The sequence below is a fragment of the Leucoraja erinacea genome, chromosome 15, assembly GCF_028641065.1.
Source record: "Leucoraja erinacea ecotype New England chromosome 15, Leri_hhj_1, whole genome shotgun sequence".
NCBI classification, from domain to species: Eukaryota; Metazoa; Chordata; class Chondrichthyes; order Rajiformes; family Rajidae; genus Leucoraja; species Leucoraja erinaceus.
The window spans coordinates 42,193,946-42,251,949 of NC_073391.1; the positions used below are offsets into that span (position 1 = coordinate 42,193,946).

Below are 58,004 nucleotides of genomic sequence, written 5' to 3' on the forward strand. Positions count from 1 at the left end.
TTTGTTCATAGATTTGCATTGGAATAGCAGGATACCAATTGTGTAAAGTTTTGGTCTCCTAATTTGAGGAAGGACATCCTTGCCACAGAGACGGTTCACCAGACTGATTCCTGGGATGTCAGGACTGTTTATGAAGAAAGATTCCAATGTAATTTATTTACCCTCTAGAATTTAGGAGATTGAGACATCTTATAGAAAACTTAAAGCTGTGCTGGAAGGCTAGAGCAGGAAGATTGCTCCCGATGTTAGGGAAGTCCAGGACAAGGGGTCACAGCTTAAGGATTAGGGGGAAATCCTTTAAAACCAAGATGAGAAGAACTTTTTTCACACAGAGAGTGGTGAATCTCTGGAACTCTCTGCCACAGAGTGTAGTTGAGGCCAGTTCATTGGCTATATTTAAGAGGGAGTTAGATGTGGCCCTTGTGGCTAAGGGGATCAGGGGGTATGGAGAGAAGGCAGGTACGGGATACTGAGTTGGATGATCAGCTATGATCATATTGAATTGCGGTGCAGGCTCGAAGGGCCGAATGGCCCACTCCTGCACCTAATTTCTATGTTTCTATGTTTCTATCTAGCAAATACACCTTACGTGTTAAAGCCAAGGCGTTAGTTTTGTTTTTTTAAAATATTTTTTGTCCAGCCTACCTTAGCTCAGTTTGGTTTAATTGAGTTTAGTTTAGTTTAGATTAGCTTCACTTTAGTCTAGTTTAGTTCAATTCAGTTTAGTTTAGCTTATTCTTCTTATTGAGTCCACGCATAATATTAGAAGTTGTCCAGCCAGAACTGAACACACTTCTCGGCATCTGCATACAATGGGGGTGCCCGGCTTGTCGCTTCTTGCGTGTGGTGGTGAAAAAATTGGTGGAAACAGGGCCGCGACGTGAATGCTCTATCCTTGACCCCCCATTAACTTAACCCTCTTCCCCTCCCCTTCCCAGCTCTCCCATAGCCCACTGTCGCCTATTCCTTTGTTCCATAGATGCTGCCTCGCCCGCTGAGTTTCTCCAGCAATTTTGTCTACCTTCAACTCTGACCATTAATAACCCATTATCTGTTATTTGCACTTTATCAGTCTATTTATTCATGTGTGTATATATTTATACAATGGTATATGGACACACTGATCTGTTTTGTAGTCAATGCCTACTGTGTTCTGTTGTGCTGAAGCAAAGCAAGAATTTCATTGTCCTATCAGGGACACATGTCAATAAACTCACTTGAACTTGAACTTGAACTAATTCAGTTTAGTTTCACTTAATTTAGCGCAGCATTAGTTTAGATTAGATTAGCAGTTTAAACCTGGTTCAGCTTATTTCAGTTTAGTTTAGTTTAGTTTAGATTAGTTTAGTTTACTTAAGTTTAGTTTAGCTCAGCCTAATTTAGCGCAGCATAGTTTAGCTTAGTTTAGTTTAGTTTAACAGTTTAAGCTTAGCTTAAGAAGGAACTGCAGATGCTGGAAAATCAAAGGTACACAAAAATGCTGGAGAAACTCAGCGGGTGCAGCAGCATCTATGGAGCGAAGGAAATAGGCAACGTTTCGTCCCGAAACGTTGCCTATTTCCTTCGCTCCATAGATGCTGCTGCACCCGCTGAGTTTCTCCAGCATTTTTGTGTACCATAAGCTTTGCTTAGTTCAGTTTAGTTCAGAGATACAGTCAGAAAAAAACGGGCTCTTCGGCACACCGAGTCCACGCAGCCCATCGATCACCCATTCCAGAGAGCCCAGTCACGTGCAAACCCCACACAGACAGCACGGTCCGAGGTCAGGATCGAACCCGGTTCTCTGGCGCTGTGAGGTGGCAGCTTTCGGTGCACACTGGCTGAAGGCCTGTAAACATAGAAACATAGAAAATAGGGGCAGGAGTAGGCCATTCGACCCTTCGAGCCAGCACCGCCATTCAATATGATCACGGCTGATCATCCAGAATCAGTACCCCGTTCCTGCTTTCTCCTCATATCCCTTGATTCCGTTAGCCCTAAGAGCTCTATCTAACTCTCTCTTGAACACACCTAGTGAATTGGCCTCCACTGCCTTCTGTGGCCAAGAATTCCACAGATTCACCACAGATCCATGGGAAACAAGAGATAGTGCTGGAAAACAGTGCTATGTAGAAGATCGGCCACAATCCTAATGAATGGACAAGTAGTTCAAAGCATCAAATGGCCTCCTTATGCTCCTGTGGATATTGTTCTAAGTTCTTAACAGACACTTATTTTCTGGATAAAGTCCTATTGTTGGATTTAGCAATACATTAAATTTGCAATAAAGTTCAGCTCGCATTTTGTCCGATCTAATTTCATTCCAAGAATGTTTCAGGTTTTGAGGGCAAAGCTTTGATGGATATTCGATTCCTCTTTATTTCAGATACAATGGATTATTTGTTAAATTGGTTAAGAAGAGTTATCCTGACCTTAATCAGAGTTTCAATTGGTCAGAGGGTACAATCTCACAGCTTCAAGTGTATATGAGGCCATTGGACTGATATGCATCCTGTTCAATGCTCTCTTCCCCTTCAACCTATTCAGAAAGCTCCAAGTCCTGGGCCTCTGTTCCTCCCTTTGCAGCTAGTTAGCAATTACTGTGGCTCAGCTGGTTGAGCTGCTGCCTCACAGCGCCAGAGACCCGGGTTCGAATACGGCCTAGGGTGCTGTCCTCACCTCCTATCCGAAGGCACATCCCTTTATTAGAAACATAGAAAATAGGTGCAGGACTAGGCCATTCGGCCCTTCGAGCCTGTATCGCCATTCAATATGATCATGGCTGATCATCCAACTCAGTATCCTGTACCTGCCTTCTCTCCATATCCCCTGATCCCTTTTGCCACAAGGGCCACATCTAACTCCCTCTTAAATATAGCCAATGAACTGGCCTCAACTACCTTCTGTGGCAGAGAATTCCACAGATTCATCACTCTCTGTGTGGAAAATGTTTTCCTCATCTCGGTCCTAAAAGATTTCCCCTTTATCCTTAAACTGTGATCCCCTTGTTCTGGACTTCCCCAACATCGGGAACAATCTTCCTGCATCTAGCCTGTCCAACCCCTTAAGAATTGTGTAAGTTTCTATAAGATTCCCCCCTCAATCTTCTAAATTCTAGCGAGTACAAGCCGAGTGTAGCCATTATTCTGAGTAGACAGTTAACCTACCCAAAGTCTTTGGGATGTGGGAGGAAACCAGAGCATCCAGCGAACACCCATGCGATCAAGTTCAAGTTTCTACAAGTTACATTTATTGTCACATGCACCAATTGGTACAGTGAGATTTGAGTTGCCGTACTGCCATACGGTAAAAAAGAACACAATACAAGATAGAGTGTAACATGAAAACATCCCCCACGGCGGAATCAACGTTTCCCACCGTCAGGGAAGTCAATAAAGTCCAGTCATCTTCCTCTTTGTTCACCTGGGTTCAGGATAGAACCTGCAAACTCCTCATAGGCAGCACCCAAGGTCGGGATAGAACCAGGGCCTCTGGAGCTGTGAGGTAGCAGTGTTCCCTCTCGAAGTACTCTATACAAAGGAAGCAAAAAGGACAGCAAATGTTGCAGCTTTGAGAGCTGCTGCCTCACAGCACCAGAGAGCCGGGATCGACCCTGTCCTCGGGTGCTGCCTGTGTGGAGTTTGCACGCTCTCCATGTGACCGCGTGGGTTTCCTCCGGGCGCTCAGGTTTACTCAAAGACGTGCGGTTCTGTAGGCAAATTGGTCTGCAGTACCGAGTGGATGAAAAAGTGGGATAACATAGGACTGGTGTGAACAAGTGACCGGTGGACGGCTTCAACAAGTGGGAGAGTCTCGGGCTAGAGGGCAAAGTCTCAGAATAAAAAGACGAACCTTTAGAAAGGAGATGAGGAGGAATCTCTTTAGCCAGAGGGTGGTGAATCTGTGGAACCCCCTGCCACAGACGTGACAATAAAGAATCATTGAGACAGGTGTCAGGGGCTATGGGGAGAGGGCAGGGGAAAGGGGTTGAGAGGGAGAGATAGATCAGCCATGATTGATTGAATGGTTCTAAGCCCCCTGCTCCATTCTCTTTACACACACGGCCACCAGTACCATCTATAAAGTCGCCAGTGACACCACTATATATATATGGAAGATTGACACAAAAAGTTGGAGTAATTCAGCAGGGAAAGGCAGTATCTCTAGAGAGAAAAGTATGGTTGACCTTTCTTCAGAATCAGAATAGTCAGGGGAAAGGGAAACGAGAGATATGGACAATGATGTAGAGAAAAAGTAAGTCTGAAGAAATGTCTCGACCCGAAATGTCACCATTCTTTCTCTCCAGAGATGCTGCCTGACCCGCTGAGCTACTCCAGTTTTTTGTGTCTATCTTTGGTTTAAACCAGCATCTGCAGTTCCTTCCTATATATTATTAGTTACAGAGAAAGGTTGAACAAGTTAGGGCTTTATTCTTTGGAGCGCAGAAGGTTAAGGGGGGACTTGATAGAGGTTTTTAAAATGATGAGAGGGATAGACAGAGTTGACGTGGAAAAGCTTTTCCCACTGAGAGTAGAGAAGATTCAAACAAGGGGACATGACATGAGAATTAAGGAACTGAAGTTTAGGGGTAACATGAGGGGGAACTTCTTTACTCAGAGAGTGGTGGCTGTGTGGAATGAGCTTCCAGTGTGAAGGTGGTGGAGGCAGGTTCGTTTTTATCATTTAAAAATAAATTGGATAGTTATATGGATGGGAAGGGAATGGAGGGTTATGGTCTGAGCGCAGGTATATGGGACTAGGGGAGAATATGTGTTCGGCACGGACTAGAAGGGTCGAGATGGCCTGTTTCCGTGCTGTAATTGTTATATGGTTATATGGTTATATATATATATATATATATATATATATATATATATATATATATGGGTATAAAAATAGATATATAAGGATATATACATGAGGCTATATAAAGATATATATATATATATATGAGCAGTGAAGTTTTATTCGTTGATTATATTGTTCAAGGTACAGTGTTTTTACATATTCTGTTGTGCTGCTGCAAGTAAGAATTTCGTTGTTCTGCCCGGGACATAAAGTATGGCAATAAAGCTCTCTAGAGATGCCAGCGTGAGATGCAAGGCAGGAGAGGGATCTCTCTGCGAGTTCCCTTTATCTGCGTGCATTCGTTCACTCGGTGGGTCTCAGCCCCGCTCAATGCCCCACTTTCTGCAAAAACTTTACTTTTTTTTCCTCTCTCCTTTCCCAAACGACCGGTTTCCTGTGCTGCTAGCAGCCGGCAATGACGTGCTGGGTATTGATATGCAGATCTCTGCTCTGGGGCTGCCGAGAGAGGAAATGCTACGTGTCCGGGTGATTTAAAAAAGCCAGAGACTTTAGCGATGATGCCCCATTCCCCGCCTCTGCCTGGCCAATTCCACCAGGAGTGATACAGAGAGAGGGAGACACACACACACACATACACATACACACACACACACACACACACGCGCGCGCACAGGTCACTTTGCTGGCACCACGACGGCCTTTCAGCATGTCAGGGGATGATAAGAAGACGATTACGGTAAGCCACCGAGGAAAGGGGTGGGTGGACGAGAGGAACGAATTTGTAGACGCAGGACTCTTGCATGCTACGCAGAGGGAACGGCGGCTGAACGCCCCCCAAATGAAGAAACGAATGATAATGTGAAGATAGATACCCAAAAAAAAGCTGGAGTAACTCAGCGGGACAGGCAGCATCTCCGGGGAGAACGAGTGGGTGACATTTCGGGTCGAGACCCTTCTTCAGACCGGTTACGGATAAGGGGAAAGAGAGAGATATAGACGATGATGTTGTGGAGAGTTAAAGAACAATGAATGAAAATCAAGATACGCGAGCAGAGTGTTTGCTGCTGTTGTATTGGCCAGCAAGCGAGCTAGACCTCTGTTCAACAGGCGTTTGTCTACCAGGCATAATGTGTAGGAAGGAACGGCAGATGCTGGTTTACACCGAGGATCGGTGGGTAGGCACCGATCGCTGGATTTACTCAGCGGGTCGGGCAGCACCTCTGGACAAAACAATTTTACAAAAAGTTACAGAACAAATCAGAGCCGGCGCCGACCACCCAGGTAAGGTGGAGCCCACAACGGTCCATTGTTGGCTGTGGAAGAGGTGATAGCGAACGGGGTACGAGCAGTGAGACTGGCAGGATGGCTGTGAAACTAACGGGGTGACGAGGGTGGGAGAGGGACGGAGAGAGAGCGGAGGCTAGGGTTCAAACCGAGAGCAGCCACAGAGTTTGGACACAGCAGGAAGTTTAATAGGCGACCGCAGTGCGAATTATATTTGTAAAAGAGGAAAACACACAGTGGTAGAATAGTATCATTGTGATGTGCAGTAAGGAACCGCAGATGCTGGTTTATATCAAAGGTAGATACAAAATGCTGGCGTAACTCAGCGGGACAGGTAGCATCTCTGGAGAGAAGGAATAGGCGACGCTTTGGGCCGAGACCCTTCTTCAGACTGAGAGTCAGGGGAGAGGGAAACTATAGATATGAGAAGCGACCGAAAATAAATGAAGTATTGAAGTAGATGTTCCCCATGTTGGGGGAGTCCAGAACCAGGGATCACAGTTTAAGAATAAGGGCTGTGCCATTTTGGACTGAGATGAGGAAAAACTTTTTCAGCCAGAAAGTTGTGAATCTGTGGAATTCTCTGCCACTGAAGGCAGTGGAGGCCAATTCACTGGATGTATTTAAGGGCTTAGGGCTAACGGAATCAAGGGATATGGGGAGAAGGCAGGAACGGGGTACTGGTTTTGGATGATCACCCATGATCATATTGAATGGCGAGGCTGGCTCGAGGGGCCGAATGGCCTACTCCTGCACCTATTTTCTATGTTTCTATTATTGTGACAATGCATATCTCAGTAATGTGCACGTAAATATTAATTTAAGAGTAGCCCAGTTGTGTTAAAGTGCGTATACACACACTTTAACGTATATGCACAAGGTATTGAAGAAGGGTCCCGTCCCGAAACGTCACCCATCCCTTTTCACCAAGGATGCTACCTGGCCCGCTGAGTCTGAAGAAGGGTGTAGACCCGAAACGTTGCCTAATTTCCTTCGCTCCATAGATGCTGCCTCACCCGCTGAGTTTCTCCAGCATTTTTGTCTACCTTCGATTTCCCAGCATCTGCAGTTCCTTCTTAAACGCTGAGTTACCCCAATACTTTGTGTCTGTCGATCTCCGGTGTAAACTAGCATCTGCAGTTCCCTCCGATGAGCAAAGCCGTGCAGGTTTGTTGGTCTGAAGAAAGGTTTCAGCCCGAAACGTTGCCTATTTCCTTCGCCCCATAGATGCTGCTGCACCCACTGAGTTCCTCCAGCATTTTTGTGTACTTTCAGGTTTGTTGGTTAATTGGCTTGCTATAAATGTAAATTGTCCCAAGTGTGTGTGTGTGGGATAGTATTGGTGTGCGGGGGTCGCTGGTCGGTGCGGACTCGGTGGGCCGAAGGGCCTTGTTGCCGCACTGTATCTCTAAACAAATCTAAGTACATAGTATTAGTTCTGCCTGCAAGCCCGTTTAAAAGTGTATAGCATGGTTTTTAAAACGCTACAACCGGCACGGCGGCGCAGCGGTAGAGTTGCTGCCTTACATCGCTTGCAACGCCAGAGACCCGGGTTCGATCCCGGCGATGGGTGCTTGTCTGTACGGAGTTTGTACGTTCTCCCCGTGAGCGCGGAATCTTCGGTTTCCTCCCACCTTGGTACAAGTGTAAACTAGTGTGTGTAAGGTGGTGTAAATGTGCGGATCGGTGTGGATTCGGTGGGCATGTTTGCCGCGCTGTATTTCTAAACTATCTCTAAACTAAACTAAACTTGTATCTTGAGCTAAACCCGAAAGGTTGACTGGATCTCTCGGGGAGAGATTGTGTCGGCGCCGTTATCCAAGTCTAACGGGAGTGACACAAAGCCGTGTTTTTCCACCGATTCTAGTACAGTATGCTCTTGTCTGGGCTGTGTAGGGTTTCACTTCTATTGCCCATGGAGGGCAACAGATATGGATTGTACGTCAAGAACAGAAGCTCTTTCATGCGAGCAAACCTTGCGCAGTTGAGTATGAAATCAGACCTTTTCCCAAGTGATGTTGGGGGGGGTTCTGGCATTTCCTTCCCTGAATACCTGACTCAGGGCTCGGATGATGCCTCCTGACAGTCTGCTAGAGATGTGCCGTTTCACTGGGAAGAGCCACACTACCACTTATTGTTCCTAGGCGGGAGGCTCCTGTGTTCAGTACAGTGAGTTCAGTGTGGTCGGTGTAATGAGGCAGACCAGTCTCCTGGCTACCAAGAGAAGTTTCATTGTAAGTTTTCCCATTTACAGTGCTCCATTCAGACCCCTCATCCTAACACGCTCTGGTTAGTTTCTCCGGCGCTTTTTCACAGTCAATGTTTGCCGTTCCTGTCTGCCTTCCAATTTACGTCGGTTACAGTGGTGACTTTTTTCCCTCCCCAAATGCAGCCACAGCGAGACTTTTTTTTGTGACACTTCTGAAGGGAATTTCCACCGCCGCGATTGCAATGTTTAGCTGAGATTAATTTTCGAGGTGCAGCGTGGAAGCAGGCCCTTCGGCCCACGCAGTCCATGCTGACCGCTGATCGTTAACCCATTTCCTCACCCACTGCCACTACACACCAGCGCCAATCGTACACGGGCCATTGAAACATATAAGATTGTTAAGGGCTTGGACACGCTAGAGGCAGGAAACATGTTCCCGATGTTGGGGGAGTCCAGAACCACAGTTTAAGAATAAGTAGTAAGCCATTTAGAACGGAGACGAGGAATCACTTTTTCTCACAGAGAGTCGTGAGTCTGTGGAATTCTCTGCCACAGAGGGCAGTGGAGGTCGGTTCTCTGGATGCTTTCAAGAGAGAGCTGGATAGGGCTCTTAAAAATAGCAGAGTCAGGTGATATGGGGAGAAGGCAGGAACCGGGTACTGATTGGGATGATCAGCCATGATCACATTGAATGGCGTGCTGGCTCGAAGGCCGAATTGCCTACTCCTGCACCATATGTCTATTGTTATTGTCTGGACACGCTAGCTACAGGCGCCTTTGGGATGTTGGGGAGGAGAACCCGGAGCACCCGGAGTAAACTCATTTAGTCACAGGGAGAACATGGAACTCCACACAGACAGCAGAGAGGTCAGGAGTCGAACCCGGAATTCTCTGCCAAGTGAGACGGCAGCTCTACCGGCTGCCCTACTGTACCTAAAGCTTTAATCTTTATTTTTAAGTTGATTTAAATGTTATGTATCACTATTATTGTTTAATCACATGTGGTTCCAATGGGCAGGAGTTCAAGGTGCGGGGAAAGTGTTTTAAAGGGTATCTGAAGAGAAAGTTTTTATTAGTTTAGTTTAGAGATACAGCGCGGAAGCAGGCCCTTCGGCCCACCGAGTCCGGGCCAACCAGCGATCCCCGCACACTAACAATATCCCACACGCAGTCGAGACAATTTCACCAAGCTAATTAGCCTACAAACCTGCACGTCTTCGGAATGTGGGAGGAAACCTGAGCACCCGGAGAAAACCCACGCAGGTCTCGGAGAGAATGCACAAACTCCATACAGACAGCGCCCGTGGTCAGGATCGAACTCGTGTCTCTGGCGCTGTAAGGCAGCAACTACCTCTGCGCCACTTTGCCACAAAGGTTTGTGGAAGAGGCTGCCAGAGTAGGTGGTGGAATCAAATGTCATTAGGCAAACATAGAATGATAGGCACAAAAATCTCAGCGGGACGGACAGCATCTCTTGAGAGAAGGAATGGGTGACGTTTCGGGTCGGGACCCTTCTACAGTCAGTTACTAATCTTCGGTTTAAACCAGAATCTGCAGTTTCTTCCTAAACATACGCAGTGGGCAACTTTCGTAAACTCGCACGCACTTAAACGATTCTGCACTCTGTGTCCCTGGTGCGATCAAGGCAGTTTGCAACACACAACACCGTACGATCGCTCAAGTTTACATCAGGAACAAGCCAGCAATGGCGGCGTTGCTTACCCAAAAAGCCGCACGGTGCAGAAAGTGCCCTGGACACGGATGGAATCCACTGAGACAGTCTTTTTTTTTTAACCAAAATTAATTGTAATCAATAATTTACAAGAATAATATTTACAATACAAAACAATACCTACAACCCCACCAACATAGCACAAAGTAAAACAAATATTCTTAAAATATCAAATATACTGAAAATTAAACAACCATGTTATAATCCTTGTCAATCCTAGTCCCTCTCTAGTCCCACCTGGGCGCGGGCAAACCCCCGGAAAAGGGGCAGGCAGTTGGCTCGGGCAGAGCCCTCCTCCGCCTGGCACCGTGACTCGTGGATGTCCAGCTTGGCGCCCCAACCCAACCAGTTTCAGCCCCGGGCGGTGTCCCGATGAGGTGGTGGGTGTGTAAGTGCACTTGCTGGAGTAATGCCCTTGCTTAGGAAACCTGAACGGAAAGAGACTTTGCGCCCCACCCAAGTTCCCGGAGGTTGCAGGTGGTTGCCGGAGGTTGCAGGTAGTGGAAGCTGGTGACTGAAAAAACCTCCGGGAACCGCACGGAAACCTTGGGTGGGGCACAAAATCTCCAGAGGTTTCTGTTCAGGTTTCCTAAGTGGGACAGGGGCATAACTCAGCGGGTCAGGCAGCATCTCTGGAGGAAAAGGAGTAGGTGATGTTTCTGGTCGAGACCCTTCTTCAGACTGAGAGTCAGGGGAGAGGAAAATGAGAGATACGAAAAGGTACATAGAACAAATGAATGAAAGATATGCAAATTTGTCCTTTGGCATATCTTTCATTCATAGAAACATAGAAACATAGAAATTAGGTGCAGGAGTAGGCCATTTGGCCCTTCGAGCCTGCACCGCCATTCAATATGATCATGGCTGATCATCCAACTCAGTATCCCGTACCTGCCTTCTCTCCATACCCCCTGATCCCCTTAGCCACAAGGGCCACATCTAACTCCCTCTCAAATATAGCCAATGAACTGGCCTCAACTACCCTCTGTGGCAGAGAGTTCCAGAGATTCACCACTCTCTGTGTGAAAAAAGTTCTTCTCATCTCGGTTTTAAAGGATTTCCCCCTTATCCTTAAGCTGTGACCCCTTGTCCTGGACTTCCCCAACATCGGGAACAATCTTCCTGCATCTAGCCTGTCCAACCCCTTAAGAATTTTGTAAGTTTCTATAAGATCCCCTCTCAATCTTCTAAATTCTAGAGAGTATAAACCAAGTCTATCCAGTCTTTCTTCAAAGAACATTCATTTGTTCTTTGCACCTTTTCATATTTCCTGCCTCCCTCTCCCCTGACTCTCAGTCTGCAGAAGGGTCTCCACCCAAAACGCCGCCCATTCCTTCTCCCCAGAGATGCTGCCTGACCCACTGAGTTACTCCAGCATTTTGTGTCTATCTTTGGTGTAAACCGGCATCCGCACATTCCTCCCTGCACATCTGTACTGTTCTGTGTTCTGTGTTAAACCCTGGGAGGATTACTATGTCGGCAAGGAGTGCAGGAGCTGAAGGAAACCTATGATGAGTTGCCAGAGCCACTGATGAAATACAAGCCCTGCTCCCCTGCCATTTCCAGTCAGACATCCGATTCAGATTCAATTTTAATTGTCATTGTCAGTGTACAGTACAGAGACAACAAAATGCATTGGAGGTGATTATGTACGTAATGAAGGAAATTTAATCTTACACACTTGCCAATGTCTCTTTTCAAACATAGAATTAATTTTCACCAAGGACCAACCCTAGTTAATTTGAGCAGTGCAGGATTTAGGTCAAATCCAGATCCTGTAAACTGAACCTGTTTTTATAGCAAGGAGATACAACAAGTGATTGTTGAAACTAGGACTTTCCGCAGGTACAAAATAAATTAATTTGTTAAGAATCGAAACAGTATAAACCCAGCACGGTGCATAGCAGGAACAGAGCCCTTGGGCCCACAATGTCCATGCCAAAAACATCTTCTCTGCCTGAATGTGATCCATATCCATGCATATCCGTGTCAAGGGGAAGAGGCTCCATCTAGCCATCTCAATGGTGACAGGGCACTCCCACTGGTTTGACTGTCCTTCTGATTAAATGTTAGATTTTCATCCGTCCCCCACCCAGCCTGGTTGTCCAACTAGTTTCACCGTCCTGATTAATTTGACAATTTGTGTTCCTACTTGTCAGTGCCACCCTGGCTTACAATGATCTGTTCTACATTTTCCTTGAGCTTCGTCCCCTTTACTCTCTTCTTTTCACGCCCTATCCTTCCACATCTCTTGTTTCCCTCTCCCCCTGACTCTCAGTCTGTAGAAGGGACTCGAGCCGAAACGTCGCCCGTTCCTTCCCTCCGGAGATGCTGCCTATCCCACTGAGTTACTCCAGCATTTTGTGCCTGTAACTTCAAGGAAAGCATATGGATACTGAAATGATGCTGTGGTGTTTGCAGTCATTCTCAGGCTGAAATGCAGAGTAGTTGATTCATCAAAGTAGTCGATTCATCAAACCTGAGGTTCCCACAGTCAATAGAAGCCTAATTGACAGGCAATTGATAGTGGAGGTGCACAAAAATGCTGGAGAAACTCAGCGGGTGCAGCAGCATCTATGGAGCGAAGGAAATAGGCGACGTTTCGGGCCAAAACCCTTTTTCAGACTTTAGAATCAAGATATATGATATGCAAAGGATATGGGGAGAAATCATGATAGTGGAGCATGGATGAGTACACTGAATGTAGATAACCTGTTGGGTGTGGGGATTCAGAGTTTGTTTCACAATCCCTTCAGGCTGCCTGAGTACCATTAGATTGGCATCAATCCAAGATGAAGAATTGACTGAAAGTGCTGGAGTAACTCAGCGGGTCAGGCAGCATCTCTGGAGAAAAAGGTGATGCTTCGGGTCAGGACCCTTCTTCAGACTGATCTACAGATGCGCCGTGGAAAGCATTTTTATCGGGATGCATCACAGCACGGTTTGGGAACAGCTCCATCCAAGACCACAAGACACTGCAGAGATATGGGGAGAAATCATGATCATATTGAATGGCGGTGGTGCTGGCTCAAAGGGACGAATGGCCTACTTCTGCACCTGTTTTCTATGTTTTGTATGTTTCCAAGTAGTTTCTGTTCTTGTGGATACATCTGCAGAGAAGTTGCCTCAGCCTCTGAGTTATTCCAGCCCTTTGTGTCTTTAAAAAAATGTCTTTTGATACATCCCACATCTAGGGACCATATATTCTATTGTTTTTTTGGGACAGTGAGATGGAATAGGGTCTTGCTCCGTATGGGGGGGGGGGGGGGGGGCACAGTTGTGACGCTGGTAGAACCGCTGCCTCAGAGTGCCAGAATCCTAAATTCAATCTTGACCTCGGGTGCTGTCTGGGCGGAGTTTGCACGTTCTCCCTGTGACCACGAACCCGGGTCTCTGACACTGTAAGGCAGCAGCCTTATTGCTCTGCCACCCATGGGTTTTCTCCGGGCGCTCCGGTTTCCTCCCACATTCCAAAGACACGCATGTTTGTCAGTTACTTGGCTTCTGAAAACTAGTGTGCAGGATTAAATTAGTATGTGGGTGAAGGGCCTGTCTCTATACTATATCTCTAAATCTAAACCTAAAAAGCTAAAAACTAACACAAACTAAGACCTTCTCTCCATCCTTCAACATATTCGCTGAAGATTATACCCATGTTTGATATTTAGTTCAGTTTAATTTATTGTTGCCACGTGCAGTGAGGTACAGTGAAAAAAGCTGTTTGTTGCCAGCTATGCAGTTAGCAAAACGACTACACAAGATTACAGTCAAAGGAATAAAGTCCTGGTCTGGCCGACCTCTCCCCATAGCTCAGCCCCTCAAGTCCCGGCAACATCATTGTAAATCTTCTCCGCACCCTTTCCAAATATTAATAACTTGTCAGTATCACAGAATTGCGATTCACAAAACAAAAATCCTAGATTCTTCTCACAGCTAGGCTTCTTTTAAATGTTACACATGGGCCTGAACAGAGATGTACCAAAGAAAACTTGCTCTGGATTCATCCTTTCCAAAGCATATGCCGTATAATGTGGATAAACGTGAGGTTATCCACTTTGGTGGCAAGAACAAGAAGGCAGATTATTATCTGAATGGTGTCAGATTAGGAAAAGGGGAGGTGCAACGAGACCTGGGTGTCCTAGTACATTAGGCATTAAAAGTAAGCATGCAGGTACAGCAGGCAGTGAAGAAGGCATATGGTATGTTGGCCTTCATAGCAAGAGGATTTGAGTATGGGAGCAAGGAGGTCCTACTGCAGTTGTACAGGGGCCCTGGTGAGACCACACCTGGAGTATAGTGTGCAGTTTTGGTCTGTAAATTTGAGGAAGGACATTGTTGCTATTGAGGGAATGCAGCGTAGGTTAACAAGGTGAATTCACAGGATGGCGGGACTGACATGTGATGAAGGGATGGGTTGGCCATTTAGGACTGTGATGAGGAAAAACGTTTTCACCCAGAGAGTTATGATGCTGTGGAATTCTCTGCCACAGAAGGCAGTGTAGGCCAATTCACTGGATTATTCAAGAGAGAATTTTAGCTCTTAGCGCTAATGGAATCAAGGGATATGGGGAGAAAGCAGGAATGGGGTACTGATTTTGGAAGATCAACAATGATCATAGTTAATGACGGTGCTGGCTCGAAGTGCTGAACGGCCTACTCAACCTATTTTCTATGTTTCTATGTTTCTATGTTTCAATTCTGAACTGGTTCAGTGCCTGGGGACCATTCTTGCGACAGTTTCTCAGTTTCAATTTCAGTTTAGTTTATTGTCACGTATACCGAGGTACAGTAAAAAGCTTTTGTTGTATGCTAACCAGTCACTAGAATGACAATACATGATTACAATCGAGCCATTTACAGTGAATTACCCAACGCATCACCGGTTCCTCACTCCCCTCCATTGAGTCTGTCCAAAACAAGCCTCATGCGGAAAAAATCGCACTACAACGACTGTATGTACGTATATATATATTTATTGCTCATATTCTATGTTCGTTCTTCTAGGGAGATGCTAACTGCATTTGGTTGTCTCTGTACTGTACACTGCACAATGACAATAAAATTTGAATCCGAATCTGAATCTGAATCTGAATAGATACATGATAAAGGAATAACGTTTAATGCAAGGTAAAGCCAGCAAAGTCTGATCAAGGATAGTCCGAGGGTCACCAAAGAGGTAGATAGTACTTCAGGACTGCACTCTGGTTGTGGTAATAGACAATAGACAATAGACAATAGGTGCAGGAGTAGGCCATTCGGCCCTTCGAGCCAGCACCGCCATTCAATGTGATCATGGCTGATCATCCCCAATCAGTACCCCATTCCTGCCTTCTCCCCATATCCCCTGACTCCGCTATCTTTAAGAGCCCTATCTAGCTCTCTCTTGAAAGCATCCAGAGAACAGGCCTCCATCGCCCTCTGAGGCAGATAATTCCACAGACTCACAACTCTGGGAAAAAGTGTTTCCTCGTCTTCGTTCTAAATGGCTTACCCCTGATTCTTAAACTGTGGCCCCTGGTTCTGGACTCCCCCAACATCGGGAACATGTTTGCTGCCTCTAGCGCATCCAAACCCTTAACAATCTTTAATGTTTCAATAAGATCGCCTCTCATCCTTCTAAACTCTAGAGTGTACAAGCCCAGCCGCTCCATTCTTCAAATCCAGTGTTAAAACGCATTTGTACTCCCTGGCTTTTGACCATGCCTGAGGCTTTGCTTCTGTTTGTGGTGTTTTTGATGTTTCTTTATTTTACATGTCTTTTCCTACTATTTCTTTTGATTGTTATTTTTGGTGTGTATTAACTTTTTTGTCAATGATTAGAGATGTACAGCACTTTGTTGCAGCTATGTTTGTTTTTAAAGTGCTCTATAAATAAAATTATTATTATTATTATTATTATTCTCTCAGCATGTGACAGTCCCGCCATCCCGGGAATTCAGGATGATTCAGTTGCCGGATAACAGTTGGAAAGAACCTATCCTTGAATCTGGTGTCGTGTGCGTTTTCACACTTGTCTACTTTCACACTTCACATTTTCACACTTACGACATTTCTCATGTAACGTTACAGTTATAAATTTGAGCCAAGGGACTAACATACAAGTTACATGCTGAGATCCTCATTAAATGGGTTGTGTGTGTTCTCGGGAATTATTACATTTACATTTACATTTTTGGAAGATTGTAAAGGCTTTCTTCTTTTCATCTGTCTGCTGCCAAAATATTTAAATGATTGCACCAAAGGCATTGAAGCAAAGAAGGAAAGTTATATTGCATGTTGCTACAGGTACAGTGTTTTGATTGGTTTCGTTTCGTTCAGAGATACAGTGCGGAAACAGGCCCTTCGGTCGGCCCCCTCGGGTCCGTACCAACCAGCGATGCCCGCACACTATGTTTCCATTAGTGGGAGAGTCTAGAACTAGAGGTCGTAGCCTCAGAATTAAAGGAAATTCTTTGCCACAGAAGGCTGTAGACGCCAAGTCAGTGGTTATATTTAAGGCAGAGATAGACAGAGCCTTGATTAGTGCAGGTGTCAGAGGTTATGGGGAGAAGGCAGGAGAATGGGGTTAGGAGGGAGAGATAGATTAGCCATGATTGAATGACGGAGTAGACTTGATGGGCTGAATGGCCCAATTATACGCCAATTCATTACGATCTTATGACCTTATCCTACTATAACACTATCCTACACCAGGGACAATTTACATTCATACCAAGCCAATTAAGCTACAAACCTTACACTCCTGGAGTGTGGGAGGAAAGTGAAGATCTTGGAGAAAACCCACATAGTAAAGTCCAATAATTAGGGGATGTCCTGAATGTATTACATGTAATCTAAGGCCATGTTTATTCATGTCATTTTTATTTGTTATGAACGGATTGAACGCACATGGATCTGGATTTCCCAATGCCATGCATTGGCTTCTTAGTGTCATAGAGTAATCCATCACCTTGTGGCCCAACTTGCCCACACCGACCAACATGTCCCAGCTACACTAACATAGAAACATAGAAAATAGATGCAGGAGTAGGCCATTCGGCCCTTCGAGCCTGCACCGCCATTCAATATGATCATGGCTGATCATCCAACTCACTAGTCCTACCTGCCCGCGTTTGGCCCCTATCCCACCAAACTTGTCCTATCCATGTACCTGTGTAACTGTTTCTTAAACGTTGGGATAGTCCCAGCCTCAACTACATCCTCTGGCAGCTTGTTCCACACATCCACCGCCCTTTGTGTGAAAAAGTGACCCCTCAGATTCCTATGAAATCTTTTCCCCTTCACCTTGAACCTTTGTCCTCTGGTCCTCGATTCCCCGACTCTGGGCAAGAGATTCTTTGCATGTACCCGATTTATTCCTCTCATGATTTTACACTCTATAAGATCACTCCTTATCCTCCAGTGTACCAATGAATGGAGACTCAGCCTGCTCAACCGCTCCCTGTAGCTCAGGCCCTCTAGTCCTGAATACATCCTGGTAAATCTTTTCTGAACCCTTTCGAGCTAGACAATATCTTTCCTGTAACATGGTCCCCAGAACTGATACAGTAATACAGACGCTACCCGGCATGAGTTAGGGTTGTGTCCCAAGGACCGTTGCCTAAGTCAGATGCTACGCAAAACCACGGGTGCTGTCTGTACGGAGTTTGCACGTTCTCTCCCCGTGACCTGCGTGGGTTTTCTCCGGGTGCTCCGGTTTCCTCCCACGTGCGGGTTAGTAGGTGAATTGTGTTCTGTAAATTGTAAATTGCCCCGAGTGTGTGTGTGTGTGTGTGTGTGTGTGTGTGTGTGTGTGTGTGTGTGTGTGTGTGTGTGTGTGTGTGTGTGTGTGTGTGTGTGTGTGTGTGTGTGTGTGTGTGTGTGTGTGTGTGTGTGTGTGTGTGTGTGTGTGTGTGTGTGTGTGTGTGTGTGTGTGTGTGTGTGTGTGTGTGATAGTGCCGGTGCACGGGGTGACCGCTGGGCGGCACGGACTCGGTGGGGCCGAAGGGCCTGCTTCCATGCTGCATCTCCAAAGTCGAAAGTCTCACCTTGGATTGTTTCTTTGCCGCATTGGAGGCTGAGGGGGAGATCCGATAGAAGTTTATCATATGGTTTATATGGAGTGGGCAATAGGAATCTTTCCCTCAGGGTAGAAATGTCAAAGACCAGAGGGCAGAGCTTTGAGGTGATAGTTTTTCACACAGAGAGTTGTGAGTCTGTGGAATTCTCTGCCTCACTGCGGTAAGAACTATGACAATAACCAACATTGTAATCGGGCAACTGTTAGTGGTGGTTCAAGGTTCAAGGTTCAAGGTTCAAGGTTCAAGGATAGGGCAACGGTTCGTGGCGGCACGGTGGCGAGGCGGTAGAGTTGCTGCTTTACAGCGGCGGAGACCTGGGTTTGATCCTGACTACGGGTGCTTATCTGTACTGGGCCTGTACATTCTCCCCTTGACCTGCGTGGGGTTTTCTCCGAGATCTTCGGTTTCCTCCCACACTCCAAAGACGTACACGTTTTGTAGGTTATTTGGCTTTGGTTATAAATATGTAAAACTGTCGTTCGAGTGTGTCCCTGATCTTGGTGGGGTGACTGGGACACCAGGATTGTCAGAATGTGGGAGGTGGGGGAGACTAGTGGGTCGAAGCAAACTTTTCCCGAACTATGAATTCCACTGCGGCCAGCAGGTTTACACAACACCTAACTGTGTTTGAGTAAGGCGAGATTGCATAATCTGGTGAGCATACGACACGAACAGTGGGTGTATTCAAGGCTGCATGGTATTGCTTTACAGTGAAGCCTGAAGTCTGCTGTGGGCTGTTAGAAAGAGGGTTTTCAGACACTGCCTCACTGTTTCCCACACTTGGCATCCTAGCTGTGTAAAACACTATGTCGGCCCGCACTGCCAACTGGAACTGTTAGCAAAGTCATTCCTTCTGCGTTCCCCGATGCTGGAAAGCTGGGGCTATCTCCGCCGGCCGCATGGCCTCTCCCTACAAGTTTGACGATCGCTATTCCGCTTCTCGTTGACGTTTTCTTTTAGCTGCTTGTAAATCCGGTCACAAAGGCGTGCTGCCGTTTCTGAGTCCACCTGACTTCCCTTGATAGGAAGGGAACATGATATGAAGATGGAGCTCTAGGGGCTGGTGGAGTCAAGGGATATGGGGAGAAGGCAGCACGGGTTATTGATAGGGGATGATCAGCCATGATCACAATGAATGGCGGTGCTGGCTCGAAGGGCCGAATGGCCTCCTCCTGCGCCTATTTTCTATGTTTCTTTGAACAGGAGGCACAAGAAACATAGAAACATAAGTGCACAAATAAGCCCTTCGAGTCAGCACCGCCATTCAATATGATCATGGCTAATCATCTGAAATCAGTACCCCGTTCTTGCTTTTTCCCCATATCCCTTGTTTCCTTTAGACCTAAGAGCTAAATCTAACTCTCTCTTGAAAACATCCAGTGAAAACATTCTGTGGCAGAGAATTCCACAGATTCACCACTCTCTGGGTGAAAACGTTTTTCCTCATCTCAGTCCTAAATGGCCTGCCCCTTATTCTTAACCAAGGAACTGTAGATGCTGGAATCTTGCTTTTGACTTTAGAAGTACAGGGTAGAAACAGTCCCTTCGGCCTGACGAGTCTGTTCCGACCATCGATCACCCTGTACACTGGCTCTATCCGACACATACTAGGGGCAACTTACAATTTACTGAGGCCAACACTCTAGAGACGTACAGATTTGTAGGTTAATTGGCTTCGGAAAAAATTGTAAATCGTCCTAATTGTGCAGGGTAGTGTTTGTGTGCGGGGTGATCGCTGGTCGGTGTTCTGAAGGACCTGTTTCCATTTGCAAACTGTACGGGCCTGTCATCAGCTAGAGTAGTGGACCTGAGCTCCCATCTCGCTAATTAGAAACCACTCATCAGACTTTATTGGACTTCAATGTTTTAGATAATGCCAAGATAAACTAATCACATCTGCCTGCATGTGATCCATAACTCCTTCACTTCCAGCATATTTTAGGCAGCACGGTGGCGCAGCGGTAGAGTTGCTGCCTTACAGCGTCAGAGACCCGGGTGCTGTCTGTACGGAGTTTGCACGTTCCCCCCGTGACTTCCATGGGATTTCTCCCCCGGGTGCTTTGGTTTCCTCCCACACTGCAAACACGTACAGGTTTGTCAGTTAATTGGCTCTGTTAAATTGTAAATTGTGTGTGTGGGATAGTGCTGGCGTGCAGGGATCGCTGGTTACCGCGGACTCGATGGGCGGAAGGGCCTGTTCCTGCGCTGTTTCTCTAAACTAAACTAAAGTAAACTAATCTGAAGAGCCTTCTGGTCGACCCATTGCAGGAAGGATGGTCCTCCAGCACATCAAGGACTATCTACCACCAGACCTCGACCCCCACCAATTCGCCTATCGCCAAAACAGATCCACATAAGACGCCATTACCGTAGCTCTCCACTCTGTGCTGAGCCATCTGGAGCAGGGGCAGAGCTACGTCCAGATGGTCTTTGTGGATTTTAGTTCGGCCTTTAATACAATCATTCCGGACATTCTCATAGGTAAACTGGTCACTCTCGGCCTCCCCACTGTCACATGTGCCTGGATAAAGGATTTCCTCACCAACCGGCCCCAGACTGTGAGACTCGGCCCCCACCTCTCCTCCACTCGCAGGTTGAGTACCGGTTCCCCACAGGGCTGTGTGCTAAGCCCCCTCTTATACTGTCTCTACACCTACGACTGTAGTCCGGCCCACAACAACAACCGCATCGTCAAATTTGCTGACGACACTACTGTGGTCGGACTTATTTCGAAGGGAGACGAGGCAGCCTACAGAGAGGAAGTCCTGAAGTTGACAATCTGGTGCTCAGAAAACAATCTGGCTCTGAACACCAGGAAAACAAAAGAGCTCATTGTCGACTTCAGGAGGCACAGCACCGACTTAGCCCCCCTACACATCAACGGCGAGTGTGTGGAAAGGGTCAACACCTTCCGGTTTCTCGGTGTCCATATCGCTGCCGACATCTCCTGGATGGACAACACGACAGCGGTCATCAAGAAGGCTCAGCAGCGGCTGCACTTCCTGAGGGTCCTCAGGAAGCACAACCTGGACTCTAACCTGCTGCTGACCTTCTACCGCTCGTCCATCGAGAGCCTGCTGACATACTGCATTACAGCATGGTATGGCAGCTGCACCATGGCAGACAGGGAGAGGCTTCAGAGGGTAACCAGGACAGCGCAGAGGATCATTGGCTGCCCTCATCCCTCCCTGATGGACATCTACACCTCCCGCTGCCTTAGCAGGGCAAAGAAGATCACCAAAGACAGCTCCCATCCTGCGTTTGGACTGTTCGACCTGCTGCCCTCTGGAAGGCGCTATAGGTGCATCAAATCCAGGACAAACAGACTCAGGAATAGTTGCTTTCCGAGAATTATATCTACTATAAATTCAAATTCACACATGCACTGACTACACCGCCCAACACGGACTTCCATCTGTATATATGTATATATGTATGTAGCGCCGCAGAATTTGTGCACCTATTCCCCTCCCCCCATCTCCCTTCTGTTTTTTGTTTTTTCTGTTTCTTGTTTTTTGTGCTAAATTGTATGTATGCACTGAGTACGAGCAGCTTTCAGTTTCACTGTACATGTATAGTGACAATAAATGGCATATCGATATCTATCTGATGCTTTGTAGAGGGGGATGATGAGGTTCACCAGAAGGTTGCCTCAATTAGAAGACTGGCACCAAAAGGCTGCCTCACTTCTGACACCATGTGTAACGGACTGTTAACACTGAGTCATAGAACTTCATAAGATGTACTTTAATAAAAATACATACAGAGACCACAACGACAGGTACTGTAGGCGCAAAGTCGTAGCATGGTGGAAACCCGACATGGATTAGGGATCGGGTCCCAAATAGCAAAACCAGACATGGATCATATCAGCAGTAGTGATTGACGTATAGAGGGTATTACCAATAAGCAGAGGTTGGCCAAGCCTGGATTGTTTTCTCTGGAGTGTCGGAGGTTGAGGGTAGACCTGAGAGAAGTATATAGAACTATGAGAGGCACAGATAGATAGGGAAGACAGTTCCAACCTTTCTCCCGGAGTGGATATGTCACAGACTAGAGGGCATAGCGTTGAGGTGAGAGGGGCAAAATTGAAAGGGGATGTGCAGGGCGAGTGTTTCACTCGGGGAATGGTGGGTACCTGGAGCGCCCACTGCCCAGAGTGGTGGTGGAGGCAGATACGATAGTGGTGTTTAAGTGGCCTTTATCTGGGCACGTGGATATGCATGGATATGGATCACATTCAGGCAGAGAAGATGTTTTTGGCATGGACATTGTGGGCCCAAGGGCTCTGTTCCTGCTATGCACCGTGCTGGGTTTATACTGTTTTGATTCTTAACAAATTAATTTATTTTGTACCTGCGGAAAGTCCTAGTTTCAACAATCACTTGTTGTATCTCCTTGCAATAAAAACAGGTTCAGTTTACAGCATCTGGATTTGACCTAAATCCTGCACTGCTCAAATTAACTAGGGTTGGTCCTTGGTGAAAATTAATTCTATGTTTGAAAAGAGACATTGGCAAGTGTGTAAGATTAAATTTCCTTCATTACGTACATAATCACCTCCATTCAAATAAGTTTATTGTGAACGCAGTTTTAGAAGATGCCAGTGACCCTTGACCAAACACATTTGTTTTGTTCCCTGTTTTAAAAGATTGCTTGTCGAGTGTTGCATTATCCCACAGCTGTTCTGGGTTGAGTTTCTGGAAAGGAAAATACCAAGGACACCAACTTACTCTTGTGTATTTGAGTTTAGCTTCGAGAAACAGCATGGAAACAGGCCCCTTCACCCCACTGAGTCCACATCGACCCCTTCACGCTAGTTCTCACAGGTTCACTCGTTATAGGAGTAGAATTAGGCCATTCGGCCCATTGAGTCTACTCTGCCATTCAATCCTGGCTGATCTCTGCCACCTCATCCCATTTTCCTGCCTTCTCCCCATAACCCTTGATACCCGTTCGAATCAAGAGTTTGTCTATCTCTGCCTTAAAAATATCCACTGACTTGGCCTCCACAGCCCTCTGTGGCAATGAGTTCCACAGATTAACTACCCTCTGACTAAAGAAGTTCTTCCTCACCTCCTTTTTAAAAGAGCGCCCTTTAACTCTGAGGCTATGACCTCTGGTCCTAGACTCTCCCACCAGTGGAAACATCCTCTCCACATCCACTCTATCTATGCCCTTCATTAATCTGTAAGTTTTAATGAGGTCCCCCCCTCAACCTTCTAAACTCCAGCGAGTAGAGGCCCATTGCTGTCAAACACTCATCATAGGCTAACCCAATCATTCCTGAAATTATTCTTGTAAACCTCCTCTGGACCCTCTCCAGGGATAGCACTACATGTTATTCTCTTTATCCTCTATCTGTACACTGTGGACGGCTTAATTTGGAATCATGTACAGTCTTTGACTGCAATCATGTATAGTCTTTCTGCTAACCTAATGTTTTCAAGAGAGAGCTAGATATAGCTCTTAGGGCTAACGGAATCAAGGGATATGGTGAGAAAGCAGGAACGGGGTACTGATTTTGGATGATCAGCCATGGTCATATTGAATGGTGGTGCTGGCTCGAAGGGCTGAATGGCCTACTCCAGCACCTATTTTCTATGTTTCGATGTTACTTCCACACTTCTGTTTTTCTGCTGTTTCATTCCTGCTTGGCACACAGTTTATCAGCGCCTTGCAGTTCACAGCTGTGGGCTGCAGTTCAAGGCATGCGGAACAACAGCGGAATAATTACAAGGCAAGGAAAATAGTCATCGGTGAAGGAGAAGTGTAATAACACGGTAGTCTCTCTGCTGCCACACTGCTCCAACTATAAGTTGCATTAACTTCACACTTTTCACACACTTCCCAGTCAGCCCCTAAGTGTGATTCTATAACTTGTCTCTCATGGGTAGGACAGAACTAGTGTACGGCTGGTAGACACAAATGCTGGAGAAACTCAGCGGGCGAGGCAGCATCTATGGAGCAAAGGAAATAGGCAACGTTTCCGGTCGAAACCCTTCTTCAGACTCCTTTTCGACCCGAAACGTTGCCTATTTCCTTCGCTCCATAGATGCTGCCTCACCCGCTGAGTTTCTCCAGCATTTTTGTCTACCTTCAATTTTCCAGCATCTGCAGTTCCTTCTTGAACATAGTGTACGGGTTAGTCCGCGCGGACTTGGTGGGCCGAAGGGCCTGTTTCCACACTGTCTCTCTAAACTAAACTAAAAATGAAACGAAACTGAAATAAACTAAACTGAAATAAACTAAACTGAACAAAATTAAACAAATCAGGCCCTTGGGCCCACAATGCCTGTGCTGAACATGATGCCAAGACCAACCCTTATCTGCCCGCACGTAATCCATAACCCTCCATTCCCTGCATATCTTTGTTTGAACCAAAAGTTTCTTCAATGCCACTATTGTGTCTCCCTCCACCTCCACTCCAGGCAGTGCATTCCAAGCATACACCATCCTCTGTGTAAGAAAAACCTTCCTCATGCTTTGCTCCTCTCACCTTAAAGCTGTGCCCTCTAGTATTTAATTTTTTCCATTCTGGAGAAAAAGGTTCTGACTGTCTCCTCAAGTATGGTACTGAAAAATGTCCACATCCTTCATCCAGAATGAACACTTTCAATGGCAAAATATCCAGTAGATCAGTTGCTGCCATTGACCCTAGAGATTCACTCTAATTCATCTCATCAGATTTTAGTTTAGCTTAGAGACACAGTGCAGGAACAGGCCCTTCAGCCCACCGAGTTCGCACCGGCCAGCGATCACCCCGTACCCTATCCTACGCGCTAATGACAATTTACAATTTTTACCGAAGGCAATTAACCAACTAACTCGCACGTCTTTGGAGTGTGGGAGGAAACCGGGGCACCTGGGGAAAACAGGGTCACAGGGAGAACGTACAAACTCCGTACAGACAGCAACCGAGGTCAGGATCGAACCCGGGTCTCCGCCGCCGTATGGCAGCAGCTCTACCGCTGCGCCACACTGTCGCCCGTGGGTTTCCTCCGGGTGCTCCGGTTTCCTCCCACATCTCAAAGACGTGCAGGTTTGTAGGTCAATTGGCCCCGTCTAAAAAATTGCCCCAAATGTGTGTAGGAAGTGGGATCAGACAGATCCTGCGTAAACAGATGATCGCTGGTCGGCGTGGACTTGATGGGCCAATAGACCTGTTTCCATGCTGTATCTGTAAACTAAACTGAAAACTAAACTAAACTAATGGTTGTCTCTTGGCTCATAGAGACAACTAGACTACACTAGATTAGTGTAGCCGGCGGGACGTGTTGGCCGGTGTGGGCGAGTTGGGCCGAAGGGCCTGTTTCCACACTGTATCACTCTATGACTCTACACAGAGAGGTACAACTACAAGTTAATCCACAATGATCCTCAATAGCTGTCCATTCTGTATTAAGCAGCAAATGAATACACAATTAGAAAAAAGGTCTTTTCATATTCAGCTTGCATCCACTCAACCCCTTGGCCTTAATCCAATCTTTTTGTGTAAGAGCACGGGCTAAAGTTTAATAAATGTGAAGGGCCTTTAATGAACTGTGTTTAGTTCTCTTTAATCTGGTGGTGAGTGAGTTTAAACAAACATAAATCCTAAATGATTTATTTCCTGGCATATCCATTCCACAGAAGCGTTCAATCAATGTCCCTTTATAAAGTTTATGCCTTACAGCGCCAGAGACCCGGGTTCGATCCAGACCACGGGCATTGTCTGTATGGAGTTTGTACATTCTCCCTGTGACCTGTGTGGGTTTTCTCCGGGTGCTCCGGTTTCCTCCCACACTGCAAAGACATGCAGGTTTCTTGGTTAATCGGATTTTGTCAATTGTCCCTCGGGTGTAGTGTTGAACTAGTGTACAGATGGTCGCTGTGTCGCTGGTCGGCATGGAGATGGTGGGCTATAGGGCCTGTTAGCATGCTGTATCTCTAAACTAAACTAATCTGCTGGTGTGTGAGTTTAAACAAGCATAAATCCTAAATAATTTATTTCCTGGCATATCCTTCACAACGTAGCATTCAATCGATGACCATATGATGTGTCACCTAACACATTGATCAATGGCAGTTGAATATGTTGGATTATGTTTTTAATTATTATTCAACAAGAAGAGATACAAAATACAGTTCAGTTTATTTAACGTTTAGTTCAAGGTAAAGCCAGTAAAGTCTAATCAAAGATAGTCCGAGGATCGTCAATGAGGGAGGATGACTTTGGAAAAAATGGTTTCTGGTTGTGGCTGGATGATTCAGTTGCCTGATAACAGCTGGGAAGAAACTGATAACAGCTGGGAAGAAACTGTCCCTGAATCTGATGGTGAGCGTTTTCACACTTCTATACCTTTTACCCGATGGGAGAGCGGGAGAAGAGGGAGTGGCCGGGATGCGACTCGTCCTTGATTATGCTGCTGGCCTTGCCAAGGCAGCGTGAGGTATAAATGGACTCAATGCAAGGGAGGTTGGTTTGTGTGATGGTCTGGGCTTCATCCACAATTTGCTGCATTTTGAGGTGGGAGATTGCAACCTTCACGTGGTTCGTCCTGCTTCGACGAATGCAATCAACCTGGCGTGCTCAATGAAATAAGATCAAATAGAACAAGTTGTCCCGAACAACTTTAGGCTGTGCACGCCATACGCAAGAAGAAGAAGCTGCAATTTCTTGAAGTCTTGGATGGAGCTGTTCCCAAACCAAGCTGTGATGAATCCCTAATAAAATACTCTCTATGGTGCATCTGTAGAAGTTGGTGAGAGTTACAGGGGATTTGCCAAACTTCCTAAGCCTTTAAAGGAAGTTGAGGCGTTGGTGAGCTTTCTTGGTCGTTGCTTCAATGTGGGTGGTCCAGGAGAAGTTGATGGTTGTAGTGACTACCAGGAATTTGACGTTTTCAACCATCTCTGCTTCGGAGCCGTCAATGCAAACCGGGGTATGTGTGCCGCTGGACTTCCCGAAGTCGATCGCATTACCGCGGCACAACGTGGCTAACAAAAAATACTTGTTGTTTCCAACAGGAAATTCACAAATCCACCAACGTGGTGTATCAGGCGCATCACGTTAGTCGAAGCAAGAGGGGACAGATAGTCGGCACAAGGAGAGGATTCCGTGGTTGCACCGTCTGGCTAACAGGTAGCACGTTAACTCAAACTATGTGGCATCTCACGCAAATCTGTCATGATGTTGGACCTGGACTCCGCCCAATCCCAATTAAATTCCATCCTTGAATGATTGAATGAATGAATGATTGAATGAATGAATTAATAATGAATGAATGATGAATGAATGAATGAATGAATGAATGAATGATTGAATGAATGAATGAATGAATGATTGAATGAATGATGAATGAATGAATGAATTGAATGAATAATGAATGAATGAATGAATGATTGAATGAATGAATGATTGAATGATTGAATGAATGAATGAATGAATGAATTGAATGAATGATTGAATGATGAATGTGAATAAGTTTATTGGCCAAGTATTCACATACAAGGAATTCGCCTTGGTGCTCCACCTGCAAGTGACAACATGACATACGGTGACAGTTAGGAATGACACATAAAACATTAAACATTAATAATGAAACATTATCGATTAAACATGTGAATTAAATAAAATACCAGAGCAAAAGGAGGCTACAGATTTTTGGTTATTGAGTAGAGCTACTACTCGTGGACAATAGCTGTTTTCATGTCTGGCTGTGGCAGCTTTGACAGTACGGAGTCACCTTCCAGAGGGAAGTGATTCAAAGAGTTTGTGGCCAGGGTGAGAGGGGTCAGAGATGACCTTAGGACCATAGTTGGCCAGATTACAACACAACGGTTAAATATTGACCATATTTTAAATCTGTACCACCCACTCACCTGACATCAGTCTGAAGGAGGGTCTCAACCCGAAACGTCATCCATTCCTTCTCTCCGGAGATGCTGCCTGTCCCGCTGAATTAGTCCAGCATTTTGTTTCTATCTTCGGTATGAATATTGATTTCTCTAACTTCAAGTGACCCTTAAATCCCCTTTTTCTCCTCATCCCCCCCCTCCTCGTTCTGTCGAGTTCCACTGTCAGTGTAACACATTATCACCTATCCCACAGCCAACAATGGACCATTGTGGTCTCCACCTTGCCTTGATTATCATTGGTTTTGCATATCTTCCATTCATTGGTCCTAAGTACCGCCTATATCTCTCGTTCCCCTTTCTCCCAGCTCTCAGTCTGAAGAAGGGTCTCAACCCGAAACGTCGCCTGGATTCCAAGAATGAGTGGGTTAAATTAATATGAGCGTTTGTCAACATTGGGCCTGTACTCGCTGGTGTTTAGAAGAATGAGGGGGGACCTCTTTGAAACATACAGAATAGTGAAAGGCTCGGATAGAGTGGATGTGGAGAGGATGTTTCAAGTCAGTGAATATTTTAAAGGAAGAGATCGATAGATTCTTGATTACTACAGCGTTAAGGGTTATGGGGAGAAGGCAGGAGAATGGGGTTAGGAGGGAGAGACAGATCAGCCATGATTGAATGGCGGAGTAGACTTGATGGGCTGAATGGCCTAATTCTACTCTTATTCCTTATGACGTTATGACCTATTTCTTCTCTCCAGAGCTGCTGCCTGTCCTGCTGAGTTACTCCAGCTTTTTGTGTCTATCTTCGGTGTAAAGCATCATCTGCAGTTCCTTCCGACACATTGATATGCATGGTCTGTGACCATTCCCGTTGCATTTTATAATGGTCACATTTTATAATGTGACCATTATAAAATGGAACTTTTTCATCCCAAAGATAATGCCCCATGTTCCCCTCGCAATTTGAGGATATTTTCTCCCACTGTTTGAGATAGAGATGCTATGTGCATGCATTGCTGCGGGAAGCCCTACAGCGACCAGGCGACTGACTGCATCAAATGCAGCCCGCGGCAGCTGCACGGGACGGCGGTGGGAGTTTAGTTTTATAGATGCAGCGTGGAAACAGGCCCTTCGGCCCACCGCCTCCGTGCTGACCCTCGAACACCCCGTACACGAGCTCCATCCTACGCACTAGGGGCAATTTACAGAATCCGATCAACCAACAAACCTGTACGTCTTTGGGATGTGGGAGGAAGCCGGAGCATCCGGAGAAAATTCACGCAGTCACAGGGTGAACGTACACACTCCAGGGGTGGGGTTTCTCCGGGTGCTCCGGATTCCTCCCACATTCCAAAGACGTGCAAGTTTGTAGATTAATTGTGCTTCTCTTTCTCACTCTTCTCTCCCCCTCCCCCTTCCCTTCCCTTCCCCCTCCCCTTCCCTTCCCCCTCCCCTTCCCCCCCCCTCCCCCTCTTCCTCCCTTTCCCTCCCTTCCCCCTCCCCCTCTTCCTCCCTCTCCCTCCCTTCCACCTCCCCCTCTCCATCTCCCTCTCCCTCTCCCCCTCCCCCCCCTCCCTTTCCCTCTCTCTCCTCCATCTCCATCTCCCTCTCCCTCTCCCCTCTTTCCTCCCTCCCTGTCTCCCTCTCCCCCTCCCCCTCCCCCTCCCCCTCTACCTCACCCTCTCCCTCTCGGCTGCTCATCTCCTTCCCCCTCTCCCTCACTCACCCCACTACCTCTCCTTCCCCCTCACCCTCACCCCCTGCCCCTCTCCCGTTGTCCTGCACAACACCATGCAAGTTGAGGCGTTTTGGTAGGAGGCCCAGGATCGCGGGCGTGTAACTGAGCGATTGCTGACCGCTAGCCTCTGGTGAAAGGCCTGGGGAGCGAAGTGTGAAGGAGCGGGTTGGTGGGACTGATCCAATATTGAGTGTGCTTGCCCCATTCAGGCCTGTCGGGTGCGGGGAAGACCACCATTGGGTTTGCCCTGGAGGAGTACCTGGTGACCCACGGCATTCCTTGTTACTCGCTCGATGGAGATAACATCAGGCAAGGACTAAACAAAAACCTGGGCTTCAGCTCCGAGGACCGGGAGGAGAATATTCGGCGTATCGCCGAGGTGGCCAAGCTGTTTGCCGATGCTGGTCTCGTCTGTATCGCCAGCTTCATCTCACCATTCGCCAAGGTACAAGGAACACACTTGCCCACCTGACGTACCCCATGAAGTCAATTCATCCCTTTCCCCGTTCCCTGGTCCGATGGACTGAAGGCTATTTTTTAGTTATTTCGTTTTAGAGATACAGCGCGGAAACAGGCCCTTCGGCCCACCGAGTCTGCACCGACCAGCGATCCCCGCGCACTAATGCCCCTGTCCCACTTAGGAAACCTGAACGGAAACCTCTGAAGACTTTGCGCCCCACCCAAGGTTTCCGTGCGTTTCCCGGAGGTTTTTGTCAGGCTCCCTAATGGTCGAAAGTGGTTTCCGCTTCTTCTATGTTCCGGCGATTATTTCAAAAAATTCAAAACCGGCCGCGACTAAAAATACGTTGCCGTTTTAAAAATCGGTAATTTTTTAGTTGAAGCCGGTTGCGATGCGAGTTGAAGGTGGTTGCCGGAGGTTGCAGGTAGTGGAAGGTAAGACTACCTCCGGGAACCGCACGGAAACCTTGGGTGGGGCGCAAAGTCTCCAGAGGTTTCCGTTCAGGTTTCCTAAGTGGGACAGGGGCATAACACTTTCCTACAAACCTGTAGTACGTCTTTGGAGTGTGGGAGGAAACCGAACATCTCGGAGAAAACCTGAGGTCACGGGGGGAAACGTACAGACTCCATACAGACAGCTCCCCTAGTCAGGATCGAACCCGGGACTCTGGCGCTGTAAGGCTGTGGCTCTTCAGGCCACTGGCTGTTATCCAACAGGACCAACAAGCTCTCGCCAGGATAGCTCAAACTGCAGAGCATCTTGGACAATACAGCTCACCCCCTCCATGACTAAAACAAGATAAACTAAACTAAACTAAACTAAACTAACCAAAACTAACTAACCTAAACTAAACTATATTACTGCTCGATAATTCTCCATAAAAAGAGGCAGTTCGGCCCGCCCGCTGTCATGCTATCTCTCAGGGGATTCCCATTAATTTAATGGGTGATCCTCCTTCGGACTCTGAAGAAGGGTCTCGACCCGATACATCACCCGTTCCTTCTATCCAGAGATGCTGCCTGTCCCGCTGAGTTACTCCAGCATCTTGTGTCTGTCTTCGGTTTAAACCAGCATCTGCAGTTCCTTCCTGCACATTAATTTAACTTTCCTAACTCAATTTTCCCTTGTTGACTCCATTCTTCCTTGACCGTTCAACCATCCACCCACACTCAGGCCAATTCACACCTAATGAACGTTCGACGGACATCTTTGTGATGTGGGAGGAAACCGGAGGAACTGAGGGAATCCCACCCAATCACAGGGAAAACGTGCAAACTCCGCACAGATAGAATATGAGGTTAGGGTCAAACCCAGGTCCCTTTGACCTGTGAGGTACAGAGAAAGGTTGAACAAGTTAGGGCTTTATTCTTTGGAGCGCAGAAGGTTAAGGGGGGACTTGATAGAGGTCTTTAAAATGATGAGAGGGATAGACAGAGTTGACGTGGAAAAGCTTTTCCCACTGAGAGTAGGGAAGATTCAAACAAGGGGACATGACTTGAGAATTAAGTGACTGAAGTTTAGGGGCAACATGAGGGGGAACTTCTTTAATCAGAGAGTGGTGGCTGTGTGGAATGAGCTTCCAGTGAAGGTGGTGGAGGCAGGTTCGTTTTTATCATTTAAAAATAAATTGGATAGTTATATGGACGGGAAGGGAATGGAAGGTTATGGTCTGAGTGCAGGTATATGAGACTAGGGGAGAATATGTGTTCGGCACGGACTAGAAGGGTCGAGATGGCCTGTTTCCGTGCTGTAATTGTTATATGTTTATATGGTTATATATGGAGGTGGTAGATTTTTTTCACTGACCCAGTTATGAAGACCTAAAGGTCTTTACTCAATTTAACTGATCCAATCTCTTTATACACACTATTTAGTTGAGAGATGCAGCATTGAAACAGGCCCATCGGCGACCAGAGATCACCCTGTACACTAGCACTATCCAACACACATTAGGTACAATTTTTAGGGAAGCCAATTAACCTGCTAACCTGCACGTCTTTGGCGTGTGGGAGGAAACCAGAGCACCCAGAGGAAACTCACATGGTCATGGGGAGCACGTAAAAACTGGGTTTGTATTCACTGGAATTTAGAAGGGTGATAGGTGACCTTATAGAAACATATACAATTCTTGGGATGGGGCAGGCTCGTTGCGGGAGCCCCGATGTTGGGGGAGTCCAGAACCAGGGGTCACAGTTTAAGGATAAGGGGTGGGCCATTTAAGACTGAAATGAGGAAAAACGTTATGAAGTTGTGAATCTGTGGGATTCTCTGCCACAGAAGGCAGTGGAGGCCAATTCATTGGATGTTTTCCAGAGAGAGTTAGATTTGGCTCTTAGGGCTAACGGAACCACGGAACAGGGCACTGATTGTGGATGATCAGCCATGATCATAGTGAATGGCGGTGCTGGCTCGAAGGGCGGAATGGCCTACCCCTGCACCTATTTTTCGATGTTTCTATGAGAGATATAGACGGTGGTATAGAGAGATGTGGAACACATGAATGAAAGATTTGGGAAAACGATGACAAGGGAAAGAGGTCCTTGTTAGCTGTGGAGTATGGACCAAACGTTGTTGCTGGACTACATAGGAGTATGTATTTTTCAGGATCGTGAAAAGGCAAGAAAAAGCCATGAAGTATCCAACCTTCCGTTTTTTGAAGTCTTCGTCGATGCCCCCTTGGACATCTGTGAAAACCGTGATGTGAAAGGTCTCTACAAGAAGGCAAGAGCTGGAGAGATAAAAGGTACAAATATTTTCACTCTCATTAGGAAACATTTAGTTTGCATTTTTAGAGTTGAGCTTAGCGATGCAGCGGGGAAACAGGCCCATCGGCCCACTGAGCCCATGCCGACCATCGATCAGCATTTCCCACTAGTTCCACGTTAGTCTATGTTCTATATTATTAAGAATTTCATTGCACAGATTCAGGACATTTGTCAGTGAAACACTGCTGTTATCACCCTACCACAACCAGAGAGCAGTGCTGAACTGCTGTCTATCTCCAGGGTGACATTCGCACTATCCTTGATTGGACTTTGCTGGCTTCACCTTGCACTGAACATTATTTTCTTATCATGTATCTACACACTGTAAATGGCTCGATTGTAATCACGTATGTCTTTCTGCTGACTGGTTAGCACGACACAAAAGCTTTTCGCTGTACCTCGGTACACGTGGCAATAAACTAAACTCAACTCTTGACTCTGCTGAAGTATTCAAACACTTTGTGTGGCTTTTCTTAAAGTCAAAGACTTTATTGTCAAATGTCAAGCTATAAAAAATGGTGTTATTTAAGGGCAGCAGGGTGGCTCAGAGGTAGATTTGCAGCCTTCCAGTGCTTACAGCGCCAGAGACGCAGGTTCGATCCCGACTACGGGTGCTGTCTGTACGGAGGTTGTACATTCTTCCCCTGGCCGCGTGGGTTTTCTCCGAGATCTTCGGTTTCCTGCCACACTCCAAAGTCATGGCTGATCATCTAAAATCAGTACCACGTTCCTGCTTTTCCCCCATATCTCTTGATTCCTTTAGTCCTAAGACCTGAATCCAGCTCGCTCTTGAAAACATCCAGTGAATTGGCCTCCACTGCCTTCTGTGACAGAAAATTCCACAGATTCACAATTGACTTGGTATAAATGTAAATTGTCCCTAGTGTGTAGGATAGTGTTATTACGCAGGGGTCGCTGGTCGGCGCGGACTCGGTGGACTGAAGGGCCTGCTTCTGCACTGTATCTCTGAACTAAACTAAACTAAACTACAAAACTCAGTGAAACACATGGAAAAACTTAAAACATGGTTTAGTTTAGTTTAGAGATACAGCGCGGAAACAGGCCCGTAGGCCCACCGGGTCCGCGCTGACCAGCGACCCCCGCATATTAACACTATCCTACACACTAGGGACAATTTACACACACACACCAACCCAATTAACCTACATTCCTGTCTTTTTGGAGTGTGGGAGGAAACCGAAGATCTTGGAGAAAACCCACGGGGATAAATGTACAAACTCCGTGCAGACAGCACCCGTAGTCAGGATCGACCCAGGGTCTCTGGTGCTGCAAGCTCTGTAAGACAGCAACACTACTGCTGCTCTGCCACCGTGGCACCCATTGGCGCACTTTATTTGAATGTCCTGGAATTACTGGAGCTCCACGTCTTTGTTCAGTTCTTGGTGTTTCTTTCCACAGGTTTTACTGGCATCGACTCGGAGTACGAGACGCCCGAAAGTTCGGAGTTGGTGTTGAAAACAAACCTCACCTCCGTCAATGAATGCATCCAACGCTTGGTAGAGCTCTTGGAAGAGAGGGTACGTGGAATGAACCCGTGTACTTGGATGTTCTTGCTATTGAGGGAGTGCAGCATGGGTTCACCAGGTTAATTCCCAGGATGGCGGGACTGACATATAATGAAAGAATGGGTCGACTGGGCTTATATTCATTGGAATTTAGAAGGATGAGAGGGTATGAGATGGGACCCGAGTTCGATCCGTTCTCCCCGTGGCCGGCGTGGGTTTTCTCCGGGATTTTCGGTTTCCTCCCGCACTCCAAAGGCGCACAGATTTATAGGTTAATTGGCCTGGTATAAAATGTTAAATTGTCCCCGGTGTGCGTAGGATAGTGTTAATGTGCGGGGATCGCTGGTCGGCACGGTCTCGGTGGGACGAAGGGCCTGTTTCCGCGCTGAATCTCTAAACCAAACTGAACTAAATGTACCTTTCACAAGCATGAAGGGGGTATGGTGACTTTCTGTGCCCACAGTAAGTTAGAAGGCAAAGCATAAGCAACTGCAGTGCGTTAAGCACTTTCAAGGCAGCCACTAAGTACTTCCACCTGCAGTTACAGATGAGTTATCAGACAGGAACCAGTCCGAAACGGTGAACATTTATGGCCGGACATTTTTCAGCCTAACTGACGTGGAAGTCCAGATTCCCGTGGGAACTGGTGAGGTCCGGCAGTGGAGCATAAACCTGCAATAATTATGTAGAACTGTACAGTACAGGAATAGACCCTTTGGCCCACAATGTTTAGTTTAGATTAGTTTAGAGATACAGCGTGGATACCGGCCCTTCGGCCCAACCGAGTCCGCACCAACCATCGATCCCATGCGCACCAAGACTATCCTACACACACTAGGGACAATTTACATTTGCACCAAGCCAATTAAATGGGGAGAAGGCAGGAGAATTGGGTTAGGAGGGAGAGATAGATCAGCCGCGATTGAATGGCGGAGCTTGATAGAAAATTGAATGGCAGGAGTAGGCCACTTGATGCACCGCCATTCAATATGATCATGGCTGATCTAACTCAGTATCCCTACCTGCCTTCTCTCCTACCCCCTGATCCCCTTAGCCACAAGGGCCACATCTAACTCCCTCTTAAATATAGCCAATGAACTGGCCTCAACTACCCTCTGTGGCAGAGAGTTCCAGAGATTCACCACTCTCTGCGTGAAAAAAGTTCTTCTCATCTCGGTTTTAAAAGATTTCCCCCCTTTATCCTTAAGCTGTGACCCCTTGTCCTGGACTTCCCTAACATCGGGAACAATCTTCCTGCATCTAGCCTGTCCAACCCCTTAAGAATTTTGTAAGTTTCTATAAGATCCCCTCTCAATCTTCTAAATTCTAGAGAGTATAAACCAAGTCTATCCAGTCTTTCTTCATAAGACAGTCCTGACATCCCAGGAATCAGTCTGGTGAACCGTCTCTGAAGGGCTGAATGGCCTAATTCTACTCTTTATAACCTTATGAAACCCGTAAGTCGTTGGAGTGTGGGAGGAAACCGAAGATCTCAGAGAAACCCCACGCGGTCACGGGGAGAACGTACAAACTCCATACAGACAACAGCCCTAGTCAGGATCGAACCCGGGTCTCTGGCGCTGTACGGCAGGAACACTATCACCGCGCCATCCCAACATATTGAACACGATGCCAAGATCTGTGGAGAACATGGATAGGTGACGTATCGAGTCGAGACCCATCTTCAGGTCATTGAAGGATCCCGACCTGAAACGTTACCTATCCATGTTCATTCAGATTCAGATTCACATTCAGATTCAGATTCAATTTAATTGTCATTGTCAGTGTACAGTACAGAGACAACGAAATGCATTTAGCATCTCCCTGGAAGAGCGACATAGCAAATGATTTGAATAAATAATAATAAGTGTCCGGGGGGGGTGGTGATTGGCTGTCAACGAGGTACGTTGTTGAGTAGAGTGACAGCCGCCGGAAAGAAGCTGTTCCTCGACCTGCTGGTTCGGCAACGGAGAGACCTGTAGCGCCTCCCGGATGGTAGGAGGGTAAACAGTCCATGGTTGGGGTGAGAGCAGTCCTTGGCGATGCTGAGCGCCCTCCGCAGACAGCGCTTGATTTGGACAGACTCAATGGAGGGGAGCGAGGAACCGGTGATGCGTTGGGCAATTTTCACCACCCTCTGCAATGCCTTCCGGTCGGAGACAGAGCAGTTGCCATACCATACTGTGATGTAGTTGGTAAGGATGCTCTCGATGGTGCAGCGGTAGAAGTTCACCAGGATCTGAGGAGACAGATGGACCTTCTTCAGTCTCCTCAGGAAAAAGAGACGCTGGTGAGCCTTCTTGATCAGAATTCATCAGTGATGCCGCCTGACCCGCTGAGTTGCTCCACATTCAAAAGACTCTCCTGGACCATGTGGGTTTTCTCCAGGTGCTCTGGTTTCCTCCCACATTCCAAAAATGTGCAGGTTTGTTGGTTAATTGACTTCTGTAGTTTGTCCTTAGTGCGTAGGACAGTGCAAGTGTTTGGGTGATCACTGACCGGAGTGGATTCGGTGGGGGCCTGTTTCCATGCTGTATCTCTAAACTAACCTACACTAAATTCCCATCGGAGCGAGGAGAAGCAAAACTTCAGCTATCCATGTTCTCCAGAGATGCTGCTTGACCCGCTGAGTTACTCCAGCACGCTGTGTCATTTTGTACTTGAACAATAAGATGCATTCATTTAACACTTTTCACACATTTCTCTTGGTCAGTGCCTCAGTGTATAGTTCATTAATAGATGCTTAAGTGTGAATTTTCTTAACTTGGGCTGGTGATTTAGTTTAAAGATACAGCATGGAAACAGGTCCTGCAGCCCACCAAAGGCCACTTTGGCCATCGATCACCCGTTCACACTAGTTCTGTGCAATCCCACTTTCGCTTCCACTCCCTTACGCACGAGGGGCAAATTATTACCGAGGCCAATTAAGCTACAAACCCGCACGTCTCTGGGATGTGGGAGGAAACCGGAGCGCCTGGAGGCAGCCCGCTTGGTCACGGGGTAGATCGTGCAAATTCCACATACAGTCAGCACCCGAGATCGGGACCGAACCCGGGTCTCTGGAGCTGTGAGGCAGCAGCACTACCAGCTGTGCCGCTGTGCTGCCCTGCAGAATAGGTTCACAATGGCAAGTTGACATGAAGGAAGCAGGCGCTCGGTCAGGGCTTGGTGCTAACAGCAACTTCTGTGATGTTGCAATTGTGGTTCACAACTGCTCTGATGTGAGACGTGGAGCTTCCTCTCTGTGATCACGCCATTTAAGAAAATCATGATCCCACACCAGTGACGTTAGCTCTGGCCTTTGGGGTGGTATTTTGTAGTGTAACCGTGAACGGAATAATCACCGTCATTAAATGGACTGACTCACCATATGGCACAAGTTCAAGATGATCAGCCATGATCACATTGAATGGCAGTGCTGGCTCGAAGGGCTGAATGGCCTACTCCTGCACCAATTGTCTATTGTCACCTTTAAAGGCAAAATAGTTTAGTTTAGTTTGTTTTAGTTTGGTTTAGTTTAGTTTAATTTAGTTTGGTTTGGTTTAGAAACATAGAAAATGGGTGCAGGAGGAGGCCATTCGGCCCTTCGAGCCAGCACTGCCATGGTTGATCGTCCCCTATCAATAACCCGTGCCTGCCTTCTCCCTACATCCCTTGACTCCACTAGCCCCTAGAGCTCTATCTAACTTTAAGAGAAAATCTATCCAGTGATTTGGCCTCCACTGCCCTCTGTGGCAGGGAATTCCATATATTCACAACTCTCTCGGTGAAAACGTTTTTTCTCACGTCAGTCTTAAATGACCTCCCCTTTATTCTAAGACTGTGGCCCCTGGTTCTGGACTCGCCCAACATTGCGAACATTTTTTCTGCATCTAGCTTGTCCAGTCCTTTTATAATTATATATGTTTCTATAAGATTCCCCCTCATCCTTCTAAACTCCAGTGAATACAAGCCTAGTCTTTTCAATCTTTCCTCATATGACAGTCCCGCCATCCCAGGGATCAATCTCGTGAACCTGCGCTGCACTGCCTCAATCACAAGGATGTCCTTCCTCAAATTTGGCCATTTAGTTTATTTTAGACTAGTTTAGTTTAATTTAGTTTGGTTTAGTTTGGTTTAGTTTAAAGATACAACATGGAAACACATCCTTCAACCCACCGACTCCATGCCGACCATCGATCACCCCTTCACACTAGTTCCCTGTAAAACCGCTCCAGGGTGAATGTGCAGGGGCCAATTAACCTTCAAACCTGCATGTATTTGAGATGTGGGAGGAAACCTGGGCACTCGGAGGAAACCCACGCGGACACGGGAAGAATTACTGCAAACTCCACACAGGCAGACGACAGTCGCTCCACTCCTAAACCTTTGTTTCAACAGCAGCGTTTCTCATTCTAACTATTACCTAATATTTATCTTGTATCTGTACAATGCGGACGACTTGATTATAATCAGACACAGTTTTTTGCTGTCTGGACGGCTCACGTTTAGAGTATTGTGTTCAGTTCTGGGCACCATGTTGAGGGGAAAGATGTTGTCAAGCTGGAAAGAGTACAGAGAATTGTTTAAGAAGGAAATGCAGATGCTTGAATCCTTACCATCGAGAGCATCCTTACCAACTGCATCACAGTATGGTATGGCAACTGCTCTGTCTCTGACCGGAAGGAAGGCATTGCAGAAGGTGGTGAAAATTGCCCAACGCATCACCGGTTCCTCGCTCCCCTCCATTGAGTCTGTCCAAAGCAAGCGTTGTCTGCGGTGCGCGCTCAGCATCGCCAAGGACTGCTGCTCACCCCAACCATGGACTGTTTAAGCCCTCCTACCATCCGGGAGGCGCTACAGGTCTCTCCGTTGCCGAATCAGCAGGATGCTCCCAGCTTCTTCCCACAGGCACTGTTAAATGGACTTTGCCCCCCCCCCCCAAACCCCCCCCCCCCCCCCCCCCGGAACCTTATTTTTTTTTTTTTTTTCAAACCATTTGCTATGTAGCTCTTCCAGGGAGATGCTAAATGCATTTTGTTGTCTCTGTACTGTACACTGACAATGACAATTAAAATTGAATCTGAATCTGAATCTGAATCTGGGTAAAATCGAAGGTAGACAAAAATGCTGGAGAAACTCAGCGGGTGTGGCAGCATCTATGGAGCGAAGGAAATAGGCAACGTTTCGGGACGAAACGTTGCCTATTTCCTTCGCTCCATAGATGCTGCCTCACCCGCTGAGTTTCAAGAGTACAGAGAAGATTTACGAGGATGTTGCCAGCACTCGAGGGTCTGAGTTCTAGAGAGAGGTTGAATAGGCTGGGACTAGGAGCGCAGGATGACGAGGGGGTGATCATATAGAGGTGTATAAAATCATGAGAGGAATAGATCAGGTAGATGCACAGAGTCTCTTGCCCGGAGTAGGCGAATCAAGGACCAGAGGACATAGGTTTAGGGTGAAGGGGAAAAGATTTAATGGGAATCTGAGGGGTAACGTTTTCACACAAAGGCTGGTGGGTGTATGGAACAAGATACGAGAGGAGGAAGGTGAGGCAGGGACTATCCCAATGTTTAAGAAACAGTTAGACAGGTGCATGGCTAGGACCAGTTTGGAGGGATATGGACCAAACGCAGGCAGGTGGGACTAGTGTAGATGGGATGTTGGATGTTGGCATGGTGCCGAGGGGCATGTTAAGCCGAGGGGTCTGTTTCCTGTCTGTCTGTCTGTCTGTCTGTCTGTCTGTCTGTCTGTCTGTCTGTCTGTCTGTCTGTCTGTCTGTCTGTCTGTCTGTCTGTCTGTCTGTCTGTCTGTCTGTCTGTCTGTCTGTCTGTCTGTCCCCTGTCTGTCTGTCCCCTGTCTGTCCTGCTGCCTGCCTGTCTGTCCTCTGTCCTCTGTCGTCTCCTGTCTGGCTGTCTGTCTGTCTGTCCCCTGTCTGTCTGTCCCCTGTCTGTCTGTCCCGCTGCCTGTCTGCCTGCCTGTCTGTCTGTCTGTCTGTCTGTCTGTCTGTCTGTCTGCCTGCCTGTCTGTCTGTCTGTCTGTCTGTCTGTCTGTCTGCCTGTCTGTCTGTCTGTCTGTCTGTCTGTCTGTCTATCTGTCTGGCTGCCTGTATCTAACTATCTAACACTACAAATGCTTTTGACTGTACCTGAGTACAGGAGACAATATTAAAGTAAACTATAACTAAAGCAGATGGCAGCCGAGGCCAGGTTTGAAGCCGGCTCTGCCAGCTGTACAACTGTGCCACGTGGCGAGCCATTGTTCTTTTTGTGGGAGGGGAGCCAGCAGACGGTTTGACGGGATGTTCCCTATTGTTATTCCCAGGGCATTGTTCCTGCAGCTGCCAGCGAAGGAGTGAAGGAACTGTTTGTCCCGGACAACAAGCACGACTTGGTGCGCGAAGAGGCATGGACTCTACCTACGCTGCAGATTACCCGGGTAAACCCTGCCCTTCCGCCTCTCTGAGGCTTTACTTCAGCGAGACTAATGGTCAATGCAGGATGGACACAAAAATGCTGGAGTTAACTCAGCGGGACAGGCAGCATCTCTGGAGAGAAGGAATGGGTGGAGGAGACCCTTCTTCTGACTGTCCCGAGAAGGGTCTTGATCTGATATAAACCAGCATCTGCAGTTCCTTCCTACACACTGATAAATGCAAAGCAGATTGCTTCAGTCTTTATCGAATAGTCAAGATTCAAGAGTATTTCATTGTCCTATGTACCAGATGGAACAATGAAATTCTTTCTTAATAGTGATAGGGAAAGTAGACAAAAATGCTGGAGATACCCAGCGGGCGAGGCAGCATCTGTGGAGCAAAGGAATAGGTGACGTTTCGGGTCGAGACCCTTCTTCAGACTGATGTGGGGTGCGGGAGGGGGGGGTGGGGCAGGAAGAATAAAGGAAGAGGCGGAGACAGTGGGCTGTGGGAGAGCTGGGAAGGGGAGGGGAAGGAGGGAGAAGGAGGAGAAAGCAAGGACTACCTGAAATTGGAGACGTCAATGTTCATACCGCTGGGGTGTAAACTATCCAAGCAAAATATGAGGTGCTGCTCATAGTGCGAATAGTGAAAGGTCTGGATAGAGTGGATGTGGAGAGGATGTTTCCACTAGTGGGAGAGTCATAGAGGACGTTCCTTTAGGAAGGAGATGAGGAGGAATGTCTATAGTCAGAGGGTGGTGAACCTTTGGGATTCTTTGCCATAGAAGGTTGTGGAGGCCAAGTCAATGGATAGATTCGGCGGAGATAGGTAGATTTGTGATTAGTACGGGGTTATGACGGGTGTCAGGGGTTATGGGGAGAAGGCAGGAGAATGGGGTTAAGAGGGACAGATGGATCAGCCATGATTAAATGCTAGGCTACACATGATGGGCCGAATGGCCTAATTCTGCTCCTATCTCTTATGAACGTACACAATTGTTGCATTCCCTTTTCACACCTGCTCCAAAATAAAAGTAGGGGAGAACGTAAAAACTCCGTACAGACAGCACCCGTATTCAGGATTGAACCTGGGTCTCTGGAGCCGTGAGGCAGCAACTCTACCGTTGTGTCACCTGCCTGCGTTTGGCCCATACCCCGTGAAATCTTTCCCTATCTCTTGTTTCCCTCTCCCCCCCTCCCCCATCGACTTTCAGTCTGAAGAAGGGTCTCGACTCGAAACCCTCACCTGCTCCTTTTCTCCAGAGATGCTGTCTGGCCCGTTGAGTTACTCCAGCATTTTCTGTGTCCATCTATAATAGTGCCGTTAATAATGGTGTTTTACACAGGGAGGTTGGAGTGGAGGTGGATCTAGCTCCGTGTTTGTTTCTCTTGCAGTTGGATCTGCAGTGGGTGCAGGTGTTATCGGAAGGATGGGCCACCCCTCTCTCGGGCTTCATGAGGGAACGGGAGCTCCTCCAGGTTCTGCACTTTGGGATGCTCTTGGACGGTAAGACTGCGAACTCTCCAAACCCTATCAGTGATGGCAGTAATCCGTACACCAAACACCACCTACCCTTGTTCTCCAGGGTGATTTCACATGGAATTTGTCATAGTGTCAAAGAGTGATACAGTGTGGAAACAGGCCCTTCGGCCCAACTTGCCCACACCTGTCAACAATGTCCCAGCTACACTTGTCCCACCTACCCATGCTTGGTCCATATCCCTCCAAACCTGTCCTACCCATGTACCCGTCTAACTGTTTCTTAAATGTCGGGATAGTCCCAGCCTCAATTACCTCCTCTGGCAACTCGTTCCATACACCCACCACCCTTTGTGTGAAAAAGTTACCCCTCAGATTCCTATTAACTCTTTTCCCCTTCACCTTGAACCTATGTCCTCTGGTCCTCGCTTCCCCTACTCTGGGCAAGCGATTCTGTGCATCTACCCGATCTATTCCTCTCGTGATTTAAAACACTAGGTTGAAATAAATTCAATAGGTTGAAATAAAATGCTAATATTGATAAGTTGTGAGAATTCCGATGCAGGGTGTGAAATCTCGACCTCAATGCCATAAATTGTGAAAGATCATTTTCCATTTCCTTTAGTTTTAGTTTTAGAGATACAGCGCGGAAACAGGCCCACCGTGTCCACACCGGCCAGCGATCCCTGCGTATAAACACTATCCCACACACACTAGGGACAATTTTACACTTCTACCAAGTCAATTAGCCTACAAACCTGTGCGTCTTTGGAGTGCGAGAGGAAACCAAAGATCTCGGAGAAAATCCACGCGGGTCACGGGGGGATCGTGCAATGGTCGGTGTGGACTCGGTGGGCCGGAGGTCTTGTTTCCAAGCTGTATGTCAGACCATTCACCAGTTCCATGATATCCCACTTTCCCATCCACTCTCTGCACACTAGGGGGACATTTACTGAGGCCAATTCACCTACAAAGCCTCAAGTCTTTGGGATGTGGGAGGAAACCAGATGTTGATCAAACCCTTATTTAAATATGTAGATCAATGGGGCCCTTATTTAAATATGTAGATCAATGGGGCCCTTATTTAAATATGTAGATCAATGGGGCCCTTATTTAAATATGTAGATCAATGGGGCCCTTATTTAAATATGTAGATCAATGGGGCCCTTATTTAAATATGTAGATCAATGGGACCCTTATTTAAATTTGTAGATCAATGGGACCCTAATTTTAATATATAGATAAACATGGCCCTTATTTATATATGTAGATAAATGGGGCCTTAATTTAAATATATGGATCAACATGGCCCTTGTTTAAATATGAAGATAGACACAAAAAGCTGGAATAACTCAGCGGGACAGGCAGCATCTCCGGAGAGAAGGAATGGGTGACGTTTCGGGTCGAGACCCTTACTCAGACTGAAGAAGGATCTCAACCCGAAACGTCACCCATTTTTTCTCTCCGAAGAAGCTGCCCGTCCCGCTGAGTGAGTTGCTCCAGCAATAAACTAGCGTCTGGCCGTTCCCTCCGACGCGCTTTGAAAGGGACGCGGCGTTGACCCCGTGGGGTGACGGGTCTTGTCGTCCGCAGGTGGACTCATCAACCTGACCGTTCCCATCGTCCTGCCCGTCTGCACGGATGACAAGGTTCGCCTCGCCGGCAGCTCCGCCATCGCCCTCGTCTACTCCGGCCGCACCGTGGCTGTCCTCCAGAAGCCCGAGTTCTACCAGCACCGGCAGGAGGAGCGCTGCGCCCGGCAATGGGGAACCACCTGCGAGAATCACCCCTACATTAAAGTATGTACCAACCCCCGCGGTCTACTCATTGGAGACCCTTCGACTATCTCCAATAGACGTAAGACAGAAAAAGCTGGAGTAACTCAGCGGGACCGGCAGCATCTCTGGAGAGATGGAATGGATGACGTTTCGGGTCAAGACCCTTCTTCAGAGCTCTAATCTGACTTTACTGGCTTTGCCTTGCACTAAACATTTTTCCCTTATCATGTAGTTCAATGGGGCCCTTCTTCAGAGCTCTAATCTGACTTTACTGGCTTTGCCTTGCACTAAACATTTTTCCCTTATCATGTATCTGTACACTGTGGACGGCTCGATTGTAATCATGTATTGTCTTTCCGCTGACTGGTTAGCACGCAACTCCTTTTCCGTGTCAATTTCAGTTTTGGTTTTGTTTATTGTCACGTGTACCTGCCAGCAGAAAGGCAACACATGATTACAATCGAGCCATTTGCAGTGTACAGATACATGAGAAGGGAATCCTTTTATCCTGTATCTGAAACCGCACCCCACCAGATTCAGGGACAGTTTCCTCCCAGCTTTTTCAATTGTATCGCTGCATGGACATTCTTGCCATAGAGGGAGTACAGAGAAGGTTCACCACACTGATTCCTGGGATGTCAGGACTTTCATATGAAGAAAGGCTGGATGGACTCGGCTTGTACTCGCTAGAATTTAGAAGATTGAGGGGGGATCTTATAGAACCTTACAAAATTCTTAAGGGGTTGGACAGGCTAGATGCAGGAAGATTGTTCCCGATGCTGGGGAAGTCCCGAACAAGGGGTCACAGTTTAAGGATAAGGGGGAAATCTTTTAGCACCGAGATGAGAAAAACATTTTTTTCATACACAGAATCTGTGGAATTTTCTGCCACAGAAGGTAGTTGAGGCCACAGTTCATTGGCTATATTTAAGTGGGAGTTAGACGTGGCCCTTGTGGCTAAAGGGATCAGGGGATATGGAGAGAAGGCAGGTGCAGGATACTGAGTTGGATGATCAGCCATGATCATATTGAATGGCGGTGCAGGCTCGAAGGGCCGAATGGCCTACTCCTGCACCTAATTTCTATGTTTCTATGGCAAATTCATTTCACTGTACCTTAGTTGGTGCATCTGACAAATGCATTTGAACCTTGAACCTTGTTACCGGGCACCAAACCATCCTCTCAGCAGCTCGGGAGCGGTCCTGACCTCCCGTGTATCTCATTGGAGATCTTCGGACTATCTCTAATCGGACTTTACTGAACTTTATCTTGCACTATATATTATTCCCTTTATCCTGTATCTGTACACAGGGGGCGGCTTGTTTGCAATCATGTATAGTCTTTCCACTGACTGGACAGCACGCAACAAAAAGGCTTTTCACTGTAACCGGAGAGGATGTTTCCACTAGTGGGAGAGTCAAGGACCAGAAGCCCAAGTCTCCGATTCTGTAGAATTCATTGCCAACGAAGGCTGTGCAGGCCAAATCAATGGATATTTTTAGGCGGAGATTGCCAGATTCTTGATTAGTACAGGCGTCAGAGGTTACGGGGAGAAGGCAGGAGAATGGGGTTGAGTGGGAAGGATAGATCAGCCATGATTGAATGGTGGAGTGGACATGATGGGCTGAATGGCCTAGTTCTGCTCCGATAACTAAATAACATGAAGTTTAAGGATAAGGGGAAAATCTTTTTGGACCGAGATGAGAAAAACATTTGTTCACGTTTTTCAAGTATCCCGGTAATTGTCACTTTTTCAAGTTTTTTTGGCCTTCCATCACAGCAATGTGATGGATGTTTATGTAAATTATGTTGTGTCTTGGGTCTATTTGTATGTAATGTATGTCTGCAGAAACGTCATTTCGTTTGGACCTCAAGGGGTCCAAATGACAAATAAATTGAATTGAATTGAATTGAATTGAATAGGTCCTCTGGTCCTCGATTCACCTACTCTGGGCAAGAGACTGTGTGCATCTACCCGATCTATTCCTCTTATGATTTTACACACCCTCTATAAGAACACCCCTCATCCTCCTAGTGGGCGGGATATTGAAAACGCGATCCATTAAATGTTGTTTTCCAAACTAACTTCCAGATGGTGATGGAGAGCGGCGACTGGCTCGTTGGAGGTGACCTCCAGGTACTGGAGCGGATCCGGTGGAATGACGGCTTGGATCAATATCGTCTAACACCCATGGAGCTCAAACAGAAGTTCAAGGACATGAACGCTGGTAAAAAACATCTCCCTCACTCATTCTCATCTCCCCTCTTCTCCCATCGGGCAAAGAGTATGGAAGTGTGAAAACGCACACCTCCAGATTCAGGGACAGTTTCTTCCCACAGCTGTTATCAGCTTGCCAACTGAACCATCCCACCACAACCAGAGAGCTGTGCTGAACTACCATCAACCTCATTGGTGACCCTCGGACTATCCTTTTAAGAAAGAACTGCAGATGCTGGAAAAATCGAAGGTAGACAAAAATGCTGGAGACACTCAGCGGGTGAGGCAGCATTTATGGAGCGAAGGAATAGGTGACGTCTGATGAAGGGTCTCGACCCGAAACGTCACCTATTCCTTCGCTCCATAGATGCTGCTTCACCCGCTGAGTTTCTCCAGCATTTTTGTCTCCCTCGGACTATCTTTGATCGGACTTTACTGGCTTTCTACTGCATTCACAATTTTGCTGGAGCCATTATTCATATTAAATATTATGACATTAAATTGAAAACTCGGTCTCATTTAATCCCAAACCATCATCCCGAACCATCATCTACCTCATTGGTGAACCTCGGACTATCCTTGACCAGACTTTACTGGCTTAACCTTGCACTAAACGTTATTCCCTGTAATCATGTATCTGTACACTGTAAATGGTTCAAATGTAATCATGTGTTGTCTTTCCGCTGACTGGTTAGCGCACAACAAAAGCTTTTCACTGTCCCTTGGTGCACGTGACAATAGACTAATCTAAACTAAATCAAAATCGCCAAATTATTGATATTGCTAAATCAATTATCCTTTGTTCTGAACTAGCTGGACTGTTCCAATAATCTCTTTTCGCTGCTCGGTTAAGGCACATAACATTGTCCATCAGTCACTGTGGTTTATTTCTCAGTTTTGTGTTCCATGTAGAGTCATAGAGTGATACAGCATGGAAACAGGCCCTTCAGCCCAACTTGCCCACACCAATATGCCCCATCTACACTAGTACTGCCTGCCTGTGTTTGGCCCATATCCTATCCATTGATCGTCACAAAATCAGTGGATCTGGCAAACATTTCTGGAGAAAAGGAATGGGTGACGTTTCGGGTCGAGACCCTTCTTCGGACTGCTGCAATAAACTGACATTCCAGCACCTGCAGTTGCTCCTGTCTCCTGCCACAGATGCTGCCTGACCTGTGGAGTTCTTCCGGCACTTTGTGCTTTGAGTGCTAAGACCGCGTTGAGTTAAGCACGAGGGCTCACGGCTGGCACAGCGGTAGAGTTGCTGCCTTGCAGCGCTGGAGACCCGGGATCGATCCCGACTACGGGTGCTGCCTGTACGGAGTTTGTACGTTCCCCCCGTGACCTGCATGGGTTTTCTCCGAGATATTCAGTTTCCTCCCACCCTCCAAAGACGTACAGGTTTGTAGGTTAATTTGTATAAAATGTAAAAATATTGTCCCCAGTGTGTGTGTAGGACAGTGTTAATGTGCGGGGATCGCTGGTGGTCACGGACTCGGTGGGCCGTGGGGCCTGTTTCCGTGCCGTATCTCTAAATTAAACTAAACTAAACTGGACCAAAGCAAGTTTCCTGCGACAGAAATCCTTTGTGATTAGTGCGGGTGTCAGGGGTTGTCGGGCAAAGGCTGGAGAATGGGGTTAGGAGGGAGAGATAGATCAGCCATGATTGAATGGTGGAGTAGACTAGATGGGCCGAATGGCCCAATTCTGCTCCTATTTTTTTTTTCTTTTTTTTTTAAATTTCAAGATAGACTTTATTCAATTGATAAATATATACAATTCCTGAACCATTCAAACAAACAAAATTCATCCGACATTTTCGGAGACTATACAAATTTTTTCCAGTACAATTTTTTTACATTTGTCAAATTTCACCAAACAGTCCCCCGCCCGTGCCACTCTGTGGCCCCTGTCCAAGTAATAAATATATACAGTGTTTACACAGTGCGAAAATTCCATCTGACATTTTCATTTCCACACTCTGCTCCTATCCCTTATGAGCTTATGAATTTATGGTAGGACATAGGATTAATTGCCTAGATGTTTCAGGTGTGATGGGCCGTATGGCTCCCTTCTGAGCCACGGATGGAACTGAGCACTGCTGGGTTATAAAATTCCACAGAGTGTGATATATGGGCGCAGAATTTCAAACTGAGGATATATATAACTGAAGTATATAACTGAGAACCAAATAAGTTTCACACACTGTATGACCTTATGACCTGTGTAGGAAGGAACTGCAGATGCTGGTTTAGAACAAAGATAGACACAAAAAGTCGGAGTAACTCAGCGGGACAGGCAGCATCTCTGGAGAGGAGGAATGGGTGGCATTTCGGGTCGAGACCCTTCTCCAGTCTGAAGATGGGTCTCGACCCGAAACGCCACCCATTCCTTCTCTCCAGAGTTGCTGCCTGTCCCGCTGAGTTACTCCAGCTTTGTGTGTCTGTCTTCATTTGTTAGCTGTTAGTTGGGTGAAAACGAGAAGCTGGTGCGACTTGGGTGGGGCAGGGATAGAGAGAGAGAGATCTTATGACCTAAGAAAGATCTTATGACCTTAGACAGACACAAAAAACTGGAGTAACTCAGCGGGACAGGCAGCATCTGTGGAGAGAAGGGATGGGTGACGTTTCGTCCGAGACCCTCCGTCAGACTCTTTTGACCTTGTGACCTTTCTCTCGTCCCTGCCGCAGATGCGATCTTTGCGTTCCAGCTGCGCAACCCGGTGCACAACGGCCATGCGTTGCTGATGCAGGACACCAGGCGCAGGCTGCTGGAGCAGGGCTACAAGCGGCCGGTGCTGCTGCTGCACCCGCTGGGCGGCTGGACCAAGGACGACGACGTGCCGCTGGCCTGGCGCATGCGGCAGCACGCGGCCGTGCTGGAGGAGGGCGTGCTGGACCCCGGCTCCACCGTCGTCGCCATCTTCCCCTCGCCCATGATGTACGCCGGCCCCACCGAGGTCAGTCGCCGAGCCTATCCCTTTGTGGAGTCTTTGCAGTTAACCATATAACCATATAAACCATATAACAATTACAGCACGGAAACAGGCCATCTCGGCCCTACAAGTCCGTGCCGAACAAATTTTTTTTCCCCTTAGTCCCACCTGCCTGCACTCATACCATAACCCTCCATTCCCTTCTCATCCATATGCCTATCCAATTTATTTTTAAATGATACCAATGAACCTGCCTCCACCACTTCCACTGGAAGCTCATTCCACACCGCTACCACTCTCTGAGTAAAGATGTTCCCCCTCATATTACCCCAAAACTTCTGTCCCTTAAGTTGATGCATAGAAACAGAAAATAGGTGCAGGAGTAGGCCATTCGGCCCTTCGAGCCTGCACCGCCATTTAATATGATCATGGCTGATCACCCAACTCAGTATCCCGTCCCTGCCTTCTCTCCATACCCCCTGATCCCATTAGCCACAAGAGCCACATCTAACTCCCTCTTAAATATAGCCAATGACTGGCCTCAACTACCCTCTGTGGCAGAGAATTCCACATGGTATCCCCCACACCCCATCCTTCTGCATTCTCCCCATAACCCCTGAAACCCCTGATTTCAGTATTGGAGTAGAGAGGTTCTTCTGCAGTTGTATAGGGCTTTGGTGAGACCACATCTGGAGTATTGTGTACAGTTTTGGTCTCCTAATTTGAGGAAGGACACCCTTGTGATTGAAGCAGTGCAGCTTAGGTTCACGAGATTGATCCCTGGGATGTCAGGACTTCCTGGCGGGACTGTCATATGAGGAAAGATTGAAAAGACTAGGCTTGTATTCAATGGAGTTTAGAAGGATGAGGGGAGATCTTATAGAAACATATAAAATTATAAAAGGACTGGACAAGCTAGATTCCCATTGTTGGGTGAGTCCAAAACCAGGGGCCACAGTCTCAGAATAAAGGGGAGGCCATTTCAGACTGTGGTGAGAAAAAACTTTTTCACCCAGAGAGTTGTGAATTTGTGCAATTCCCTGCCACAGAGGGCGGTGGAGGCCAAATCACTGGATGGATTTAAGAGAGAGCTAGATAGAGCTCTAGGGGCTGGTGGAGTCAAGGGATATGGGGAGAAGGCAGGCATGGGTTATTGATTGGGGACGATCAGCCATGATCGCAATGAATGGTGGTGCTGGCTCGAAGGGCTGAATGGCCTCCTCCTGCACCTATTTTCTATGTTTCTAGTTTCTATGATACCCATAGAGTCACAGAGTGATACATAGAAGCATAGAAACAATTGTCCCCAGTGTGTGTGTGTGTGTGTGTGTGTGTGTGTGTGTGTGTGTGTGTGTGTGTGTGTGTGTGTGTGTGTGTGTGTGTGTGTGTGTGTGTGTGTGTGTGTGTGTGTGTGTGTGTAGGGACAGTGTAATGTGCAGGGATCGTGGTGTGTGGTGTGGGGGTTCAGTATTGATGTGGATAGAGAACTGGTGTGTAGGAGTAAACGGGTCCTTTTCACAATGGCAGGCAGTGACTAGTGGGTAGGCTCAGTTCTGGGACCCCAGTGTTATATGTGACGAGGGAATGAATGCAACATCTCCAAGTTTACGGATGACACGGTGGGGGGCAGTGTTAGCTGTGAGGAGGATGCTAGGAGACCTGTTTCTGCAGTATAATGTGGTTAAATGTGGTTATCCATTTTGGTGGCAAAAACAGGAAAGCAGACTATTATCTAAATGGTGGCCGATTGGGAAAGGGGGAGATGCAGCGAGACCTGGGTGTCATTGTACACCAGTCATTGAAGGTAGGCATGCAGGTGCAGCAGGCAGTAAAGAAAGCGAATGGTATGTTAGCTTTCATTGCAAAGGGATTTGAGTATAGGAGCAGAGGGGTTCTACTGCAGTTGAACAGGGTCTTGGTGAGACCACACCTGGAGTATTGCGTACAGTTTTGGTCTCCAAATCTGAGGAAGGACATTATTGCCATAGAGGGAGTGCAGAGAACCAAATTCCTGGGATGTCCTGTCTTGGATAACTTGGTTTATACTCTCTAGAATTTAGGATTGAGAGGGGATCTTATAGAAACTTACAAAATTCTTAAGGGGTTGGACAGGCTAGAGAGGAAAATAGGGGTCCAGGACAGGGGTCACAGCTTAAGGATAGGGGGAAATCCTTTAAAACCGAGATGAGAAGAATTGTTTTCACACAGAGAGTGGTGAATCTCTGGAACTCTCTGCCACAGAGGGTAGTTGAGGCCAGTTCATTGGCTATATTTAAGAGGGAGTTAGATGTGGCCCTTGTGGCTAAGGGGATCAGGAGGTGTGGAGAGAAGGCAGGTACGGGATACTGAGTTGGATGATCAGCCATGATCATATTGAATGGCGGTGCAGGCTGGAAGGGCCGAATGGCCTACTCCTGCACCTAATTTCTATGTTTCTATGTTTCTGTGCTGTATCTCTAAAATGAGCTAAACTACACAAGCTATAAGATGTATACGCTCGACGTAGAATGCAAAAGGATTCATGGAAAACTTTAGAAGATTGAGAAGTGGTATATCAACAAATACCCTCTTGAACTTCTGCAGGTGGACTTATAGAAAGATAGAAAATAGGTGCAAGAGTAGGCCATTCGAACCTTCGAGCCAACACCGCCATTCAATATCATCATGGCTGATCATCCAAAATCAGTGCTCCATTCCTCCTTTTTCCCTACATCTCTTGATTCCATTAGCACTGAGAGCTACATCTAACTCTCTCTTGAAAACATCCAGCGAATTGGCCTCCACTGCCTTCTGTGGCAGAGAACTCCACAGATTCACAACTCTCTGGGTGAAAAAGTTTTTCCTGATCTCAGTGCTAAATGGCTGACCCTTATTCTTAAACTGTGACCCCCTGATTCTGGACTCCCCCAACATGGGGAACATTTTTCATGCATCTAGTCTGTCCAATCCTTTAAAAATGTTATATGTTTCTATAAGATTCCCTCTCATCCTAAATTCCAGTGAATACAAGCTCAGTCGACCCATTCTTTCAGTCGATACATCACCACCCCCCCATCCTGTTGCCGTCTTCCAATAACCTCTGACTCTCGTAGACTCATTGAGTGATACAGTGTGGAAACAGGTCCTAATGGCCCAACTTGCCCACACGTCCAACATGTCCCGGCTACATTAGTGCGGCTTGCCTGCGTTTGGTCCATATCCCCTCCAAACCTGTCCGATCCATGTACCTGTCAATCTGTTTCTTAAACGTTGGGATAGTCCCTGCCTTAACCACCTCCTCTGGCAACTTGTTCCGTACACCCACCACCCTTTGTGTGTAAAAGTTACCCCTCAGATTCCTATTAAATCATTTCCCCTTCACCTTAAACCTATGTCCTCTGGTTGTTGATTCACCTACTCTGGGCAAGAGACTCTGTGCATCTGCCCGATCTATTCCTCTCATGATTTTTTACACCTTTGAAAGATCACCTCCTCATCCTCCTGCGCTCCAAGTAATAGAGTCCCAGCCTACTCAACCTCTCCCCGTAGGTTTGAGACCCTTTAGACTGAGAGGGACTCTTAGGTCTGAAGACTTGACCCTTAACGTCGCCAACTCCTTTCCTCCAGAGATGCTGCCTGGCCCGCTGAGTTACCCCAGCACTTTGTGTCCTTATACAGTATGATGTGGATTAGGAGGATACTAGGCTAGTGTGGCAGCAATTTGAAGTAAATATTAATCTGGAAATCATAAGTCTGCAGTCCCTATTTCTCTGGCAATCTAAACTAATGCAGAGAAGAGAGATTGAATGTGGAGAGGATGTTTCCACTAGTGGGAGAGTCTAGGACCAGGGGCCATAGTCTCAGAATAAAAGGACGTCCCTTTAGAAAAGAGATGGGAAGGAATTTCTTTAGTCGGAGGGTGGTGAATCTGTGGAATTCATCTCCACAGAAAGCTGTGGAGGCCAAGTTAGTGGATATTTTTAAGGCGGAGATTAACAGATACATGATTAGTACGGAGGTTGTGGGGTGAAGCCAGAAGAATGGGGTTAGGGGGGAGAGATAGAATTGAATGGTGGAGTTGACTTGATAGACAATAGACAATAGGTGCAGGAGTAGGCCATTCGGCCCTTCGAGCCATTCAATATGATCATGGCTGATCATCCCCAATCAGTACCCCGTTCCTGCCTTCTCCCCATATCCCGTGACTCCACTATCTTTAAGAGCCCTATCTAGCTCTCTCTTGAAAGCATCCAGAGAACCTGCCTCCACCGCCCTCTGAGGCAGGGAATTCCACAGACTCACCACTCTCTGTGAGAAAAAGTGTTTCCTCGTCTCCGTTCTAAATGGCTTACTCCTTATTCTTAAACTGATGGGCTGAATGGCCTAATTCTACTCCTATCACTTATGACCTTATGAATGGTGGAGTGGATGGGCTGAATGGCCTAGTTCTGCTCTTATCACTTATGAAATTATGAGATCAGATAACACTATACATAAATATGATCAAACCCATCTTGTAGACTTGATGGGCCATGACATTATTGTTGCTCCTGGAACTCATGAACTTCTGAAGATCAGGAATTGGGAGAATCTGGTGGGGAAATAGCCGTGAATGTAAATCACCCGCACTCCATCATTTCAAGCTGTCATCTCACGCAATGCTGAGAATGTCTTAATATGCACCAAGCCTTATCTTATTTTAAGCGCTTCAATGACATTGCAGAATTTTGGCATTGATCAAGAATGCAAATCCAGCAGCTCCGGCTGGAGGAAGTGGGACTTGGTTCAAGAGAGAGTAAAAAAAATAAGGAAGGGTCTTAACGAGGCCCCACTGAGTTGCATCCAGCACTTTGTGTCTTTTTCTGTAAACCAGCATCTGCAGTTTCTTGTATCTCGATCCTCCAGTCTTTTGACTTTAGACTTTGGAGATACAGTGTGGGAACAGGCCCTTCATCCCACCGAGTCCCTGCCGACCTGCGATCACCCGTACACTAGTCCTATCCTACACACTAGGGACAATTTGCAGAAGCCTATTAGCCCAACAAATCTGCGCGCCTTCGGAGTGTGCACCCGGAGAAAACCCATGTAAATTACGGGGAGAACGCGCAAACTCCGTACAGACAGCACCCAGAGTCAGGATCGAACCCGGGTCGCTGGCGCAGTGCGGGTGGGTGCAACACCATGGTGATGCCACCGTACTGAAGTAACTTAAAATTGGAAAGTCCGGTGTTCATGATGCTATTATGTGTTGAGAATTCGCTACATTGTATCCCTCTTAAGATCACAGTTAAGAACAAGGAGTTTACACAGATTAAGAATAAGGGATAAGCCATTTAGAACGGAGACGAGGAAACACTTTTTCTCACAGAGAGTGGTGAGTCTGTGGAACTCCTTGCCTCAGATGGTTGGTTCTCTGGATGCTTTCAAGAGAGAGCTAGATAGGGCTCTTAAAAATAGCATAGTCAGGGGATATGGGGAGAAGGCAGGAACGGGGTACTGATTGGGGGTGATCAGCCATGATCACATTGAATGGCGGTGCTGGCTTGAAGGGCCGAATGGCCTCCTCCTGCACCTACTGTCTATTGTCTATCACACCTTCCCCAGCCAACAACGGATCTCCTGGGCACAAAAAGCTGGAGTAACTCAGCTGTGTATTTCAAGTTCAAGTGGGTTTATTGTCATGTGTCCCTGATCGGACAATGAAATTCTTGCTTTGCTTCAGCACAACAGAACATAATAGGCATTGACTACAAAACACATGAATAAATAAACTGATAAAGTGCAAATAACAGATAATGGGTTATTAACGTTCAGAGTTTTGTCCAAGCCAAGTTTAATAGCCTGATGGCTGTGGGGAAGTAGCTATTCCTGAACCTGGTTGTTGCAGTCTTCAGGCTCCTGTACCTTCTACTTGAAGGTAGCAGGGAGATGAGTGTGTGGCCAGGATGGTGTGGGTCTTTGATGATACTGCCAGCGTTTTTGAGGCAGCGACTGCGATAGGTCCCCTCGATGGAAGGAGGGTCAGAGCCGATGATGGAGTGGGCAGTGTTTACTACTTCTGAACTGAACTAAACTAAACCGCTTTGTTGCAACAGTTGGGTTCTTCGCACACGTGTTAACGTTGCTGCCCCCTTGCAGGTCCAGTGGCACTGCAGGTCCCGGATGATTGCTGGAGCCAACTTCTACATCGTGGGCCGAGACCCGGCCGGCATGCCTCATCCCGTGACCAAGAAGGACCTGTACGAACCCACGCACGGCGCAAAGGTGCTGAGCATGGCCCCAGGCCTCACCACAGTGGAGATCATACCCTTCAGAGTGGCCGCCTACGACAAGGACAAGAGGTGCATGGACTTCTACGACCCTGGAAGGTGAATAATGAAAGGCCCGGATAGAGTGGATGTGGAGAGGGTGTATCCACTAGTGGTAGAGAGTCTAGCACTAGAGGTCGTAGCCTGAGAATGAAAGGACATTCTTTTAGGAAGGAGATGAGGAGAAATTTGAATCTGTGGAATTCTTTGCCACATAAGGATGTGGAGGCCAAGTCGGTGGATATTTTTAAGGCAGAGATAGATGGATTTTTGATTAGTACTGGTGTCCAAAGATACTAGGTTCCTCTAGTATCTTTGCTGGTGTCTGGGGTTATGGGGAGAAGGCAGGAGAATGGAACTAGGGGGGGGAGATCAGCCATGATTTAATGGCAGAGTAGACTTGATGGGCCGAATGGCCTAATTCTGCTCCTAGAACTTATGAACGTCAGAAGGTTTCTGATTAGTTTAGTTTGATGTTAGTTTAATGTTAGTTAATGTTCATTCAAGTTAACACTCGATGGGCTGAATGGCCTAATTCGACTCCTATCACATGTGACCTAATGAATGTGCGTGCCGAACATGATGCCAAGGTCAACTAATCTCCTCTGCCTGCACTTGACCCATGCCCAGACCATCGCATAAAACAACCTCCCTCTACACAGAGACATGCTGCCTGACCCCATGGGTTACTCCAGCACTTTGTGTCTCTTTTTGTAAACCAGCTTCTACAGTTCCTTGCGTCGGGTGTTTTTGGAATCCGACTTTGCTGACTGAGGACAGTTGCTGGTCCTGAGCTACTCCACAACATGGACCCACAAGTATATATACACACACATACACACACACATGCACACACATGCACGCACACACATGCATACACACACACAGATACACACACTCACACACTTACATTCACACGCAACACACACCCACACACATTCACACATACACACACACACAACACACACACACATGCACGCACACACACAGTTACATTCACACATACACACACACACACACACGCACGCACACACATACATACATACACACAGATACACATGTACATGCGTACACACACTCACACACTTACATTCACACAACACACACCCACACACATTCACACATACACATTCACACACATATTCATGCACACACATACATACACACAGATATACATGTATATCTTTGGGAGAACTGGGGATGGGGACTGGACATTGTGCCTTCCCCCACAGTGGTAACCATTGTGGGGGGATGATTTTTGTGTGTAAGTGATTATTTTAGTTTGTGTCCAAGATGGCTGTCGGAAGGGAGAGTGGACGCTGGCGCGGTTTAGCTGCCGCTGCTCTCTCTTCACATTGTGTCTTTGATTTTTTTTGTCTTTGGATCGAATTCTGTCTTTAATTTGTGTGTTGGTGATGTCTTTATTATTTATTTTACTCCGATTATATGTTTTTTACTGTTGTTAAATTCTGTAAGGTGTCCTTGAGACACACACACTCTCTCACACACACACACACACACACACACACACACACACACACACACACACACCCCCCCCCCGCGCACAACGCACGCACACACACACTCCTCCACACACACCACGCGCGCGCACATACACCCCGGGTGCTCCGGTTTCCACCCACATCCCATAGAAGTGCGAGTTTGTAGGTTAAATGTAGTGTAGAACTGGTGTGAGTGGGTGAGTCAGTGCGGACTGGATGGGCCGAAGGGCCGGCTTCCCACGGTGTCCGGATGATTTGCTGGTGCCAGGTGAGAATTTTAAATGCATTAATTTTGTATTTTGTTTCATTTTATTTTTAGACCACAGAGTTTCGATTTCATCTCGGGCACTCGTATGAGGCAGCTCGCTCGGGAGAATAAAAATCCACCTGATGGTTTCATGGCCCCAAAGGCATGGAAGGTGCTGACAGAATACTACTCCTCGCTGGAAAAGAGCAATTAATGTTTCCTTCTTTGCAACACAAAAGGCATTTTATGAAAGGCTGTTTCCTTACCCGCTGTCCTTCTGTGTAGTCTCATCATTTCACGATTTTTAATTCTTGAATCAGTCTGATTTACATGTATCAATGTCTTAATCTCCAAGTGGTGGAGTGAAGATCTAGCTGGAAAATTAGGTCATTTTCATTCCGATTTTTTTTTAAATGCTTATTTATTACTTTCTTTTAACGTGTTCACATAACTGTAAAAGTTGGTCTCTGTTTGTTGGTTTGTTTGGTTTTTCTTTGATGTGCGGTTTTGTTGGGTGGGAGAAGTTTTTCGAGGGATGCGGACAGGTTGGTCCCCCTTAGACTGGGCATCTTGGTCGGCATGGACGAGTTGGGCCGAAGGGCCTGTTTCCGTGCTGCAAGAGTTGAGGACTCTATCAAAGGTTTGAAGGGATATGGACCAAACGCGGGCAGGAGGGACCAGCCTAGATGGGGCATCTTGGTCAGCATGGATGAGCCGGGTCAGTTTCTGTGCCCCCTAACCCGAATTGGCAACGTTT

At 47.0% G+C, this 58,004-nt stretch overlaps 1 protein-coding gene across 1 annotated transcript; it reads left to right on the forward strand.

Moving 5' to 3' along the window:
• The first annotated feature begins 4,933 nt into the window (after positions 1–4,933).
• Positions 4,934–57,717, forward strand: papss2b (3'-phosphoadenosine 5'-phosphosulfate synthase 2b). The gene is made up of 12 exons (XM_055647251.1): positions 4,934–5,524; positions 27,083–27,197; positions 29,860–30,095; positions 32,715–32,853; positions 34,295–34,413; positions 40,705–40,818; positions 42,193–42,304; positions 43,871–44,076; positions 46,148–46,283; positions 48,967–49,235; positions 55,329–55,558; positions 57,320–57,717. The coding sequence occupies exons 1-12, from the start codon at positions 5,495–5,497 to the stop codon at positions 57,459–57,461; spliced, it is 1,848 nt and encodes a 615-aa protein (XP_055503226.1). The 5' UTR covers positions 4,934–5,494; the 3' UTR covers positions 57,462–57,717.
• Positions 57,718–58,004: the final 287 nt, after the last annotated feature.

Excerpts from the sequence above, each read along its gene's own strand:
- papss2b (XM_055647251.1), top strand. The coding sequence starts at position 5,495 with ATGTCAGGGGATGATAAGAAGACGATTACG. Across the intron at positions 32,854-34,294 it reads AAGAGCTGGAGAGATAAAAG|GTTTTACTGGCATCGACTCG; the intron begins GTACAAATATTT and ends TTCTTTCCACAG. Across the intron at positions 34,414-40,704 it reads TAGAGCTCTTGGAAGAGAGG|GGCATTGTTCCTGCAGCTGC; the intron begins GTACGTGGAATG and ends TGTTATTCCCAG.